At 41.8% G+C, this 72,089-nt stretch overlaps 2 protein-coding genes across 4 annotated transcripts; one reads left to right on the top strand and one right to left on the bottom strand.

Annotated features, from left to right (window-relative positions):
• Window positions 1-1,119: 1,119 nt before the first annotated feature.
• On the top strand, window positions 1,120-5,915 carry LOC128748370 (claudin-7-B-like). Its single transcript, XM_053847069.1, has 4 exons — window positions 1,120-1,603; window positions 2,679-2,843; window positions 2,909-2,993; window positions 5,058-5,915. The coding sequence occupies exons 1-4, from the start codon at window positions 1,381-1,383 to the stop codon at window positions 5,206-5,208; spliced, it is 624 nt and encodes a 207-aa protein (XP_053703044.1). The 5' UTR covers window positions 1,120-1,380; the 3' UTR covers window positions 5,209-5,915.
• Window positions 5,916-12,252: 6,337 nt separating this feature from the next.
• On the bottom strand, window positions 12,253-60,149 carry fgf11b (fibroblast growth factor 11b). 3 transcript variants are annotated; one of them, XR_008412801.1, is made up of 6 exons: window positions 59,160-60,149; window positions 32,320-32,430; window positions 31,632-31,735; window positions 17,838-18,036; window positions 16,911-17,663; window positions 12,253-13,253 (listed from the first exon to the last, which is right to left on the bottom strand). XR_008412801.1 is itself a non-coding variant. In XM_053847341.1 (5 exons), exons 1-5 carry the CDS (start codon window positions 59,350-59,352, stop codon window positions 17,527-17,529), a joined length of 744 nt encoding a protein of 247 aa, XP_053703316.1. In that variant the 5' UTR covers window positions 59,353-60,149; the 3' UTR covers window positions 12,253-17,526. The 3 variants fall into 3 exon arrangements, 1 of the variants encoding a protein (XP_053703316.1); XR_008412800.1 differs by having other exon boundaries at window positions 12,253-12,603; window positions 12,701-17,663; XM_053847341.1 differs by having other exon boundaries at window positions 12,253-17,663.
• Window positions 60,150-72,089: the final 11,940 nt, after the last annotated feature.

Below are 72,089 nucleotides of genomic sequence, written 5' to 3' on the forward strand. Positions count from 1 at the left end.
TGTCTTGATCTACATTACACTTATATTACCACGTTTAATTGTATTGTTTCTGTCGGAATGCTTTACGAATAAACAACTGACATCCACATGACCTATGGTGACTCACTGTCGGTCCAACCGGGTTAGTCACAGTTGCGCAAGTATCAATGTAATTATTTTTGTTTCCGGCTATTTTTGGAAATACTATGTGTGTATATACAGGGGTTGGACTAAATAATGGAAACACCATGTTTCCATTATTTTGTGTGTGTGTGTATATATATATATATATATATATATATGAGAGAGAGACAGAAATAAATGATACAGGAGAAAATTATATTATTCTGAAGAGAGACTTTTTCTAAATTTGTAATTTAAGTATGTTCTTTCTGGTGAACAAAGAGTGGTGTTGTATTGTCAACATTAATTTTTTTTTTGTTGGGTTAGGGTTATGGGTGGTTTTCTTATATGTTATCCATAAACAATATCTGGGAGCTTAATTTATATATATATATATATATATATATATATATATATATGAGAGAGAGACAGAAATAAATGATACAGGAGAAAATTATATTATTCTGAAGAGAGACTTTTTCTAAATTTGTAATTTAAGTATGTTCTTTCTGGTGAACAAAGAGTGGTGTTGTATTGTCAACATTAATTTTTTTTTTGTTGGGTTAGGGTTATGGGTGGTTTTCTTATATGTTATCCATAAACAATATCTGGGAGCTTAATTTATTGTGTGGAGGTACACAATAATAAAGAACGAATACATTCATATTCAAACGCTTCGTCTGTTGAAAGGCAGTAACACAGGGGCCGACGCTTCTTGTACATTGTTGTATCAATGAAGCGACATCATTGCGACGCGATCTTATCACTGTTGTTGTCGATTATTGGCCCGATTTATTATGATGATTATTATTTTATTCCAACGCACTTCCCTGGTCGGTGGAATCTCCACTGACCTTGGCAATAAAGCTGATTCTGATGCGTTTGTCTGTCAACGGTTCTGTTTCCGGAAACGGTTACGTCATGAAACTTCGCTACGTCGTCCGCTACGGCGCTGGAGTCGAAACTACGTGCGCGTCCACGCCCACCTGTAACTGAAACCGCCTAAAAATGCTCGCTCCCGCTGCGGCTTCTTCACTCAAGGTGCGGCCGAGTAACAGGTGCGTCTCCGCTCTTTCCCAGGAACCGAGCTAAATCCACCGGGCGCGGACTTATTTTTTTTTTTACACAAACAAGTGTAACTAAGTAGCTTTGTAATTCAGAGACCGCAAACGTCGTCTGCTCGAGAGAACTTTGATCGAAGTCGTCTGGTTTTGAGTTAGGTGCAGTCCGCCATTGTCTTGAAGGTAGATCGCTGAGGAAGAGGAAGAAGGAGAGGAAATGGCCAACAAGGGTCTGCAACTTTTGGGCTTCGCCTTGTCGCTGCTGGGTTTGATTGGACTGATAATAGGGACCATAATGCCGCAATGGAAGATGTCCGCTTATGTGGGAGACAACATCATCACGGCGGTGGCCATGTACGAGGGTCTCTGGATGTCCTGCGCCTTTCAGAGCACCGGCCAGATCCAGTGTAAAGTCTACGACTCCATCCTGCAGCTCAACAGTACGTACCATCTTTTGTTTTTGTGTGTGTGTGGTTTCTTGTTTAATTTCCCTTATTTCTATCCAGTTTTGAACTGTGAAAAGTACTATGTTGTGTCCTAAAGAAAGGAAAAAATGGTGCCTTGTTCAACAGTCAATGTGTCCGTTGGGTGGATTCTCGATTCTCCAGGTCCAGACAAACCGGTTCCATCACTCATTAACCTCCCCTTTACTCCTCGTCGTGAAGTCGACCCGCTGTTCGTGACCAGGAACTAGAGTGTGCTGTGGAAATTGAGTGTGAATTTGAAACTTCCCCCAATTGTTTTGCAGTGCCTTATTAGCATGGCTCAGCGCTTGTAGTTCAACCTTAAACACCTGCATGAGCCGCTGTTTACTCCAGCTTCTTCAGAAGCTGCCTTAAAAAACACTGGCTTTTAACACTGCCATATTCAGTCTTCTGGTTTTTTTCTCCTTTTAAACGTTGCAAAATACTGCACACAGAAACTACAGTTGGTGAAACATTGTCTAACTTTAATTGTTATGGCATTTTATGAGCCATAAAATGTGTTTGGAACAGTAGCCAAGTGTGTCAATCACTCTGTGTTTGTCATTTGAATAGTTAAGTACCGTTTCTTTTCTTTGTTTTTTGTTTTTTTTAACCCCACTTTAAAGCCAATCACGTTTTTAATAAGGAACATATTCAAACGCGTAAGGTATCTGATGAATTCATCGTGTCTGGTTCTGAAGAATCCTCCTTCTGTCTGGTCTATTTGAACCTGCTGAAAGAGACTCTCGCACCTGAAATCGGGAGTGGCCTTCTCCATAATGAAACTTGAAACCTAGTTGGGCCTGTTTCTGACTGCACACATTCTCCCACACTCCTCTGCTCCCCCTCCCCCTCCCCCCAGGGCCTGCACTTAGTGCCAGTTTCCGTGGCGTGTTGCTATAGGGAGGAGCAGTAACCCCCAGGAGATGGACTGTGATGTGCAGAAGCACTGCTGTTATTGTAGTTATAAAAATGGATGCAGGGTATTTGCTGTCGAGGCGAAAAAAAGGCTCAGGAATGATCCCTGACAACTGTCTTTGCTTTAATTCAGGTGCGCTTCAGGCAACGCGTGCCCTCATGATTGTGAGCATCATCATCACGGCGGCGGGTCTCGGCGTGGCCTGCATGGGTATGAAATGCACCAACTGTGGAGGCGACGACAAGGCAAAGAAGGCCCGCATAGCCATGACTGGCGGTATCATCCTGCTTGTCGGATGTAAGAAACCACACCTCCTCCAAACTCATTTGAAAATGTTTACGACAATGCTCTCTCATGTGCAGCTCTGTGTGCCATCATTGCCTGCTCCTGGTACGCCCACGACATCATCCAAGCCTTCTACAACCCTTTCACACCCGTCAATACCAAGTAAGTGTTGCTCCAGTTTTGCTTCACTAGTTGTGCTATTGCACCACACTTCTTCCTGGTGAGAGAAAAGCTGTCTTGATTTTCTGCGCTCCTCACAACTCGTGAAATTCTGCTGTTCCCACAACTTTATTATTCAATAAAATAATAGAGATGTTGAGAATGAATTCATGAAGTACATTTTGTCATATTCCCAGTGATTTATACAGCGTATTCGAAGGGGCTAGGCACCGAAGATGACCGTCAATAGCCTGAAATTGCAAATACTTGTATCTCCCCACCGTCTAAAACACTCCCATTACACTACACCAGAGCAAAGTACGGCCGGGTGATATTGAAATTCTAAAAGAGGAAGTTTTGGTACCATTGCTTCTGTCTTGTAAATATGTTTTCTCCATAGATGCGTTACCAAGATGTTCACTGCTTCCAGTATTTATAATTTATACTGACAATCTTTAAATAAAAAAAAATTGTATCACCAAATATTTTAAACATATAATTATACTTTTCCCTATTTCCTTCTTTTGTATTATTGAAGTAACAAAAAGTCAAGTTACATTTCAAGACTCAGATTTACTTCTCTCCTGCCGTTTGGCTCCTCGCAATGGTCGCAGTCGATCATGTGACCTGTTCTGAAATTGAACTGCCCGCCCCCGAAACCATCATCCAAAGCACTTAAAATTTACTTAAATGTTGATAGATGACAATGACGATTTTGCTGTGCAGTCTGATGACTATCAGCTTATGATTTGAACAGAATCATGGAATTGTTCTTTAAAACGGATTTTGACATGATAAACTGCTGAGGTACGTGTGCTTACAAAAAACGTCACAGAGGGAAGCTACTCTGGAAGGCATCATGAGCCTGCTATTCGGGTGGAGAGCCCGACCATCTGTTTACATGGGGCGGTGGACGCCACTGTTTTCCACCCATTATACCCATTATATAAATAATACGCAAGTATGTTCAATACGCCTTGCCAAAATCAATTTATTGGATAAAATAGGGACAAAATATCCCTTCATTATGAGATGACTCGGGTTGTCACAATACTAAACAATGATTATCACGAAAAATACATTTTAATTCTATACCATTAGTCGGACACAACATTATTTGTTTGTGTTTAAATATAATAGCTGTTACTAATAACTGTAAACTAATAACTGAGAAATTCAATGTTTCACGTCTCTGGTCAGACCTGGTCGTGTCTGACAGGCTGCTCTGCCAGCTTTATTTAGGGGTTAACTTGAGCCGTTTGTCTGCTGTATCTCGTGTCTCCTAACGGTTGACTTTAACTATGGACCAGTCTGGACACATTTCCTAAATGCTATTGAACAAATATTAGAAATAAAGTGAATACATGATCATTTAGTCATATCCCATTCTCTGAATCGTGATAGAAACTGTCACTCTAACCTTTACAGGTTGTTTTCCTTTGACCAAATCACAATTTGTTGATGGTCCCTAACTGATACTGCGTTGTAGCATTAGCACTGCCTGTGACTGTCCGCGATCAGTGGACCCTTATGGGGACGCGGAGCGGGACGCCGCCTCCAATAAAAGAGCAGATGTCCGTCCAAACTATTTTCACCGCAGTGTTTCTCTGAGGCTCCAGCTAGCGGGAGACCTGCATATGCTGACATGAAACTTGATCTAATAAAACAAACCTCAATCCAGAGACTCGGAGTCAACCAGTGTCATTATCAAAGGTTTGTCATGTTCATGCATGTATGCCCAATCCAACAAATGAGCCGTGTGTTTATCAAATTTATTGTGAAATGCCGAAGCCCAAGATTATTTACTGTGTATACTATCCCTACTGGGAAGGTGTTCGATACCATGGGATCTAAAAAAAATGACAAATATTAAAAAAAAAAAACAAAACACGAAGTATTGATACTATGTCAGATAAGAATTGTACCTGTTTACTGCGCTTGAGTAGCAAGACTTTTCAGAGTTTTGATATTTCTTGGTGGATCCACCTGAAGTGTTTTTTTTGGGACATTAGACTTTATGCCGTCAAATGGTTATTAAAAGTATGGCCCTCTCCTCTTTGTGTACAGGTATGAGTTTGGGTCAGCCATCTTTATCGCATGGGCTGGAGCCTTCCTGGATGTGATCGGAGGCGGCATGCTGGCAGCATCCTGCCAGAGGGACAAGTCCACACCAAAGTATCCCATCTCCAGACCTCCAAGCAGCAAGGAATATGTTTGAAGGGACTCCCTGTTGACAGTTGACGCATCACCTTTCCATCTGTGCTACCAGCCAGACGATGAAACGGCCAGAAGATGATCAGTAGCCCTTTCATTTATTTTATATTTTATATTTTAGATTCTTCAGCCCGAAAGTGGCCGCATTTTAAATGGATGGTTGTCGACCTCAGTGCAGTGTTGCAGCCAGTTCAAATATAAATCTGCGTCAGTCCCTCTATCAAGTTACTTTTTAGTCCTACAGATTTTAACTGAGATGACAACAGCATGCATGCCTTAATCGTGTTACATTGGGGTCAGTGTGTTTCGAACAAGTTACTGAACTTCTCAGTTAAAGTGCACTGACTTTGACATCGGTGTTGGTCGGCATACAGGCTCAATGTCCCATTGTGATCTGGCACTGAGAGGCAACGTTCTGCTTGTGTGTGTGTGTGTGTGTCTGTGTGCCTTATTTATATTCACATGCCTGATTCCGTCTGACTTTTCATGACGTTTTAATTAAGTGCCAGAATGAGTTTTACGACTTTGTCAAGCGATTTCTGTAATTTGGATTGCCAATATTCCTGCAGCACGAGCTGGTCCTGTTGTTTTACGCGGGCCTGCTAGTGCTTGCTCTTTTAATGCCACTCCTCTGTGAGAACTCTTCAAGCTGTAACTATGAAACTCAACTCACGTTTGTTGTACATAAAATAAATATCAGATAAAAATCGATTGCATGTTTATTTGGCTTTCAGATTGGATATACTGCTGTTTGGACACCTCATTTACATCTGGCTTTGCAGGCGCTGCATTTTTACATGTGACAATGTCTCCTCCTGGTGGTTAAAGAGAAGTATTGAGGCGTGTTGAAAAGCTTGACGGGGTCGCCTTCATATTGTCGTCTCGCAAGACAAAAACCACGTAACCACTCGAAGCAGCTGAAAAGGAATCACTATTTTCACTGATGGGCAAGTTTGAAATGTAAAATATTTATCGGATCTGTGTCTTGTGTTACAATATAAATAAGGGAGACGATAAAAGAAGTATGGACGTAATAAAAGTTCCTCCTTGAAAGCTTTTAAATCACTACTTTCATGAGCTACATACCTATAAAAAATAGTCAAATGTGCTGCTTAAATCACTGGCTGATGTTTACATTGATATAAAATGAAACTGGATTTATTCATCAAATGGCAAAATATGGGCAATAAAAGACTTATGGAGCAGCTTATTGTACAGTACATATGTGTCGCTGTCTAGCTGAGTCACCTTTGTTGTTACAGTGGTAGATCACTCCTCACTACTGAGAGATGGATTATAAAATTTGAAGTGCATCGAACATCTATTTTGTCAACATATATTAAGTGCAATGTGTTCAGTAGATGGCGCTGCAGAGTTCTAATAAAACAACCTACAGATCCTGTATGAAGAGAGCACTGGGAAGTCCACACTTTATCTCCATAGAAAATAGGTTTATTCCTGTCATTCTCTTGTAAGGTTTGTTTGATCTGCTGGTTATATTTTCACATCTTCAGTCAATTTTGACAATAGTTTGCAAATGCAATTAAATGAAGACAAACACAAACAAGCCAGTATTTTAGGTCTTCCCCTGAAATTTTCCTCAAATTAAACAAGTACAAGCCAACAACGGAAAGATGAAGGAAATCGGTTCCCTGAGCTTACGCCAGAACTATATTTGGTGTAATGCTCTAATCCTTATTTGCTGTATTAAGAACATAAAGACCCATTGAGTCCAGGCGCCAACTGCAGCTCTCTGTGTGGGTGAGAATAATCCTGTATAGAGGCGGCAGTCAAATCCCCATGAGATGTTAGACGTCCCAGCAGAGCACAAGTCGGATCAGCGCACCAGGAAGGGTGGCTGACCTGGAATCGGGTCGCGTCAAGCAGTGGAGAAAAAGCGCAAGTCTCTTCCAGCGATGAGCGCCAAATAATCTGCTGGATCAGATGCCGCTGCTCAGCCTGATCAAAACTATGACTCGTAGCTTAATTAGCCCCGTCTGTGGGACATGACCCGTCATCCATTTACCACGGTTATCACGGGGAAATGAAGGTCTAATCCACTGCTGGGCTGTGAACAAGACGTAATTGCAGCAATTCATCCATCTGATACATTTCCTTGAGATAATCTTGCTTCTGTAAAGAAGATTAATGACTTGTCAGTGCGTCAGACAGATTTCAGTTTGACTCATTTCAGAGCGGATGATTATCTTCCCGGGGATGTTTAGATAACTTTACGCATGATGTTGTTTATTCATTTTTTTTTTTTGTATCTTGTTTAACCTCGTAGATTCAATCACGGCAGGATTGGATTTGCTTCGATCCATAAGTTGTTTTTGTCTGGCTACAATTCCAAGTGAGTTCTGCCCAAACATCCACAGATTTTTTAGTCAACATAACCAGCGTTTTGATCTAATGTTTGAAGCTGTCCCCAAAAATGTAATGGTGACTCTGTTTCCTGGATGTTTTTCAGCCTTGTCCATCCTGAAGTGCTTTTCTTATCAGGTCCTGCCTGTTTTTTTTTTTTAAGTGCCCTGCCAGATGGAGTTGTATCAGGCATCCACACAGGCCACAGAAGACGAAAGATGTAGAGCTCAAACATGTACACCGCATTTGTCAGGCTCTCAGAAGAAGGCAGGGCTTGCTTGTGCTGTACACAAATGACGGCTTGCTCAACAAACGGAGAAGAAGACAGGACTTCTGTACACAGAAGGCGTCCTTCACACACATTTTTCCAAAACCCTTTCCTAGTTGGTGGGATCCCCACTGACCTTGGCAGTAAAGCTGATTCTTATTCTGATTCAGTGTTCCGTTTTATTGTTGTTTAGAAGTGTGTTTTTACAGTCAGTCTACTTCATTTCACTTTATTTTGCCGTCATTTGGGGATAAGGACTGCTCCAAACAACTGACTCATTTATGACACACGTTTCACAAAAATGTTGGCGATATTTGTTGAATATGCCAGACATCACATGTTTATGGATGCTCTGGTGGCCTTGTTTTCCATTCCAACCCTGGATAAGTTCCCGGCCGATTCAAAAGGCATTTAAAACTGTCAGAGAAAACCCACCAATGGCATGAATTAACAGGAATTAGGGGAGCGCTTTGTGGCTTTGTTTTCATCCAAGAGACACACACCTAAAAATGACCTTTTCATAAAGGATCACACTTAAGGAATATTTCATTCAACACCTTATGTGAGCTTGTTTGTGTCCGTATCTCATCATCTACCTGAGCTGCCTTAGTCAATGTGAATGTCCCTAGCACTACACCGTCTTCTCCATTGTTTACACTGAATGTCTTCGCAGTACCCTCCACAGCATCAATGTCTGGATGTCTACAGACATAGGCCTTTTGACCTGTGAAAGTCCACGTCCAGCTCCTTGGTCACTCTCTCTTTTCTCAACCCCCATCCACCTGCTAACATCTCTCCTGAGATCACATAACTTCCCCACCACAATGGGAGTCACTTTTTCCTGGGCGTACCTGCTACCTCAAAGGACAACCACCCTATTCATTACCATAGTGCAGATGGTGTCTAGGAATGTTGTGAAATACTTGGCTGTCTTTTCCCATTATTTATTTCCTTTGGACTAGTTTTGATGAAATAGTAGTCAGTTATTCCTGAGAAACACTGGACTGGTGTGGTCATCGGAAGGATTCGTCAAACTACTCACATTATTTTTGTAACTGATGGATGGAAGAAGACGTAACAAAGTTTTTGGGTGGGGCCGTTCAACTTCATAGACAGTTAGTGTCTCTGAAGTTGCACACTGACTTGATCAGGAGGCTGCGCTTTTCTTAACGCTGGTCTGGGTGACGTCACCATTTGGATTGCGACAGCCCAATATTTCAAAACCAATGTCTTCTTCCAAACTTTGTACCTCTTAATTTGCACGTCTGACACAGTTCTTCAAAACCCATGCAGCAAAACCTCAGTGGTCGTTCAGACAAAGTCGTGACATTTGAGCCACAAAAAAAGATCATCCTGTATTCTTGAGAAACTTGTGGAAGAGCAACTTCCTCCTTGCTTGCTGGCATTCCCCATTTGCAAACTTATATTAAATGTATGAGTCACTTTAGAAATAGATTTCACATTGGACTCAAATACTTCTGTGTGTACTGCACTGTACATGCATGCATGCGGGAACAAACGCTATCGAATATCAGGAATAATTTATTCATCATTTAAAGGGCATTTAAAGGCCGGTCACAAAGTTGTTTATGACCAAGTGATAAAGGAGCAGAAAAGGCAGTATAAAGGACAAGGTTTGTCGTGAGCTTGCGCTACAGTACATGCAACCCTGGCACGGGCTCTTGAGAACAGACTGACTCTTCATCTCAGGCACATAATGGCTCTTTGTTTGGCCTCCATTGTTCTAGTCCAGTGCATCTTCCCTCAAGACGCCAGCCCAGAAACAAAAGCTAAATCCCTGTTGTTGTCCAGGTGAATGACCAACTTCAGGACAAAGACTGACTCATTGTTTTGTCCATGAAAGGAGCAATTTAAGCAGTTCTTAGCGCTTTATGTCTTGTCCAGTAATATAAAAAGAATAACAAAAATCATGTCATGTTTTTATGTCTGGATACCATTGTGATCTAAATACATAGAAGGGAAATGATTTGTTCATATGCTCCTTCTTAAACCCCTGTTAACTGTGTGTAATTTTGAATGTATGTTTGGCATTTAGAATGTCCAAACTGTGCTCTTGTTATCAGACAGAGATGGAGGTGGAGGCGAGAACTCTTCAACGGAGTCAGCTGGAATTCAGCATCAGGAGGCACATGACATGAGGGGACATTCAGGTTAGAGCACTAACAGACACAAGGACTGGAGTTGGGGACTCGATAGCTGAATATGTGTGTTTCATTCAATAGTTTCCGCATTTTCAGAGGTTGGTTACAAAATTGCTCATTGAAATTGTTCACAGTCAAATATACAGAATGAGAGAGTTCCCTCTGAAAATGAGGACATGCAGTAGTTTCATGAAACCTCTTCGGCGCATCACTACCTGCTTCATATCCTCCAGTCATTCCTATCTTGTATTCTTTCCATAAGTATATCAAGATAAATATACATATCATAAGTGAAATGCAAAAGGAGAATAACACTGTCACTTGAGTTCATAAAAAAAGTATGTATTTTGTTTGTTGGGGAAAAGGTACTTTTCAAAGGTTGCAAAATTTCTATGGCCAGTCAGCAATGACATCTTGTGATTCATTCAGTTGTCTTGATCTAAACTTTTTTTTTAATCAATAAATCAACATTGTAATGTCAGCGGTACAGTAATGTTGCATAGCAGTATAGTTCCTTGACCTTGAACGAAACTATCAAGGTGCAAGTCTGTCAGTGATCTGATGTGATATGCAAGGAGAAATATTGCTCTGCCATCGTCATATTCATGCATGTCCATTAAGTGGAATAATTAATGTCATTTTCCACTGTCATTGAAAAATGACCGTCTCAATCTCAGGACCTACAGCCCGATTGTCCTTGGACATGATACTGAACCCCAATTGCTTCTGGGAATTTCAAGTGCACCACTCACCCGATCAATATTTTAACTTTTTAAAGCACATCATTCCACGACCATCACCGTTTGTTTCGCCGGAACACGTGCGATATATGCATGTGACTTTGTGTCGGAAAATACCGTTCAATTTAATGGGGCTCAAATGCAAGTTTTGCTGTCTATATGGAACAAAACAAAACACTGAAGTCCAGCATCTGTTAGTGCAGGCAACAGTTCCATCAGGACTTTCCAATCTTCCCTTTCCCCAACCACTCTTACTTAAGTAAGAATCCTGCAATGTTCCCGGGCCAGAAATAAGCCGAAATGACTCCGGCAGATACTGGGTCAACGCCGCAGTCTTAATGGCTGGAAAACCATGCCTCAGCTGTCTCTTTTCTACGCGCAGCACCACAGCACAGCAGCTCTGCGGCGAGTGTTCAATATCTCAGTGTCCCAACTGTGAAATCACCACATAGCAAAGAAGCTAAAACACTCTCTGGGAAGAGAGCGAGTTCGAGAGCTTGGGACTATGATTTATACATGATAAGTCTCTGCTCTAATTACATGAGGGAGGCGTCCAGGAGAATCTGCAAACACATGGAAGTGAGGAGCTGGGTCCTCAAGGGCCACCGTCTGATTCTTATGGCTGTGTTTAATCACAGTGGAGAAGTTCCGAGCTTCCTGTCCTCGATTCTGATACATGTATGTTCATCACTATTCTTCTATTATTGTGTCTATCGGACACAACCAGTTTAAACTCGGGGCCCTCAGTGGCCATACTGCAGTAGCTCCAAAATATCCACTGGGGCCAATTCATTCTTCTTCTTCTAAAACATCCAATACTGTCTTATCTCAATTCATCTCATTTTCCGTCAACAGATGACAGGAAACCCATTTAGCTGTTTTTATCTTTGGTATCTGTGGCCTTGCTTTCTGTGTGGTGCACAAAGCCAGCGGATGTATTTGATGTACAGCTCTGGGCAATGTGACCATTCTGTTATCTCAGCTGGAAAAGTTTGTGAGTGCAGCGTGGGAGTGATGGGGCAATAAGATGTCAACACAGTTTGTAAAAATTCCCTCTGGCTGTGATGAACATAGAAGACAGGTTTGAGTCCTCAATACAGTGTTATGATCCAAGCAAGGATCATCTGGAATGTGAGGAAAAGCTACATCTCTCACAGAGAGAGAGTGATGGCTCAATGAAGTTTCATGAAGCAGGTAGGTGGCGCTCTTGGTTTATGATTGATGTTAGGTTTAGTTGCAACGGTTGTTCTGAAAATTAGGACACTATGTCTTAAAACATCTCGATGACACAGTATCCTAATTTCCAAGGGCCGCTAGATGTCGCTCCCTGCTCTGTTGTCTCAGTTGTCTATGAACCTCCATCATTTTTAAAGAAAGCGCCACCTACTGCTCTCTGAAAATGAAGCCTCACTAGTACCACGCCATCCACCACCAAGAAAACTCGACAAACAATCAAGGGACACGGCTTACAATCATACAAATATATGTTATTTTATTGTATAATATTCCATAATAAGACAGCTCCTTTCCGTCCACACCGGAGATATATTGAAATGTACACAGGTCTGATGCAAATCTGGGTAAAGTGGGCGATGAATTCCGGGCTGGTGTGCGTCGCTATACTGAGGGGGAGTCATCAATGGAGCCCGACAGCTGTGATGCGCATGCTTTGCAGAACAAACAAACAAAAGAAAACATCCTCATTCCAGACATTTAACAGTTTATGTGGCAGGCTACTGATTGCTGTTGTAGCCTGCTGATCCTGAATGTTGCCATCACCAGCTGGATTCATTCTTCCTCCATGTGCAAGATGTGGTATTGTTCTCTTTGCATATTGCTGGTTTTTATTCCTGCATTGCTATTTCCTGGAGATGTAAAAGAAAAATAAATCTATCTATATATATTGCAAGGAGTCCAACATGTTTCTTTTGTCCCTGTGCCTTGGGACTCGAGCCTCCTCACCAGTGCAAAGGCCGATCCCTGTGTATGGCTTTTCTTATTTCAATTTTTATCAACCATCAGTCATTCGGAAGACTTGGAGATCGGCTCGACAAACAGCCAAGCCGAGAGTATTATTAGAAAGCAGCTTTCTGGAAGACTTGTTTGACCGCATCCCACCAAGGTCTTTGTTTGGTATAACAGGACACATGTTGGCTTTAGAAAAAGAAAAAGAAAAACATGATCTCATCGATGAATACATTTCCTCTCCCACAGATACACAACCCAGCCACACACCGCCAGTTTGGGTGAGGTTCACCTCAAGGACACACTCGCTCGGCTAAAAATACAAACAGGCTATTTTGCCTCTTCTTCAGACGTTTCTGTCTTTAGAAAAATGGGCATTTAATTACAAGGAAGAAAATACAAAACACAATACTGTTGTGTTACTGTCAGGACAAATGAGTAATCCATTAGCTTCCCTGAACTGTTCGCCGTCCACACGCCGCCCAGTTGCTGACTTGGCGGTGAAGGAATGGAAGCCTCCGCAGCTCTGTAGTTTCAAATATTTCTCCGCCTGTGTCAAATGTATTTTAGTGATTCACTTTTCATTCATCATAACACGACCGTGAAGCACAAAGCTGTTGCATTTCAAGCATAGACAAGGATTCATGGTGACATTATAACAAGTAGTGACAGAAAAATAATGCAACTTCTGTGCATTTTTCCAGATTCTTCCATTAGAGGGAGCCAGTTATACATGTTTTGCTTCTAATTTCCATCCAACAGTCACAACCCAGAGCCTTAGCTTGAAGGATCTACTGATAGCCCTTTGAAACAAAAAGATGAACATTAAAGTTGAGTTGCTGAACCGTCATCGTGTGTTACCACTGAGCTTACTTAGCGTTTATATACAGTTAAAAATATATGTTAAAAAAAGAGTGTGCACCTGTTTTGTCTTTAAAGAGATAAACATTCCTTCGATTTCTTTGTCAACATAACCAAAACATCTGCATGAAAAACAATAATACTGGAGCAAAGAGTCTTTATAAAAGTTTCTCTTTCATCCCAGGTATTCTTGTTCTGGCCAACCACCAAGACAAGGGTGGAATTATGGGAGATTTGGATGTGAAGGGTGGTTTTTGAGGGCGTTCTATGCATTAATGAATGAATACGTAGCAGTGGCTGCAAGGATACATTAATGGCTACAGTCAGCAGTAGCAGTGACACAACTCAAATGCATGAAGTTGACACATTTCCTTCGTATTTGAGACATTACTCTTTCTGTTTGTGAGGCATGATTCCATATTAAAGGACTGATGGAAAGGGAATTCATTTCACCAGTCATTTGTAGAGCAGCCAATTACATTGCCATGTACCGTCAAATATTATTTACATTTTGAACAGCCTATGTCAATAATGAGTTTTTCACCTGCGATGTAAGTCAGTCGACGTTCTTTTGAATTCATTGCATCCTTCTGAATTCTCATATCCCCATAATTCCATCGACTTCCAACATGATAAAAACCAAATTTACCAATATTTACTTTAAACGCTTAACACAAATTATATTATATTATTACATATATACTATAGATGTGTGAGCTGACAGGTTTGTTTAAATGGACTGAACTCCTGTAAAACCATGATCTGCCCTGATCACCTTCCTATGAACCAAATGTCTTGGGGCCTAACCGCTAAATCTGAACCACTCTTGTCATTAGACTTGACTCCTCTTTGAGTCTACAGCAGCATCCCTCTGAGTTCATTATAAACAAATAGATTTTTCTGTCTCTGGCAGACCTTGGGGAAATTTCTGCACCCATCGCTGGCTGGTTGCTCACTTGTTTGTGGTTTATTGAGCCTATCGATCATTGTTTCAGTGCGATGCCCTTTGGTTTTCTCCTTCCCTCTCTGTCTTGTCCTTCTTTACTCTTAATCTTGCACACAATAACAGGGCATAAAACACAGAGAATAGGACGCACTTCCGCCTTTCAACCAAGACTCAACAGCTGTAAATGCTGGTGGCTTGTGAGATAGAGCTTTATTTAGAAATGAAAATCACTATAGGACATTTGTGTGTCAGCACCAAAACAGAAATTATGAGTATGAATTTCCATGTCACCCCCTCGATGTTTGTTTGTGACACTTGACACCAGTTCTTGACTGTGAACCAACTTCATCCACGAGCTCAACTGCGTTTGCTTCCATGCTGACATTGCTGATACTTGTCTCTTCATTTGCTTTGATCCATTTTTTTCTCATCCAATATGGACATATCAACATTCTACATTCCTGTCCTGTGTCACCGCCTGACAACTTGCTGTGGCCTTCCTCGACATTACATAGTCTTTCTTAAAATATTTCTGACTTGGTTGACAATAAAATATATATGTTTGAAGACGACTTTTTATTGCTGCATTCGATTGTCCTGAAAAACCCTCCTTCCTTTAATAATTCTATGGCGAAATAAACCTCTTTTAAATCTGACAAAACAGCATACTTTCACCAGTTGTCAGTATTTTGGGACGCTGCAATCCCTGGCTGTCACAAGTTTGCCTCTATTCAACTGCAGTTGGAAGATTTTCCTGGCAATTCTCTTCTTGAAAACTGTATGTGACATGAGTTTTGACAGTCAAAATAAGATTAAATTCCAGTGGATCACCTGCTGAGCACATATTCTGATATTATAAAGCTGTAAGAAAAGCACAGTCAAAATCCTGTGAGTATGTTCTCCACAAAAAAAAAATGTTAGCTTGTCAAAAGTAGAGATTTGTTAGTGCATAATGCACAAGCAGCTTCTTGAAGAAGACATCCCAAACAGCAATACCCTAGTTTTGCCATGACGTGAAAAGGGAAGAAAAATAAGCTTCACCCCACCAACACACACACTTGTCGAAAACAGTCCATACTTTACCTGCCCTCATTGTCATACATTCATCAACACGCTCTTGTGCAGCATAACCCTGCAGACTTCACCGGGGACTTTCCTTATCTACATTCCTGGAGAACCCAGCTGCTAATCCAGCACTCTTTCTAAATAACTGCCTCGATGTGTGTGCTGACACAAATTCAGACTTGCTAAAATACACCATGCATGTATTGCGCACCTCACGCTGCAGCCTTTTCTGTTCAAGTCCTTGGAAAGTTGCAGAAACTATTGGCCGCATTGTACGGAATTGAATGGACTATCTGACTTTGATTTAATTTTAGATGCACTTAAAAATTGCACGCACGCACAACAGTCTTGCTTTTGTTAGCCATCTTTGTGTGCTCCACTTTTTGCCTGGTGCAGTACACTCTGTACGTCACTGAGGATTTTGAGTGAAATATGGTGGATACCCTTAAAATAAATGCTAAAATATTGCTCAGATTTAACATCTGGACTTCTTCTGGACATCAGAGCAGGTTTAGAGGAATTATTGTCAAAATAAGTAGACGTTTTCCTTGACCACCTTTCGGGCTATCAACTTCAATATATTTCTGACCCATAATATTAAATCACTACATCATTAAACTAATTTCTTTTTACATTTTTATCACAAGCTCATGCCTCTGATGCTACTTACAGCTGAAGGAGAACATGTCTCAGCATCACCATAGATTTTAGATTTCTATTTTTGTTCACCTTGATCTCGAGAGAAAAAAATAAAAATAAAAAAATGTACTTTTTTCCAACCAAAGGAGTGAATGGCGTTTGCCAGAAGTCATCTGTTTTTACCACTCGACATACCTAAAAGCATTCCTGGGCGCAGTTGACTCCCCCAGTACAGTCCCAGTCAAACATCTACAGTCCTGAGGGCGATTCTTCCAAGGTGATTTGATAAAGCTAGTGAGTGGATAAGCTGCCAGACATTCTCAGAATAACAAGTGCCGCAGCTCTGAGGCTCCACCGCCTTTGATGTTTTGCCTTCAAACCAGTCTTTATGCTGACAGCAGATGCTGAGTGAAGTACACACCACTGCATTTTTCAGGTGACTGAGCCCACATCCATGATGGGTTCAGAGTATGACCCACTTGTTCATTTGCTGCTTTTAATAAGCCACTGCCAAGGAAACGTTTGTCGTGGCCGCATGAGCTCTGCTCAAGCCCCTTCAACATTCTTGGTTCTACGACTTATTTGACTGTGAATCTCAAGGGAAAATATATATATATAATATATAAAACAAATATTAGTGCCCACGTTGAAACGGAAAAATGCCGAACAAACAATATAATGAGATGCCCATTTAACCTTTTTTTCTCTTTTGGTTCAGAGCCTTGTGGCCACGCGACTCTGACCCGACCTGACCCAGGAATCCAGCTGATGTCTTCACTCTCCGATCCGTTTCATCTCTCAGTGAGCTTTCGCTGACCTTGGTGATTAGCTGGGCTGGATAACAGATGGGTGGGAAACCACGCTGTCACTCACTGCAGGGCTCAAGAGGCGACCCATGGGTGACGATTGTGATGCCGAGTCAGTGCTGGACCGGCATCTTTTGAAAATACTGTACAAACTAGGTGGCCGTTTGAGAGAAAAAAATAAAAGTATCACAGGGACCAAGCAGCCTGAGTCTGACGGAGACATGAAGGAGACTGCATCAGGAAATCATAGGGGGCAGGGGAGGAGGCGAACAGAGGAAGGGAGGAGGTTGTAGTCGGAGCTGCAGTTCTGGGCTGTTCTTCACTTGAGGGGGGACTCCTCTTGCGTCTCGTCTGGTGCTGGACTGCTGATTGTATATACTGCAGCCACTCTTGTAGTGCACTATCGGAGCGGGAGAGCCGTCTTCAGTCACGCTCGGTGCGTAATGGGTGCCAGTCTTCCCATTTTCATTGGTGCCAGCCCAGCGTCCCACCCTCAATATCCTGTGCTATGAGGCGTCTGCTTTGGGAGCATCTTTCGGTCCATGCTTTAAGGATGGCGAGTCTGACGTCTTGACTGTCTTCCGAGGCGGACTCACTGGCTCACTGGCGAGCTCGTGAAGTGATGGCTCCTTGTACATTGCAACTGGAAACAAAACAACGATTGTCAAAATTAAATGGTGTTTAAAGAAATATGTGGCGCTAGCTTGAAGGCAAATTTTAACGTTCATTAATGATGAGTTAAATAACGTTATGTTTCAAGTCCTCTTCATTTAAAGCAGTTTTAAAGGCCGACTTTGAAACGCCGACCGACTCACACCTTCGATAACCTTCGGTAAGAAGTGCGCAGCTCCCTTGGTTTTCTTCACCCGGTTGCCCTTCATAACCTGGCCGTCACGATTGATGCCGATGTACCAGGAGCGGCCAGACTGGGTCTGGCGGTAGAGCATGGAGGAGTACGTCACGTAGTAGTTCTCGAACACACTCTCCTTGAATCGGCACTCGGGAGTAAAATTCTCCTGAAAATAAACAGAGGCCATCTTGTATTAGCATTTTTAAATAGGTCGTAAAAATATCGCGAGTCTTGAACTGAGCGTCGCAACATGGACGCGGATACTTAAATAGAAAGGACATGGCTTTAACAGTGAAGTTCATTAATGCGCGGAGTGTATCCAGAGGCAAAGAATGCACAGATATTTCAACCCTTGTTTCATTTGAAAGGGTTCACTTCATGGCCCAGTGGGAGTGAAACCAGAAAAGCTATGAGAAGCAATTTCACTTTGTGCGTGCTATGTTTATCACATTCTCTGAGGAAAATGTTCAAATAATTATGCTAGTAATATAAATATGTACTCATGTTGAACTTATTTTACATATTTTAATTCAAACATTTCGCCACACTGAAAGACAATATCCCTCCTTTCTTTATCATACGCTGTTGATAACAAAACTATTCTGAATGAGACTATAAATACTGCTCGACTCTGTGCAGATTATGGCTTTTGTTTTTATTTTCTTTACAGACCATGATTATTAATAAACAAAGGGCATCAGCTTGTAATCTCTGACCCCCGTATTAGTCAGTTAAAATCAATCCCCACATCGAATGTTCACTTGTGATAAAATCATTTCATCCACAGTTCATCCTTCAGTGAGTTTTGGAAATTGGATTGGAAATAATTTGATCCAAATGGCTCAATTTAGCCTAAATTTGAGTGTGGCGATTGTGTTCAACTGCTTCGCAACTCATCAGCAAGTTGTAAATGGACTGTGTGCAGGGTCACAATGTGTGTGTTTGGGATCTGTTGCCATGCATCATTGCAGTTTCAATGTCACTTTAAGTTTCAGAGCTGACTTTTGACATTGAAGCCCTTTTCTATGTCAATACTTGAGCAACATGGTTCAGCATCCAAGACGCACCAATGTGCCCAGTCATAAACAGGTTTATTGACAACTATACACTATTTGCGCAGGAGAGGCCAGAGCAAAGACGAAAATAACTTCTACCCATTTCACAATCTTCAACTAAAATCGATGGCATTACATGGTTTATGTTAAGGGCTACATTTGAATGGGCGCTGTAAATCAATTCACCCTAACTTTCATCCACTGAGTGACCCAGTTGTTGTGAATGCCTACGCTCCAGAGGCTCCGCCCCTCCCCTTCTGCTCAGAACATAAGGTCCACTGAGCCATGCTTATAGACAATTTCTAATATGAAGCAACATCGACGGATATACATCTCTCTTAGCTTCTGTCAGGGTCCCGACAGGGTCCTTCTCCTGTCAGAGAGAAAAGCCAATCTACTGGATAGATTCAGTCTGGGCAGCAGGGCAGAAATGGCTGACTACAGGATTTTGGCTCCAGGAGACAGAGGAGGTCCTCACGACCAGTTTTTGGCATCAACAAGGTTTAATAAAGATCTGTAGCGGAAGAGACCTCCCATATCCCACGGATCAAAGATCATCATGTCTCTCCGTCACAGGACTCTTTTGTTGACTGGACAATCCAGGAGTGACATGACAAATACAAGACTCGGCGACCTGCTTATAGTATTGCACAGCAACCCCTCGATCTAAATCTGTTGCTAAAATGACCGCCACATCACCAGGCAGTTCCGTGAGACAGGTCTGGTGTCTTCCGCTGAGCTCACACAAAGAGAATGGCTTCGATAGATGATCACCTTCATTCATTATTAACAGAGAGCAAGAGGGGCGGGAAGTGCCCGGGACGAAAAGGGACAGGCAGACAAGAGACAACGCAGGATTGGGCGGTAGCTGACTGCTATTTGTGGAGGAGGTCCCAAGATCAGGGGGTCACCATGCAGCACATTCATAAAGCTTCATTTAACAAAGGGAAAACTCGGGGTTATTTCCTTCTCATACATTTACACCTCCAAGTGCATCTTAATTTCACAGAGAATGAAAAGGAGCAGGGTGAGAAACAACGGTTGTTATTTCTACCCATAACTTTGAATAGGCACCGCAGGACCAATAATACTAAGAACAATAACTTTCACTTACATTTGGTTTCACAAATGCTGAGCCTTATTCTTCAGCGTTGTTCTATTTCTGTTCAACATCAAGATTTGTCGTTTTATGGCAATAAAATAGCATGATTATACAATCATTTTAGTCATAAACAGTGTGTGTAAAAGCTTTGAAAATGATTCCTATAAAGCAAGATGAACATATTGAGGTTGGCAGTTCACTTTTCGCCCCTGGTATTGGGCAGTAGTTCCCCTGCTCACCCTCCAATAATGATGGACAAGTTGGTGATGCAAAAGTTTTGACTATTCAATGCTCATTCTTCACTTTTACTACTTTAAAAATGAAGAATATATGTTGTAGTTATTAAGCCTGGCATATACCGTTGGATCAAAATGGAATTATAAAGCAAAGAAAGAAACAAAACACCGCTTAGTGCCTCAGAGAAGCCACCCTATGCTCACCTTCACTCAATGACCTTCATAATACATTCATCGCAACTGCTTAACAATTCAGTTGCATAGTGATTCTCTCATTGCTACTCAATGGGGGAAAAGGAAGAGAAACAGCTCAAGTACTATCAATAGGTTTGGGTATTGTTATAGATTATAGTCATTCCATTTACGCTACTACTCACTGAAACCAGGTTTTGAAAGAGTCAAATCGAAAGGATGTTTTTAAACTTCTTGATCAGTTTACTGTGTGTTGCACAAATGACAAGGAAACTTTAGAAACTGTCATTTAGAGTTCAATAAGTTCAGTGGCTTGAGCATCAGAGACAAACAGTCATGGTGTCGGATCTGTCCATTTCTGGAACAGAAATTAACCCCGTGAAGCCTGAACCTTGGAACAGTTGACAGAGACCGTCAGTTCTTTTAAACTGAGGTCTTTATTGGTCCATATGAACAATTTGAAACATCCATAAACACGTCATTCAATACATCTAAATATCATGCGTAAGCAATCTTATTTGAATAACAATCTAAACATGGCGGGTTCAGTGTAGATGGCGAGTGTCATTCTGGTTATTATCATCGGTGCAGGACAACCACACATGCTTCCTGAGGAGACATGCTGGGGACATTCTTCATGCCACCTTGTGTTAGTGCTGTAGCAAAGATGACGGTTGAAGGAAGGAAGAATGAAGGAAAAAAAAAAGGATTCAGAAAGGGTACATTTGCCACTCAGAGGAAAGTGCTTGACAAGGGTATTTCAGTGCAAGTCCCTGGTCACAATGTCCCCTTCTGGTATGTTTAGTAGGGGACGTGAAGTGGTCAGGGATTTAACTTAACCGAGCATTTCTAACCCCAACCAAACTCTGGATATAACCCGGATGGTGAAACCCTTAGATTTCAGGGCAATTTCAGTCTGCGAAAACAGGAATTTGATTATGTGGCAAAAGAAGAGAGAAATGTCTCTTTCTTACAAGTGATTTGTCGCTTTATCCTCTTGAAGTGAACATGCTTTTGACTGCTGCTTGGCAATTTTACCCCTTACCAAGGGGGTGCGCCGGCTCTCAGACAAATAATGAGAATGAAATGTCAAATATAGTTATTCACGTTTCCCATGCTCTGGAGCTGCTGGTACAGATGGGAAATGCACAACTATTGTCATAATCCGAGGCTGACTGCATCCAGCCAGAGGAAGACAAAGGCAATGGTGAAAGCTTCCGACACAGAAAGACCAAAATATAACAAACAAATCCGAAGTTGGTTTGGAGACTTGCACCTCACAGTAATCAAAGGGTTACTGTAAAACAATTCATATTTTGTAGGAGACGTCAGTGTGCATTCTAAATCGTCATGCAGGTACTCGAGGGGTGGAGGGGGGGCGTCGGCCAAACTATTGGCCAGCTGCCACTGTTACGGCCCCATCAAGGCGAGGGAGAAATGAAGAGCTGTGCCCCTCTGCATCTGCTCTGGGCCTCACAGAGGAGCAGTGGTGGCTCACTGTTTGACAATCCCATCCCTCCACAGAGAAAACGCATCACTCCGGCACAACACCCTTCTGCTCAACCTCCGAAGTGACACCAGTGACAACCCCACTCTCAAGTCATCCTTTAATTATCCTTGTAACCTGTCAACCAGAAATCAGTCTCATGATTCATCCCACCTAGGATTCATTTATATCACTGTCCACAGTGTCACAAACAGCTCAGCATGTGGCGGAAATGCAGGGACACAGTTGGTGTGTCATGTGCAAAGATTCATTCATTCAAGTTTAATATTCTTATTTGAATTAAAAAGGATTATGTTGTGAACATATGTCACGTGTGCCGTCCACTTTCGTATTACGGAATGGTAACTGCCTCTTTCTCTCAAAGCAGTTCGTATACATCCACCTGTAGCCACTATGCCTCCCATGGCTTCGTAAATGTTCGTCTACGTTGTCAATCACTGTCTGCAAGTCAGTGCGCTTTTAACACTCTGATCAAGTAAGTGACATGCCTGACTTTATTTTTTTGAATCCCGAAATAAAAATGATCTCAAAGATACAATTTATCATGAGATAAAAATTATCTCGAAATATCTCGGGATAAAAAAAAAAGTCATGCTTGCCAATTCTAATACGTATAGCGTAGCCACATGTGGTATTATTGGTATCATTTTGAGGAGAAGGCACTTGATTGAGTGTTAAAAGCACACTGACTTTGCTGTCAACAATAGTCTCACTTGCAGACAGTGAATGACAACGTTGACAAACAGTTACGAAGCCAAGGGAGACATAGTGGCTACAGGTGGATGTATACGAAATGCTTTGAGTGAGAGAGGCAGTTACGCATGCGCTGACATCTACGATTGTATCCTGAGATAAAAATTATCTCAGGATACTAATTATCACGATATGACAGTTATCTCGAGATAAAAAAATGATCTCAAGATAACTGTTATTTCAGGATAAAAATAATAAAGTCATGCATGTCACATCCAAAAACATAAACACATGCATGTCACTTCCAGGGCGCCCCCTTCAGAGGTTTTTAAAACTTAATGCTGGTTAATTTTCTTCTGTGTGTAAACACGTCCTCCATCCCCTGTGTGGCAGCTGGATATTATTCTCACGTCGGATACTCGCCTGAAAGCTGCCTCCGGATCCAAACAGAGCAGACCACCCAGGGTGAAGCTCCACATTTACCTGCCCTGATGAATTATTCCAGAGTGTGTTTAATATTGTAGTGAAAGGGTTCACATTTTGAAGGGTGACTGGGGAATAGCTCTATATTAATGTCACGGACTGCAAATGAAATAAGACTCACTTTCTTCTCCTCCGACTTATTGAGGGACTTGGAAAGACTCTGTTCAGCGTGTCCCAGGCCAAAATGAATTTAAATGGAATCAGATAAGCAGGCTGATATGTGGCATTCGTGCTGAGAATCCCCAAGAAGGAAAGAGGCTCTTTATGATGCAGAGCAGCATTGCATCCTCATGCCCGTGCACCCCACCCCCCCCCTTGTCTGATTACATCTATTCCACCGGCTTCAAGAAGCTTAACTCTCCCTGCCACCATACACACAGAAGCTGCACTCCCCACCAAATAAGGGCAGTGCAGAACTAATAACACACATTCTTTACAAGGTGGGGTTTCCTAAGTGCCACAAAGAAGACGTCCCTCTCTGCATGTAATGAGCAACAGCGCAACATTTTCATTTAAAAAAAAAAAGGGAAGCCATGAATAATCTTCAATACCTTGTTTAGTCTCTTCTCTATTTAGCATGCAGGGTGTGCATTTTCAAGCAATTTCCCTTTAAATTAGACCTCCAGTTCCGGAATTCGAACTGGCGAACGCTCCTGACTTGGCAATTATTTGCCGCCCCCTTTATAAACAGCAGAGGTCACAGAGTCACGCAGACGCCCCACGTCCTATTGACCGTCCCGTCAGCTCTCAAGGTAATCTGTGGGAAAAAGTGTGAAAGCTGCTCAGCTGCAGTAATCCCACATGCTTCCTCCTGCTGCAGCAACATTTATAAGCATCGAATCTAAACAGAGGCACATGTTCGGCGCGTGTGCAGCGCTGGAAGCCAGCGGCAGGATGTCATGCTGATGATGCTGTTACAGAGCCAGATGTAGATGCTCTATGACACGCCACGTTACGCAAGTCAATAGGGCATGGATGTGCTTATTAAGAGGGTTTTACAGAGGATGAGTCTGACAGTTAATGCCGTCTCGCGGCACACATGTATGGTCTGCTTCTAATTCCTCATGATACTGCAGAGGCTTGTGCCACAAGGGTGACGGCTGACAGCTGGAAGGCCCCTGTCAATATGATGCATCAGTGACAGAAGGGCAGCTTGTGTTCCCGCGCGTTAAATCCCCCGCGCCAACCCTTATTAAGATGCACCTTGGCTGATCCGCTGGCAGTTGTAACCACAGCGGTTCAAATTCAGCTCATCAAAATAAGGACGTCATAAATCCACCGGACTGTGGTTTGTTTAAAAAAAAAAAAACAGAGGGCATTTGCAGTAGATTTATAAGCATACACGTCGGTATTTCTTTGTTTGGTGTGTTTGCAGTATTATTTACACGACGCACGAGACAGCACCGAGACTGTTGTTAAAGAAGTCGCTCTACATTTTTAATGAGACTTAATGGAAGCAAGTGCTGCAATGGTTCGTCTACTGAAAACCGCACAGCCATATTACACCGAGAAAAGTGTGTCACTTTGCCACAGACAATTGAAATAATACGCTCATTTCTTTTTTTTTTTTTTTTTGGTCTTGTATTTGTCTTGTATTTTTTATTTTCATGTTTTCTTCAGCTTATTTTTTCTTGAATAAAATATCTATCTATCTAATATTTCAAATATTACGAGTGAAATGTATCAATGCCCATTTTTTTTTTTTCTGATTTTAGGATTAGCAACTGTAATAAAATGCATGTGTGCAATGTGTTCAGTGTGGCATTGTTATTATGACAGGTTATTATAGGTCCATTTATTGAAGTAGAATAACTACAGGTCAACAGTGCAAGCGGAGTGAAAACCTGCGACTTCAGTACTGTGTATTTAAGGTGTCGTAATAAGTTTCTGGCATTTATGCATCCTCATCTATCCATTCATAAAGAAAAGAGTCATGAACCAGGTGAACATCTGTTTGATGCAGTAGAACTTGAACTTGAACTTGAAATAGGTTCAAAGTACTGGCTAAACAAAGCAGTTTGTGTGTTTCATAATATGCAACATGGCGAGACACCGGCACCTGGAGCTGACAAAATAAACTTAATACTATGGGCCTGCACAAACACACAAAAACTATCATAAATGAGGAATAAAATCATCACTCATTGTTGCTGGACAAGTTGGCACCGTAACTGCGTCGCAATAATATCAGCCACTTGGCTATCTGCAGTGAAGCATTTAGTTCTATTTAGAGGCCTCTATAATCTTATCAACTATTTCAGTGAAACTGAAGCTGATGGATGTTTTGCAGTAACTAAGGTGATGCTCAAGTCTTGTCTATTTGTGTCTTGGTTTTTCTCACTGTAAACCAAAACAAGGAAAGACATGTACTGAATTTTTTTTATTCGACTTTTACCATATATATATATATATATATATATATATATATATATATATATATATATATATATATATATATATATATATATATATAATGGAGAGAGAACACAGAGGACGAAAACAATATCACATTTATTCACTTCATGTATTTAATCTTCCTCCAGCCAATTATTCTATCTGCTCCTTTTTCTAGCGTCCACATTTCCTCTAGTCCTGTGGCAAAAGTGATGCTATCTCCAGCAAGTGCTGCCCTGCATCTTGATGAAACTCTCCCTTGAAAGGAAAACAACATAGCTGTTCATCAATAGTCTCATCAACCCCCCTGGAAGCCCCCTCGCGCTGTCACAAGTAAGCCAAGGAGTCATTTTAAAAATAGCATCGCCATCTTCATTCTCATTGTGTCAATTAATTCTAAGCTGAATGGAATCTATATCCATTAAAGGACAGTGTGTTGGCTGCCTTTACCTTTTGTGACTTTGCTCCAGTCTAAAATTGTTAGCGATACTGCATGTTGTCAAAGAATGGCCTGTTGGCCACTGACTCAGAGGGCTCTGTTGTTGGCGGCTAAACTCCAGCCACACGTGTCACAAGTCAGCGCAGCGTGGCTTCATTGAATCACATATTCAAAACCAAACATTACAGAGCAGAGAACGCCATCTGGTGGCCTCTCAAAATTAGGACACAGTTTCATGAAACCTCATCAACCCATCTCAACGGAACATGTACAGGAGAAGGAGGACGCATTTGGAGATGAAGGCAGATCATTTACTTTAGAGATTATGGCATAGAGCAGGAAAACACATAGAAGGGAAGACATGGTGGATCCGCTGTTTTGTCAAGACAGAAGGAAAACTGACTTAGAATTGAGGCGATGGAGTATGAATGGATTTTGTGGAGGTGACAAGAACGTCAGCATGATCATGGGCTTGGAAGTACAAGTAATGTGCATCCGCCCCATTGGTGGGATGTCAGCAAAAAGGGTTAGACAAGGTGGTAAACTAGATTTGGTGAGAGTCCAAACAAAGCCCAAACAGACTGAATAGAACTGGTGAGCAATGTGAAAGTGAGGGTAGCTCTCAAGAGCAAGTGGTTCGGTTTGAAGGTGTAAAGGAGGCATAGCTGAATGACATGCACTGTGTCTTTGTTAATCTAAAGATGGACATTCCTAGACAGAAAGGTTGGCACAGTCTGAGGAAATCAAAGGCATCTGAGATGTTTAGGTGATGCCGGACATGTTCCAGGCCAGAGAGACAGCAGGGAGGTGTTTGAAGGACAGACACATCATAGATCTTTTGCTTGATATGGTGATGGAATGGAGGCTGCTGAGAAGATGAATGAAAGACAGTGGCTGCAAGGCAGAATACATATGTGGAAGAGAGAGGGCCACATTTGAGACGCAGGCAGTGGAGATTGTGATCAAAGGTGAGTGACGTATTTGTGGTAAAACACAGAGTAATGGACTGCGATCACGGGATACGTACATAAGTGGCCGGGGCAGACTAAATATAGCAAGATGCTGAAGATTTCCGCATCTCTAAGAAGCAAGAAAACAAATGCTGCCAATCCTCCGAAGGCTGTGTTTCTGCCAATAGGGCAACTCTGTGTTGGCGTTTTCCATGGTCTGCCAATTCACACGACTAGCTTTACATGCAGTCTTATGCTGGTCCGCTCGCTGGATTGATAAGACGGAGGCCCACACTGTCTCTCCAGGTCAGACATTTTGAGCAAGTAAATACGGTTCATTGGCCAAGACTTTCCCTCAATTGAAACTTTTTTTGTACCTGTCATTTCAGTAACGCAATGCGTTTCTGTTGGTTTGAACTCTCACTAATGTTCAAACATATCCTAGGTAAGGAATGATATTAGTTGTCATTTTTGGGCAATATGCACAACAGTGATATTAGTAAAGCAAGCAACTCTTTCTTGTGTGTGAAACGATGCATATCACTGCTATTTCACACATAAAAGCTGCAGGAAAACCAACAACAGCAAGACTCTTCTCTCCAACAAGCCTTTTATTTTTGCTGAACCCTGGCCACATGGAGAACTCAGTCTGGAATACCGGCAGTGACACATCAATGAAATGATGAGATGAAAAACTAGACTTTGAAAATAAGGCACTTTCATGTTTAAACATTGGTAACTGACTTGCTGACGTCGCTCAACATTACAAAAGGACTTTCCTATCTTTCTCTTTCTAACTTCCCTGTTTAAGAATAAAATGTGTATTCTATGAATGGCCATTATTTTTTTACATTTCCTACTAAAAGCTCTTCACTAACACCTAATCAGTTTTAAATTCAATAATAATGTTTCCTTTGAGTGGTGTATATTTGAGCTATTCTTAGCCTTGTGCAGCCTGGCACCAGGTGACTGTGCTCTCACATAAAGGGCTCTTAACAAGCACTTTTGCAGTCTGTGATTTGTTGGTGGGGAACCCAATGTGAGTAAGTGCTATAAAGAACGGAAGTAAATTAAACATTTAATATATTAACATTGGAGGTGGACCACAGCATTAATGTGTTCTCCATTTTTGTATATAGCATAACTTCATCATGTCGTGAAGCTCAAAGGTTTGAATGGCTTAAAAGTTTAATGCACAGCTTGTGAGTCTAAACTCTGGACTGCCACCATCCTGACTCTGCTGTTGTGACTCAGAACCTTGCATCATCATCTGTACCAGGAGATGGTGAAAACCACCCTTGGTGTCGGTGGCGACGGAACATACGGGTGGATAACACGAGCGCCCCCCTTGTGTCAACAGTGGGTTGAGCTTCCTCGCAGACAGAGAGCTGCTCACCGCCGCTTCGCACCATGCTTAAAACTCACAAAGAGGAGGCTCGGCCTATTTAGCGGGCCTCCCTCCAAGCAATTTTCTTGAAACACGCATCTCTCTCTTCCTCACAAAAACACTTTATCAGCCAAATCCCGCGATATTCCATGTTACTCAGTGGATCCCGTTCTATCATCCAATGCCACGATGTTGTGATCGCGGAAATCATCAACTTCCACCAACTACAGAAAGTCCCAACACCATCTGTGACACGATAAAAAGTCATCCCCACTCGTGTGCATCACACTTGGTGCCACTGTGTTGGCCAACTTTCCTGTCTTGAAGCACCCCTGCGTGCACTGCAGGGCTGAGCGACTGCACCTCTCTTCAGTTTGTATCTTCAATTTTTCCTGTGTTGGTCTCAACTCATCAGATTGTCAAAATCATATTTAGTAAATTGTAGTGTTTTCATACCTTTTGAGCGATTTGGTAAATTTGCGCCATGAATAAAAGCCCTAGCTGCCTATGTAAGAGCTGCCCAGCCTGCACTGAACAGTATAGAGTCACTTGTACTTGTGTGCAAGTGTTGGTGAATTCCAAGGTCCCTCCAGCAAGCATTAACTAAAAAGGAGGAACTTTCAGAGAAACCTGAGCCTACAATACAGCTTTCATTGTACGACGTCTCCTTTAAACTGCTCCATAAATCTTCAAGCTCTTGAAGTGTGAAATGTTTTTTTTTCAGATTTATTCAGACTCATTTTGTCCTCTTTCTCCTCAAACAAAAGCCATTCTTTCCAAAATGAGATGCCACATGATAAATCAAGGATTTTATTCTTGGCCTCTTGATATTTGCTGAGTGGATTTCTGTGACAACTGAAAGCAAACATTCACTGGCATCAGTAGCGTGGGATCATGCTCTTACTTCACTTACAAAGCAAGATGTACTGAGCGATGTGATTTAATGTTTTTAACTGGCTTTTGATGGACAACAGTCCGGGGGCCACACCCATGCTATAGATGGGTGTCTAGTGGCGGGCCACTGGGTCAAGTCGTGTGGACCCCTAAAGACCCGTGGGCCAGGAGACCCCAATGTTATGCCATGGGCGTGAGGATGCAACCGTTGGAACGTAGGGAACACTACCAAACTCAAATCACTTTTGGAGTCAGCCTATTTCCAACCAACCCGTAAAGTTTTATAAAAAGATCTTTGTCCATTTTGGAGATGAGTGTCAAACAGACAAAACTACCAGCACTTACGAAAGAGCAGAAGTTATTGACAAATCAAATAAGGCCGACATAAGTCCAACATTTGGGAGGAGTCTAGCAAAATGGAAAACAGTAGAAGTCGCACTGTGAAAATGAGGCGATTGTCAGGCCTGCATACATAAAAAACCTTGTCCCCTTCTCTCAGCCACTCTCTCACAAAACACGTCTTGAGGACTTTTTCAGAGCGCATGGATTGTAAAATGGGGCAGGAATGAGCCAGACTCTATTTTAGTATCAGGAGCAGCAATTTCCTGTTGTCACCTACAACAAGCGGAGCAGAGATTTATTGTTAAAACAAGGCAGCTTTGGAATCTCTCTGCTAAAGACTGTGGTGGGTACACATCAACAACCTGGACATTTTGTATAAAGAGGAAGGAGCAGGCTGAGATAATGCTCCGACCTATTCCATCCCAACATCTGCTAGCAGCGCTGGAAATGACTGTATAAAAAGGAGCCGTTAAATGAAAACGTTCCTCATCACAGACCTACTTTTGGCACTAAACAAAATGTCGCTTCGCTCTCAGAGTGGCAGACAGCATTCAAACAATGTATATTTGTATTTATATTGTCAAAAAGTGAGCTAGTGGTGCTCTGGAGAAAACGAGAAGGTCATAAAATCCAACCAGCACAGGAAGACAGCTGTTCACCTACAAAAACTGTGTGTGCAAATATGCGTGTGTGTGTGTGTGTGTGTGTGAAGCAGAGAGGAAATTCTCTTAAAGAGGTCAGCGTCGGCTGCTGTACTGGTGCCGAGGAAATCCCTTCTCTGTTCACAGATGCGAGGCACCAAACTCTAATGCATACTAATCACAGGCTCAGAAGTTTGTGGGGGACGGTTTATTTGCAAAACGTTATTATTTAATGCGTCTAGCATGTTTGATGGTGTGCTCCCCTGCACACCTCCCACGAGCCAATTCCAGCTAAAGCACATAATTCAAAAGGTACAAAGCGTGGACTCTGCTATCCACCTGCGACGTATATAACCTTATCACCCGTCATTCAACATGCAAGATAACAATAGCGGGGGACAAAATGTGCCGTCATGAATCACCGGACACAATAGCCACGTCGAGCATTTTACACACAGCCGCGGTCAGATGAGCGCGCCGCACTGCTTTGTATAATCGAAGTGAATGCCTAAATCTTCCGTGACAGGCTGTGGAGGTTTCTGTGCTGAAGCTGCCGGCAGTGCCGCTGTCCAAGGTGCTGATGGGTTTGGACACTGGAGAGCTGCAGCGTTCCAGGATGGGCTTCCCAGATCTCTCCATATTTACACATGACAGCTTTATTTTGGAGCTAAATAGTCGAGCTCATTAACAAGATTGGCGTTGTGTGTGCCCAAGCCCCAAATGACTTTGAATGAGCTCCAGTGCGATCGTGGGTTTTAGTTATCTATGGAAAAGAGGAGGCACTTGAGCATTTGTTGATGCTGAAGACTGTTGTTAGCACACCTCGCTGCGTGCACCATTTTACTTGAACCAAAGAAGTCATGAAAGCAAATTCAGTTCTAGTATGTCTGGAGAGCATCGCACATGTGGACGTGTTGTGGAAAAATATTAAAAATGCTTAGCTTGTACTTTGTCTGCATGGGAAATTAGAACTACCACTTCATATGTTCATCTGGCTCCATGACGGAACACATTCACATGCATAGAAAAAATCACATCCTGTTCAGTGGGACGTAAAGTTGCCACGTTGTTTCATAATTTCTGGTACAGTCCCACTGGTCTTCCAAAATTGGATTAACTATAAAGGAGGAACTTTCACCAGAACACACAATACGGCTTTTATAGTACAATGCCTCCTTTAAACTGCTCCATAAATCTTCAAGCTCTTGAAGTGTGAAATTTCAGACTTATTTTGTCCACTTTCTCCTCAAACAAAAGCCATTCTCTCCAAAATGAGATGCCACATGATAAATCAAGGATTTTATTCTTGGCCTCTTGATATTTACTGAGTGAATTTCTGTGACAACTGAAAGCTTCTCAGCGCTGATGAGAATCTTGCAGAGCTCCCGAATGACTTGCATCACAAAGGCAGAGCAGTTTTGTTTAGGATACGTGGCTTATACTTACAGAGGTGTAGAGGTACCCATCGCTATTCATGGCGAGATACAGGCCCGTCTTTGCACCCTGGATCGCAACAATCCGCAGTCCCACAGGAATTAAGTTGAACTGTGCTAAATTGGATTAGAACAGAAGAGAAAGTACCGCAAAGAGAGAGGAGGAGGACAAATTGAAAATCAGTAGAGACTGTAAATTCAAATATAGAAACCGATTTTCCAATGCTGCTACTCTGTTCAACCTAATGACTGTGACCTCTTCAGGTTTATGGACACAACAGCTCTCACCCTCAGGACTGATGGTGCCACTAAATAATAATAACAATAACATAACATAAATAATAAACATAATAACAATAGTGAGAGTGCTCGCTCCAAGTGAACTGCGGTGGGTTCATTCTGAGTCTTCAATGTTTTTAACCACCGCATGGAATTGTGTTTCATGATACCACAACCAACACTAATATCTTTTTGTCTAAATCTTTAAATGCTCGAGAGTGTGCTTTAGTCATCTTCACTTATGAATTATGATTAAAAAGTTTCAAATGTGACAGTGGCAGATGGTACATATCCAACACATATTTTGCCACGGTTTTGGATCTGTGATATGAAGTCATTGTTTCAGCTACAGACTGAGGTCGAAAAGTAAAACACACACAACCCAGGCTGTCCAAACAGATTAGTCCCACACACACACTCACAGAAGGAGCTGCTTTCGTCCCTGGTGCTGTCCATGGTGCCGTCAGGTTGCATCTGCAGGTAGTAGCCATGTTGGCTGTAAAGTCGTGTGACGATGCCCTTCAGCTGTGGTTCTGCAAGTAAACAGAGAGCGGTTCTTTGGTTTTGCAATTTAGTGAAGTTTACAACCAAAAACAAACCGAGCCGGGACCACGATTATGATTCATAATGGACTCAAACTGAAAATTGAATTTAAAATGGATAGCGCTTACATTTATTACCTAAACCTGGGGTCAAGAACCTGTTTGACTGAGAGAGTCAAAAAACCTACATATTCCAAAATGTAATTCATGAGAACCATGTATTTGTAATGCGAAACACAAATACATGGAAACAGAAAACCAACAATTTAAGCGTCTAAATATGATGGAACAATTTTATGAACACATTACTTTTCCGATCCAGCGGTAAGGAACTGAATCGAGAAACATTAGCATCACAGCGTTTATGATTCCTTGGCTATTGACTCCCTCGTCCCCGAAACCGAGAAGCATGATCCCATCATCCTCAATAATAAACTCAGTTACAATGACCAAGACAGTCGCCATGATGTTTAGAAAGTGCACCGGTGGATGAAAAGGCTGATCTTGATGGAGTGTAGTTGTAGGTTATATAGCAAGAATAGCTTCATGTGTATTGCCTTAGAACACAGCATCAGCGACAGTCAAATATTTAAAAAGGTATATTCTCCTCACTATGTGTCCCCAGAATCACTGTATTATCTTGCAAGACTTCGATTATTCCAAAGAACAACCTTAGATGCGACTGGGTCTGACCAAGGAAATATCTTACAAAGAGAATCTCGGTTGAGGCTTGTCTGATAATTGGTATTTATGATTATTGTTTCAAGTTCTGATGAATTCATCACTGTAAATAGATCGTTCTTTAACAGTCTTCCCTTGCTGACATTGACAAAGAATAGCTGAGTGATTTACAATAAAGAAGAATGTTCCAATATGAAGCTGGTTTTCAAATCAAAGAATATAAGCCATTATTATTGCACCTTCAGTGATCATGTGTTTTGATCACCTTGTATGGTTTCTGAATGTGTAACTTCAGGTCACCACTCTTCTCGATCCTATACACGTTGGTCATGCAATGATGGGCAGGAGGGTTTAGTGGACTTCTTTACCATCTTTCAATTGCACTCAGCTTCGCAGGGAAGATCATATGTGTCTCTCCCTTCACTTCCAGGAATTTCTTCTTCATTACCACTTCATTTTCTTCTTCCTCAGGACAGACTTTTATTTGGTAATTGTGGTCATTTCTACTCGACATGCTCCCCAGACAACCTTGCATGACATGAACCCCTCCTTGAATCACCAGCTTGGGTCGACCAATGCTTTTTCATGACTGTTACCGATATCTGGTGGTTTAGAAAAGCCGATAACCGATATTAAGCTGATATTGTGGGCTGATATTTGTCCGATATTGGTATTGAGAAAATTACATTGTGGAGATATTCCTTTGTTTGCAAACCTTCCATGAGAAGAAATAGACAGTAACTGTTTTATTGCTTAAGTTGAACAGAAAAAATGTACTGACTAACTTGCAAAAACGGTTCAATAACCCTCAATAACAACATAATCTGTTGGCCTGGCCAACATAAATAGAACTTAATCCATCACTAATGAAAACGTGAATTAACAAAAAAAAGAGGCCGTACATATCACTTGCACTTTGCCAAAGGTATGAATGAGCGACAGTGTATATTCTTAACACAAAAGAGCACAAAAGGTTGATAGCGATATGGACTGGTAAGTGGACAATGGCCCAAAAATGGAGAGTATATTGGCCAAACCGATATGTTATTCGTCCACTAGTTGAAGACTTGCACCCTTTGCTATACTGAAATACCAGTCTATATTACATTAAATGCTGCTCATAACCTTTCAAGTTTATTTGCGAACAGACAGATAGATAAACACTATCAAAATCAAAACATCTTGGTAAAAGGGGAAATTGAAATAGGGGTAAGATTAAATGAAAAATAAAGGTCACAATGTTACAAGAGAAAAGAAAAAAAAGACAACTCCATGACAGCACAACACATCAACGCTTGGTTGGATTCCACTTTTCAGCCATTTGCTTGTATTTTTAGTCCAAAGTTACAATGAAATGACGCCAAAAGACTTGAATAAAAGATGTATATAATCAGGAGGTGGTGCGGCAGAGGAAGCATGTTGGATTGAGAGCGTGAATGTTTAATGAGCAGAGTCCCTGCAGCATGTTTGCATTCAGCTAACTGTTCTCACACTCCATCAACTCGCCGGTGGAAACCTGAATTATGTCCGGAGCAGGACCGCCCCACACCTAGTGATGTAGCCACCCTTCTCTGACTTTCTGAGCGCAGTCATTAGTCCGGGCCGGAGCGGAAAACTGACCGTTCGCTTTCGATGCAGATTTAATGAGGTGGATAAAACATGGATGAAGGAGCAGTTTATGGTTGTCTGACCCTGGGAATCATTGGGGAGTTTCCTTCAGCGCTATATTCCGCCCATGACCTCCCACATGCTCCCCGGGGAGAGACCTAGGGCACTGCGCAATCTGCCTTGTTCTTTGGCGTTGCATGTGGAACAAGAGCGTGGCAGAGGACACAAGGAAGAGCTCTGTAAAACAATTTCCCAAAGGAAGTGTGCCAGGGCTGACACATCAGTGAAGTTGCGACCTACTCCCATTGTAGCATGCTGCAGCAACCCCCGTTTTCTCCCTTTCAAAGCTGCTTGTCAAAATATTTCTCCTTCTCTGCGCCCTCGCTTTCTTCTCCACTCTTCCATCCTCTGTTTCATTTCTTCTGAATTATGTACGCGCTCATCTCATCTAATGACATCATGCATTGTCCAATCCGAGAAGGGACGCTGCTGAATTCAGTAGCAAAAGAGGCAAACGGGAGAGGCGAAGGCAAATGGAAATATTAGGAAAGCTTGGATCGAGAGTGAGCCCAAGGAAGAGTGTGAGTGAGTTGTCATTTCATTTAGAGTGACGGCTGTTTCTGCCCCACAAAAAGCCCATTTGGGCAGTGATTCAATAGATCATGCAATATGGCTGCAATGAAAGCTCCCAGGTGAGGTGTCACGGCTGCTCAAGCTAATGTTTCACTTATGCAAGCTGAAACTTCAAACTCCTCCTCACTACACCAGCTCACTGTCAGTGATCAAGGTTTCTCATTGTGCTGCAAATATCACAATTTTGCAATGTGTTTTCAGTACTTGCAGAAGACGCTACTTTGGCTGCGAATGATTTTACTTACTTGCAATTTTCCCTCTAAGCTGCGCGCGTGCGCAATTGTGCACAGCTGATACGATCTCAGCGCACAAAAATATCTACGGTGCGCCACAAAAATTAATCCTGAATTGAATATAAATTACTGCAATTTCTGGACTACAGGACTTCTTCAAGACATAAAGCCTTATGACATTAGACCAATAAAATGAAGTGCTCACAGCACAGTTCGACCGTGTGTGTGCTTAACCGGCAGTTTCCACAGGTTCTCCAGTGCAGTGGTTCTTAAGACTGCTACATACACAACGGAACGACCAGCAACTAGAAGAGCTGCTATTTGAAGTGAACTATTGGAGCTGGCTGATGTTTAAGAGTCGCCCTGGTTGGTCAAAACGTGCGCATGCACTGTGAAATTGGGGTGGCGGAGTTACGCACAGGAGAGAGAATCGTCGCAGCGCCGGTTTCAGACTGCAATAAAGTACACAGTACAGTACACGCTAGTCAGGTGAGGAAACTAACAGTGTAGTCAATGAAAGAAACCTGTTCCTGTTTCATTTTAGCCTGATCTACACAGGCTCACTGTTCCACCGTATTCTGTGTGTCAAGCGGTCACAGAATACAGTGGCTTCAAGTGGACAAAATTCAGTCTCACGGCATACAGATTATATATATATATATATGTGTTGGGTGTCCTGACCGTGTTGACAACAGAACATGCAGAGACCACGACCAAGACCAAAGAGGGGCCAACACCAAACTGAATAGCAATGACAGAAAATGACTACAGTTTCGTTTGCAGTCTACAGTACAAGTGGACTTGTGCTTCAGTATTCTGTCTTCAGTTCAGTCTCAGTCTTGGTCTTGGTCTCAGGATGCTATGGTCTTGACGCAGCCCTCACTACAACACTAGCCCTAAGTGTTTTGAAAATGCTGCGCAAACATCCAGCCAAACTCAGCGACTATGAATCACCAATGGTGTGTCGGATGCCATGCTGCGGGTCACGTGTGCGTGAGACACAAAGAGACATAGAGTGAAGATATGCTCAATATCACGCTGGTGATTTCATGTTTGCCATTTCATCTTCTTCGGTCACCACTACAAATTTCTGAATAAAGTTTTTCACAACAAAACAAACATTATTTCAATAAGCACGCGGCATCATTTCAACATACAAAGGACAAAACAAACCTCCAACAGTTTTTAATTGTTTTAAGAACACTGGGAATCTGTTTGATCACAGCTGCAACAAGACTCAGAACACGGAAATGAACAAAGCTTTGCATGATATAAACAGACGTACAACTCCATGGCATCAAATAGCAGAGGTGCTCCACATCCCCGTGTGGATTGTGCCAACTGCCCCACTCTCTCTCTCTTTTCACAGCATCTGTGTCTGCATAATTTGTGCACACGCACACACACACATACAACTAAATGGGCACATTTTCCTGCCATTCTGTTGCAGTAAATGTTGGAATTAGAGTAAATATATCGCGCCTCAAACAAACTTGACACATTATCACGCCTCGTTAATCAAAATGGCAAACAAAGTGGAGCTATTACTCAACACAGACGCATGAACCAAAGTCACATTCATGTCCTGAAGGACACTGGGGCAGAAAAGCCTCAGACCGGAGACACCATCAGTGGGCATAGCGTTTGAGCAATGTTATCATGTGATCTTGTTGTTGGGAGCGGGGGGGAGGTTGGGTGGGGGGTTCTCAGTGGACATGGGAAGAATGACATCAAATATTAATTTGTAATCTTAAAATAAACCAGTCACACCAGGACTTCTGACTCTTTTTGAATGTTACAACCAAACATGCTAGATTTTGTGGTATATAAAAAAATATATGCTGTCAACGTTGCGATCATTTATGATGGGAAAAAAAGTGCCTTTGCCAAGTAGCTTGTTAAAAACAAGGGCTAAACTGAGGTTTTAGCCTAAAACAAGCTCCAGCCTTCAGTGATGTTCACAAAATATGCTATATTTGCTAAAAGATATGAATATTTCAAGCACAACAACTCCCCCTTCCAAAAAAAACGCCAAAAAACAGATGAGACAAAAACATTAATGGACTATGGACATAAAATTATTTCATCTTTTTTTTTATCATGTGTTCCGTGAGACGTTTCCAGGCTGGCAGCGTGTATCATGTGCTCATTGTTTTGTTATGGAGCTCCTCACGAGGGTTTGGTTGGGCAAAGTCTGAGTGGTAAAGGTGGAGAATGTTTGTGTGTGTTCCATCACTCCAGCTGAGAACACTGGCAGCGTTAGGATATTCCATGGACAGCAGAACATGAGCATTTGAAATTGAAATTGAAAGCCTGATGCATCAACATACAACACTGAAGGCTGCCATCGGCATCAGCATAGGTCACCACTTTCCCAACGTCCATATATTATGCTATGGGACTGAGGATGCGTTGTTCCCTCCCAAAATACTGTGTGAAATATGGCTCAGAACAGAAAGGGGAATTGCAGCCATCAAACATTCTGATACACTTGAAACTATACTCCACATTCAGCAACTACCATTGGAGACCAAACAGCCACTCATGAAGAAGCTTGCTTCCACCTCCATGTAGTTTCCCACAAAAATCTACAAGTCACTAGTGGAATCTGAAGTTATACTCTTTTGAGCAAGATTGACTTGTAAGTATGACTGAATCAAATTTGAACCATGAAGTCTTTGGTTTCAATGCACGAACATACCTGAACAAGTCTTCCTAGGACCTGTTTTACCAGCGTTCATCAGGGTGTGCTATGAGTTAAACCCAGTCCTCCTGGTCAAAGAGTTGCAGTACATCATCCATCATTCCATTATGACAATACAGCCAATTTATAAAAGCTGCGACCAGATGGTGCTGGCATTTTGCAGTGAAGTTGACATCTAGAAGGTGGAAAGTCAACTGTCGACAAACTTTAATATGTTGATTTTTAACCTCATGTTTCTTCCCTTATGGCTGTCTTATAATAAAACGTTATGAGCATAACCGTGTGGTAAATATACTGTAGATTTTAAATCCATGAATCTGTTTAAGTAACATCTGTTACTTACGACCGGGATCGGTTCTGACCAACCGGTCGTAAGTCAGATTGGACGGATAAGTCGAATGCCCTTCAAAAAAGCGGACGCGAGGGTTATAGGTGCTACTGTAGTGGTAGATGGCTGTGTGAGAGTGAGATGCTGGGATACTGCGCTGCCGTAACTGTTGTATGTGTTGCCGGGCTGCGGTGCCAGACATTGAATAAAAAAAATTTAAAAAAAGCATCTGCTGGCAGTGGTCGTAAGTACGGGTGGGTGTAAGTCAAGCAGATCGTAAGTCAGATGTTACTTGTGTATATAAACATAGCGCCGATTTGTACTGTCACCCAACTGTTCAACCAGAAAAGAACGACTGGGGTAAGGGTCATGACATAGGGGCGCCACCCCATGTCGACAGCGCCGAAGGCTGACTTTGACACCAATGTTGGATGCCTTATAAGAGACGCGTTTTGTGTCACTCAATGAGCACATTTCTTCACTACAACTTTAAAGGTTTGTCAAGACAAGTTGGCATGTCTCCAGGTGATTTTTTTCTTCAATCTAATCCCTGCAGAAGTCTTCTGACAGACAGTAATGGGGTATGACAGCAGTCTACCTCTGGTTGGATTAGTAAAGAACACACTGTTGGTTGGTGTGTCATGGGGGGGGGGCGCGCATGAAGCTTCCCCTGTACCACGAGCAACCGCAGTCCCGCTGATAGCTCGTGACTCAAAGGTCAAAATGAGTTGGATAGAAATACATGGTTGCGTGTGGGTCATGTGACAGCCTCAGCATTATTCTATGGACACACAAGGAGTCTGCAGTTTGAAGCCATCTGTGTCAAACGTAAACAGTGTGTGTCATCAGAGGACTCTGTTGCGCTGTGAACACAGAGTCTCAAGACGAAAAGAACCGACCTGCTGGAAGTTTAAAAGCAGGCACTGTTTTTTTGGGCAGAGGGCTAGATGCCTCACTTCAACCCCATAAATAGTGTAAGCAAAGCATAATATTTTGCTCACGTTTCCAACAGCCAACCGTGACCGCTCCGTAATTGGATCAGCACTTAAAATAAAGCTGATACGGCTCATAATCACAACTGATTACACAATATGTGTCCTACATACATGCAGTGAATGATTTGTGGCGGCGCCTGCAGACACTGGAGCACCGCCATTGCACGCTTTCAGAAAAAAAAACACGCATTATCTTTCACGTTGTGCACATTTATATTCCGGTGGAACCTTTCCCAATATAGATGGGGAGCAGATTCCACCACCATGTCATGTCCCGGGTGTTTTCCCAGGGAAGAGAGGGTGCATGACGGCCCTCATCACTCATGGGACACGTGTGGACATGAGTGACAGAAAACATTCTGTGATCCAGGTCAGTGGAGTGTGGGTCACAGAGAGTTCCCTGTCTGTTTATGTACATCAACGGCGCAGGTGTTGTCAGCACTTCCGACAACATGTTGACTCATCAGCAGGCCCATATCCAAGCGACCTCCCGGCACGCAAACGGAAATGCGACCAGCAGTTTAGAGGGGGATTGGCCGGTGTGTCGGGGCAGCCCCTCCAGCAATGTCCTTTTTAAATATTCATAGAGGGACTTGTGATGTAGACTTGACATGTGTTATGTCATCTGTATTTATTTCAGTGCAAAGGAGGATGAACTCGGTGTATTCCTTATCAGACTTACTAGCCTTCCTGACTGCAATAAATAAATGTTTTGTTTAATGACCAAGATGAAAAACAAATCTTAATTTGTGTGCAGACCATAATGTGCGTCTCAATTGGTTCGTGCTCCTCAACCTTGAATTAGATCATAGATTTTGTTCACATGAATCAGCACTCACCATTTTAACATCTTGAAAGTGCCTTTGAATAAATCTTCCAGACTGAAACAATGTCAACAGTCTTTGCAAACTAAGAGGTTATTTACATTTGTTTGCCTTATTCGTTGGGATGGACTAACAGAAAACAATATCAGGAAGGTCGTGAGTTTTTCCCTCAAGATTATTAGACTTAGACTTTCTTTATTGTCATTGCACAAAAACATATCACTACATTATGGCAGCTATATTATTATCCACTGTGACTGTGATTCATCGTGTTGCACAAAGACAACAGTGTTTTGGTGGAAAAATGGATCAAGGCTGATGATGCTGCCTGAATATTACGCCAAAGATACCAACCATTTGGGATGAGAATATTCCCCTTCACAGATATTCCCAAAACTATGTCAAAATTTCAACAATAAAAAATATTAGAGCTCAGTATCACACACACAACCAAGTATAAACTGAGGTCGAGCTTGGGCTACATTTGCGCTTCAGTCATTGTGGGGGAGCTACATGATCCAAAGGTGAATCCGGAGTGAAACAGACTACAGTCTTGTCTTGCGATTGTATCTGGAGAACACTGTCTTTATTTTGCAACAGGCAGGCAGGCAGTTAAACACCAGTGCAAACACAGCCTCTTTGGTGTGGATAATAACACTATAATGCATGACAGTGAGAGAGGAATTGAACCAAAGGTTATTGCCCCGTGAGACGTTTGGCTTGTTTCCCTGGTAAAGTTTCACGTTGCATGCAGTCTCCGCTGCGCCACTGACACAGGGATGCCCCCTCATCAATTTACACTCAGCGCTGATAATCATTTTCCGAACCACCTGGGGCAGACCAGAGCTTAGTGCTAATAGAGCGACCATTGGCACGGCAATTATATGTGTGTCAAATGGATTCAGAGCGCATAAGAACCTGGAGGCAGTCACCTCATGCATCACCACAGCCATCAAGGACACTTAAGGCCTGCGCCGCTGTGTAATTGCTCTGGCAAATAAGCAGCGGTTGAGGTTTATCGGGCATCACTGTTGTGTTGGTTACCATTACGCTAATGTATTTATCGGGCTGGATTTGAAGGGGCTGTGTTGCTCGCTGATATCCCGGCGACGCCTCTTGATAAGGTTGCAGGTAATTACCGAGGGGCCTGCATGACTGAGCAGCCAAGGACATTTCTTCCTCCGGCCCGACTGAACCAAACAACAGGGGTTTTCCTCTCCATTACATGCAGGACTCCCTGACTCTCCCCTCCCGTGCCTTAACATTCATGCCTCCATGTACTTCGTACGGCTAGAACGTCTCAGCTTCTTTCTTGTGTGCTTGACTCTGCCTCTAATAAGAGGTGCCTCCTTTTTTTTTTTTTTTTTCCCTTCCTGCATTGTAAAGTGGGCCATGAGCTCCACAGTGCTGCTAGTAATCATCAACCTTCTGGGAAGACACAGGGGAAGAAGAAGAAAAAGAATGGAGCCATAAAAGCCAAATTACAACGTTGAGGAGAGACTGGAGAACATTGTTTGTCCAGATAGAAGGGGGAGAGAAGTCGCAGCAGCCTGCTTTGGGAAAAGGGCGGCGATGGAAGGATAGAAAGACCCAGCGATGGAGGGAGCGGAGGTAGGGCTTAAAAAAGTGTTGCAGTGGAAGAGGGATGGCAGGATGAGGGCGAGGTTAAAGGAGGAGCTGGAAGGAATGAGGTTCAACGCATCACCCGCAGCTCGAACTTTAGCGCCTGGATTGACATTCACAAGTTCATAAATCACTTTGTGCTACAGCGGCAGCAGTTCACAAGTGGGACTGAGTTATTGCAGCTTGTTAATGATGAGGACAGGAGCATGTCTGACAAGAGCTGCGCCTGAAAGGACTTGCTGATCTCAGATCCACCTATGATTCATTCGCACTGGAAGAGACACATATCGGTGATGACCAGTACTGGACTGTTTCCTCCAGCAAATGCTTCTTGTTTACAGGGATAAAGTCTTTTTACTATCTTCTCTCTTGCAGTGCATTTATATTACAGTAACACCAATAAAGATTTATCCATTTTTTATCCATTGATCCATTTGAATCAATGCAAAACAAATAAAAGGAACTCTCGACAGCTGTACTACACGGTCCGAACTAGACCTCAGTGATATCCCATCTGTTCTTTTTATTTTTATTAAAAAAAAAATGTTTGGTAGCTACTCGGAAAAGCAGTAGTTTGAATCAGATCTAGAATGGATTGAGTTTGTCCCAGCCAAAGAGGAGATTATATGTAGATAACTCTTATCATCTGAGAACAGCTTCAATTGATGCAGAAAGATGTTTCTCAGCATGGCTGCCACTGAGTAAAACAGGAACCACATGAGCACGTGTGAGTGCATACGCAGAATGGCACATTTTAAATGGCGCTTTCCCCTGGTTAATGGCGTCCAACAAGTCCAACAGGACGAATTTAACTGCTCCCTGTTTTCCTTTAGCTCACATGCTGGCTTGAATTAATATCGATAACATAAAGAGCATGAGTCAAGAGTATTCTGAAGCCACTGTGGAAAACCATAAAAAGTACTGCTGACCATTGGGACTGTGACGAAAGCAAGGAGAAACTGAAACAGTAGTTTAGGACGATTGATGGGATCGGCCTCTGACCTCAAAAATTTGACACTTTAGGTTTAGTTAATCAACTCTGGTTTGCATAAACATGGTTTATATCTGGGATATATTGTGGGATCATGTTTAAAATGTGTTCTCTGATGATATATTACTTCATTATACATACATTTTATTTAAATATACTCAATATACATCCTTTATTATTGTACATATGTATAGAAGTGGTGAATATATTGGAAACAGAACTAAAAAGAGTGAGAAAAATGAATTTTAAATGAGCACTACTCAGGAAAATAATTTCTAAGAAGACGATGAGGGCCATAGAATACAGGACAAGGTTTGCCCACCAGCATGGATCTTTGAAAAGCACATGAATGAAGCATACCTGGATGGAAACCACAGCTCTCTTGGATTAATAAGATGCATACTCATTTCTCAAACTTTTCAAGTCAACTGAGAAAAGGATTTAAATATATTTTAATATTATCTTTTAATATTTCCGGAGTCATGAATTGTGAACATATTTTTTAAGCAAGTAGTCATTTATGTTTCATTTTGCCATGTTAATAATAATGGGTGAAGCTCATTGCTGACACACTTCTTATCTGCTTTGCGCATATTTGCTGCTCATCCAATTCAAACCCATAACTGCTACAGTATGTAATGTACTTAATGTTTCTGAAATATCGCGGCATGATGCTGTCTTGCAGGATCATTACATCATAAAAGAAGAAATGTGTGATGTGACCGATGTTATATGAGAGATCATTTCGACCTGCTCTTTGAAGTATAAAACTATGGGTCTATTTTAGTTCTGACACAATGATGCAATGTGTTTATCAGCTTCACCTAAACCAGATTTTCTGCACCTAGCAGGCTGTGGAAATGCACTGCTTTTCTGTGTAGCTTCTGTGTGAGCAGCGTGGAGGGTGGAGGCACGGTCACAGCAGGATGGTGCGTTCCATGTGTCCTTGGCGTGTTCACCTCCATATTCTAGATACAGAACATGATATCTCTGTTCTCTATTCCCGGTAAGTGAAGAAGGTTTTCATGAACAACTGTAACTGTTTTTTTTGGCTTGGAGCTCAGCTACAGTCCTGCATTTTCTGTGGCTCGACAAAAGAAATTCTCTTATGATAGATTAGTTTCAATATCTGCTGTTTTAATATGTTGACTTTTTTTTAAATATGTACTGATGTACATACTGTATTTGTAATAATGTATTAGGCAACATATGGGAATACATTTTGGATTTACAGTCATTATTCAGAGCTTTTGTGCTGGTAAGTTAATTGTTATAAAAACAGAAAATGACTGTCTCTCTGTCTGGGGCAAGGTGCTTCCCATTATCTACCCACCCATGGACATGCACTGTCACATACGAAGGCAGCCAACATCCTGCACAAGATGCCTATACACTAGTGATGGGTAGATGAATCAGAAGAAACTGACGGCCGAGGGGGAGAAGCTGTTCCTGTGACAGGAGGTTCTGGTCTGGATGGACCGTAGCCTCCTGCCAGATGGAAGAGGAACAAACAGTCCATGTCCAGGATGAGAAAGGTAGGCTCTGATCCGACCTGCACGTCTCTGGGTCCTGGAGACATACAGGTCCTGAAGAGGTGGCAGGTTGCATCCGATCACCTTCTCAGCAGAACGCACGATGCGCTGCAGTCTGCTCTTGTCCCTGGAGGTGGCGCTGTTGTACCAGACAGTGATGGAGGAGGTGAGGATGGACTGGATGATGGCTGTCGGCAGTCATAGTTTTTGTAGCTGCCTCAAGAAGAACATTCTCTGAAGGGGCCTTCCTGATGACGGACCTGATGGTTGGCTCCCATTTGAGGTCCTCGGTGATGGTGGTCCTCATGAAGCGGGAGGAGTCCACAATAGGAATGGGTGAACCAGTCAACAACATTGTATTGGTTTGGATTGATAATAGCTTGTGAAAATGACTTGGCCTTTTGGCTGAGATATGTCTTTGACAAAGAATAACAGGTGACCTCCATCCAAATCTTCATAAAGAATTGTAGTGTTTCCCTCAATACTTTATGATTTGATCGTTGCTAAAAGTGCAGAATAAAGTTTGCACAGAGGCCCATATTAAATTAGATGAAAGCAGGCATCCAGTCATGAGGAGTAAAAGCCTTTTGTCACCTCTCATCTGCCATGTTTTTCACCAGGAATGGTTCAGTTACTGGACTTCCAGATCCTCATCTTCTCACCACAACACATCTGTGTGTCCTCCATCTTCACTTTCTTCTTCTTGTTAGAGCTAAATTCAATCTGTCCTTGTCAGGTTTAATCAAAGCGCCCACAAATTCAATTTCGCAGGTACGTGTGGGAGTTAGGTGGTGCTGTTAGGAAACAAAAGGATGCTCTTTGTACACACAGTCCCATCACTTTAAATAAGACTTAAGGCCATTGTCAACAGCCTCTCTCTCCTCTTCACTAACCCACTCAATCACGCTGACTGCCGTATGTTTTATGTCAAATCCGCTTCGGCGTTACTGTCAGGAGCTCATAAATAAATACACAAATTAATCCCTGCAACATGCGTCCCTCAATTTTATATTCAGAAACACAAACAAACGATTAGAGGAGTGGAGAATTTGCTCTTGGCCGTGGTTAATCTTCCTCCATCTTGGTCAAAGTTTAAGGGATTAGCTCGATCGCGACTTGTGTGCCTAAACAGCTGCATCGCCGTTGTTGAACTGCCATTTGGCCCCAAACGTAGATCCCGCTGATGAAACGGGTCACTCCGAAAAGCCGAAAATCCCCAGAAATTGGTGGGACGAATCCAACGGCAATCCACCGCTAATCTCCTTTTTTTGTCTGGTTCGGCTGCACATGGACAGAAAACTGCTACTCACTGGAAACCCGCACAATGAACTGAGAATAGTTTGCTCAGTTTTCACGGTCAAACATGTTTGCCTCACTCCTGGTGCTGTGAGAAACTGGAGGATCTTGTTGCAATCTGCATGCGCAGTGCAGTGGAACCTCCTTTTGATAAATGAATATGTGAAGACGAAGTGTGTTAAAACAAATGCCTCACAGCATTAATTCGAGCTCAGCACTGAAATACTGTGGAGATGTTTGTGAATCCCAAAAGATGAATTTTTATGACTCTGATGAACCCTCGCAATAGTAATACCAACAAAGCACAGAACAGCAGTTGATATTCACTCATCATTTAGGATTATTATGCATATTCAGTCGCACCTGAAGCAGCAGACAGCAACCACTGAAATTATTACATTATTTGAATAACCTCATTTACTGGTTCATGGCGCAGCCGTGCGCGCTGATATGACAGTCCATTCGTTCTTATTGATTATTGCATCTTATTTGTGGTGTAAACTTTATTGAATGTTATTCACGGATAATAAAACAATTAGGATCATTAAATATGGCGATCCCTCACACCTCCATGGCTCATGGAAGCTTGCATTAAAATCGATATGAAGAGAGGGAAAAATTAGAACACCCTCAATGCATGATAATACAATGAGTCAAGTAGGTTATGAATGCCAATATGGAAAATCAAAGAAAAGAAAATAATGTTTATGTGATCGTGTTTGTCATCTCTACCTTACGTCAGCTGAGCTCATTTGTGAGACTGCTTTACTCATGACCGACATCACAGGACGCAAAAGTATCTTATAACTTGTATCTTGCAACTTAAATATTATAAAATAAAGAAAAACGTATATATTAACGTATATATTTATAAATACAGTGCATTCGAGAAGCTATTTGTTCGAAATCTGAATCGATTTTTCCCATTACAATGAATGGAAAAAGAAATAATGTGTTCCAAGCCTTAAAATAGTCTTTTGTAGGAGTGAATGTAGAGTGTCTGCTGCAGGTGCACTGTTCCTCTATGTGTGTGGCCGCTGCATGTGGGAGGGGTTGCTGAGTGAGTGACGTCTCTCCAGAAGTGAAGAGGTGCCCGGTGCGTGTCCAGCTCTGAATGTGCGCTTCTGTGCAGTTTGGCTGTGACAAAGTCATAAACCAAGTAACGCTCTGTCCGAGACCCTGGAGTGCACGCTCCAGCCTCGGAGGTGTGGAGAGCGAGCACCTCCCCTGTGACACTCTACCACGGTCCAGTGCGGAGACAGGAAAGGTTTTACACCTCAGTATGAAGAAAAAACAGTCAGTAAATGTAGCTAACGGGACACGTCTGCATACAGAGGCTGCGTTATACACAATAACAAAGCGCCTTGTAGGTCAGCTGATCGGTCCGCGCACGTTATGTTTTTTCCGGCTTATTTCGGGGGCGTTTGAGTTCTGGATTTTCGTTCGAAATCCGAAGCAAAAAAATCTCGTAATTTTTGTTCGAATTCCGATTTGTCCGAAGTCTGGGACGTTTGAAAACCGAGGCACCACTGTATATATATTTATATTTTATGACACCATGAGTTAAAAATGTTTTCATTGATTTTATATTATTTCATTCTATATACATTGTATTTAAAGATTCTCAATATAAATGATAAATTATTGGAAGGAAAGAAAATTAAAACATGCTTACAAAATGATAAAGCATGTCCTCCATTAAATGCAGTGTATACTTACTTACACTTAATATAAAGAGATGCAGATGGAGTACTACAGTGAGACACCAATATCGATCAAGTTCAATTTGCCATATAAAGGCAACAGCTTAATCTAAAGAACGTCTTCTCCAGGCGGATGACATGACAAACTCACTCAAAGATTACTTTGAAAAGAAAGAAAAAAAAGGAAAAATACCTTTGCTTGACACATTTTATTGAGCTCATGCAAATGTATCATCTGTAGATTATGCGAATAAATCAGCAGGGGTTACCGAGTCAAACGGGGTCCACTGACATGAAATACTAAGACTGTGGGGTCTATGGAGCTTATACTGCAAAGAGGGCAGCAGGGACAACAGAGCGTCTGACTTCTATTTCCCCACTTCAGAGAGCAGGTAGCCACATTCCTTTTAGTGAATAATAGCATGTGGAATGTCTGGTAATATGATGAGGATGCTTGCAGTTGTTGAATAGACAGGTAGGCACGTGCACATTATTATGGGTCTCTGCTGTTCAAGGCAGAAAAAAACATTAAAATAATAATAATAATAATAATAATAACAATAATAATAATAATAATAATAATAATAATAATAATAATAATAATAATAATAATAATAATAATAATAATAATAATAATAATAATGTATATGAGTGTAAATAGAAATGTTTTCACTCTGTATTGATGGAGTAATGTGCTGACCTGTTTGCTATATATTTTCTATATTTATTTATTTATTTAACTTTAAGCTTCAGCTATAGCTATCAAAACAATTACCCAAACAATGAAGCAGCAATTCACAACAACTCTCGGGAGCAGTTTGAGTACAAGAGAATTACGTGTTTGCATTGAAAGTTAATATCCAGCCCCACGGCTTCTCATCTCATCATCTGCACCACATGCTTCCTCTCTGACAAGCTGATTCACAGCTCGACTCGGCTACACCCACCTTCCCTTTAATCTCCGCTGCCATCTCTCTCACCGTGTTTTTGATTGCCTCCTTTTCAGCATCCACCCCCGGCTTTCCCAGCCTCCTCCACCTTTAGACACACTTTTACCTGCATCAGTAATGACTTGACTTCTTCAGTCTTTCACTTCACCACCAAAAGTGTGAACCCCCACTTCACGCTCCCCTCTCTGACCCCTGTCACAGCCTGTAAAGTAACCGATGAGGGGCTACCTAACACTGCATTGTCTGATCAGGTGTTGTTGAGTAAGCTAGTTTTATTGCTCCTGATCTCCCGGGGTCAGATTAATGCCTCCCCTTGCTGGATCTCTCCTTGTAACCCTGTCTGCAGCAGTGCCCACCGTTTGTTCTCCGGCAGTCTCCTTGGTTGCTTACTCTGCCGACATGCTATGGTATCACTCCACGCCAACAGAACGCTCAGTGGCTTTTGACTTGTCAGTTGTTCGTTCACCATCCCACAGAGTCTTGCAAACATTTAAACAAAGTAGTGGTGCTAAGTGGAGTCTAAACTGTTTCACCTGATGGATCCCAAAAACATGGATGTAGCACGCTCAAATCAAATGAAACTTTGACAGAGCGTCAACTATCTTACCCTGCGGAAATGATGCAGAACCGCAGCTGAGATTTCAGTTTCCACCGGGAACGGGGAAGAAGAGCGTAGCGGTGCAGAGTCGAGTGGTTGCTATCTGCTCAGTCTCGTGATCAGAATCGTGACTGAAAGAGGTTATGCCTTTATAAAGATTATGACAAGTGTCATGAAGAATTGATTCGTCTTGTATGTCTGTCACGACAGAAGCGTGTTGACTGCTTCTGAGTCATATTTGCCGGTTACGATGTCATGTTTTCACTGGTCTTTAACAGTAAAATGCAAAGAGCGTCTACACCTAGTGTTTCAACATGAACAATATCCATTCACATCTCTTTTAACTGGTTGATTTCCTGTGTGAACTAGTTTCGGTGTTGTGCAGATTTCAAAAATAGAACTGTCGTTTTTGAATTGAAGCGCAGCGCCGGCCCTCCGCAGCCAGTAGGGATCGAAAAATTTAAAACAATTCTTTTTGAAAAGCATCTGCACCACTTTCGGACTGATTGGGAATTGGGGGTTAGCAAACATCTGGATTACGGAAAAAAAAATGTTACGCAAGGTTCAAAATTGGTAACTTAAAAGTGTTGGATTTTGGTATTGTTCTTTAGCTTCAACTGGTTCATTTGAATTCACAAAACAACAGCCTCCCGCACCCAACACGCAAGTTGACTTGCGAACTGGAAAGTTAACCATTACAGCATCAGGTAGTCCAGATGGTGGAAGTCCTGACCAATAAAACAACTACGATGGGATAGCTTCATTGTTTGCAGCTGCCAACAGGAGATGAGTGCCATGTTGCTCTTCTTCACAGACCTGTATATTTTAAGAGCTCTGTGTTACCATCGTTCCAGTCTGGCTAATAATATTGAGGCAATAATACTTATGAAATCACAATGAGGGGGGAACTGATGCCTTCCGTTGTGTGACTGCGCTTTGTTTTCCCAAAACAATAGAAACAAACCAAATATTTTAACAGAACTTTGTTATGTCGTTATTTTTATGTGTCACATACAGTGGTCACGGTCTTCGAACAAATCAGAGTTCAAACAAAATTTTCGAGATTTTTTGCTTCAGATTTCGAGTAAGTGCAGATGTGTCCCGTTAGCTACATTTACTGACTGTTTTTTCTTCATATTGAGGTGTAAAACCTTTCCTGTCTCCGCACTGGACCGTGGTAGAGTGTCACAGGGGAGGTGCTCACTCTCCACACCTCCGAGGCTGGAGCGCTCACTCCAGGGTTTGATGTCCTGTTGTGGGCTGGAGCTGGGACAGGGATGAGGCGAGTCTGGGACAGAGCTAAGTTACTTGGTTTATGACTTTGTCACAGCCAAACTGCACAGAAGCGCACATTCAGAGCTGGACACGCACCGGGCACCTCTTCACTTCTGGAGAGACGTCACTCACTCAGCAACCCCTCCCACATGCAGCGGCCACACACATAGAGGAACAGCGCACCTGCAGCAGACACTCTACATTCACTCCTACAAAAGCCTCTTTTAAGGCTTGGAACGCATCATTTCTTTTTCCATTCATTGAAATGGGAAAAATCGATTCAGATTTTGAACAAATCGCTTCTCGAGCGGCCGTCTGGAACGGATTGTGGTCGAGAACCGAGGTACCACTGTATTTGAAAAGGTTGTGCTTTCTAAAATTCTCTGTGGCAAAACTGTGATGGGGTAAAGAGGAGCTTTGAGTCATGGATACAAATCACAAATCGAATTTGACCCAACTTAAAATGATGAACCCACCCACACAGTAAAACCCCAGACAGCAACTCATCAGCAACCGGTACGTTTACAAATACTGGTCTGGCACACACTTTTTTTTTATCAAGCCATTATTGTATTGTATTGTATTGGCAAATGTGCAAGTATATGACTGTGTAGCGCAGTCCATAATTGTGTAACTCGACTCGACGCTAAATGTGTCGCCAGATGGACAAAAGTGTAACTCCACCTGCCATGTCTGTTGGATTGGATGTGTTCAGACATGTGACTTTTACTACACTCGCACTGATAATGCGTACAGCGACTTATATTGTTGTTCGCCTTCCTGAGCTTCTTGATCCTGGAGTCTGAAAGGTGTGCTGTAAGTATATGATTTTTATGTAGTTGTTAAATGTTATTGTGGACAATATAAAATTTAGGACAGTTAAAATAAACTCTGACTAACTAACCTACTGTATGTACATTCGTTCACAAGTTAAGTTTGCTCCATTCACCCAGTGCATTTTGATAAACCATTTATTGTCTCCACATCGCATTCCATACAGAAAACGAAGATGCAAATCCAATTCTGATAAAACTTGCGTCTGAGCAGCACCTACTGTTAGTAGGAACAAGTTGATTTTGCGTGACATTCCGATGAATTACTGTGATGCATGACTACCTAAATTCCAAAGCAAATTTCCAGGATGCTAACTGGTCCATTCACTTATCGTGTGGTCAGTTTACAAGCTAGCTAGCGCGACAACTACAGAGATGGGGCTGTAAATGCAGCAAACTTAACTTGACAAGTTGTCTGAACACATTCAATCAGACATGGCAGGTTGATTCACACATTTGTTGATCTGTCCACACATTCAGATCTATGTACACATTTGCAGGTCTAGTTACAAACGTTTGAAAATTGAGTTCCACATTTGTGGATCACGCTGCACATTTACAAGTCATATACTTGCACATTTGCCAGTTGTTTTACACATTTACAGAGTTTTGCTACAATAATGCCTCCATATTTTTTTCCTTTGTTACTAGCGTGTGTCTCACAGTTGGGCTCTGTATACAAAAGGCTGTGCAACTGTTTGATACAGAAGGTAGCAAAGGTGAAACTTGGGGCCAAGCAGTTCGATATTCCTCCCTCTCAAGTCAGATTCCACCTTGAACAATCTAAGAGGGTGATTATCGATTAATCGCTATACATTAATGAGCTGAATTGATCTGAAAAGAGGTGGCGCGGCAGATCACTGACAGCATTGGGCTTCTTTCAGCCGTCCAGCCACCACATGAAAGGGTCTCTCACAGTCTGAGGAAATTTGGAGGACACATGGACCTCTGTCTGACTGGACAGAAAATGAGGTACAGGAAAAATCCTGCTGGAGATAGGTCAAGGAAACATGAGGCAGCTGAAGAGTTTGTCTCTTTTCACTAGTTCCTGAGGTTTTCTGGTAAATGACACTCGTATTACAGCCAAGGAAGTCAGGTTGTTGACAGTCTACTCTTTCAGAACAACAGATCAAAGCGCAAATCTCGATCTGCAATCCACACAGGTTAACTCCCAGTAGCTGCCACTAAAGGTAAAAGCCAGATTGACAAATAAAATAAAAGGCATCCCAATCTCTAAATGTAAATACTGAAACAATGAGGGTAAAACCATACCTACATGAAGATGATTGAAATATTATGCAACAGAATAATCCAACAAGCTGCCATGATGACGTGCCTACATATCCACAAACTTCCTCCAACTTCCCAAAGAAGCTGTCAAGTCGAATATATTGTCCCTATTTTTAAGCAAAGAATTGTTGTGTTTTTAACTTTGACACCCGGTTTGATTGAGCGATGCATTTGATTCCCGGAGAGAAAAATCCTGCATTTGCAGGAACTGTTGCCTTTTTTCATCCATCAGCGTGATGCAGCTCTCAGGTGACTGAACTGCACTCTCCAGCAACTCTGTTTTCACCACCGAAAAAAAAAAAAAGATGTGTGTCTTCTGGCCTCATGCCAAGCACCTTAGCACCTAAACATTTGATCGACAACATCAACATCTCCTCATCACCTTTTTACCATTTTCAGCTGTGATGTCACTTACCGCTGGTCCTTTGATGCTACAATATGAAGGACCACATTGTTGTGACTAGATAGCAGCTCAGTTGCAGATGGCAGAAGATGATATTGGGAAGGCTCGTACGACATATTGTCATTATCACTCATCAGGTTTATGAAGCCATTGTTGGACGTCAGATGGTGGAGGGAAGGACTCCCTGGAGATATATGTTTCAGAACATGATACAGAAGTGATGGGCTGGTGAGGGTTTATGAAACAGTGTCATTGCTTTCAGTGCCCTCAATATGACACTCTTTCCTTGAGCAGCTATTCCATAGGAACTTCACATAATTTTAAAATTACAGTGGTACCTCGGTTCTCGACCACAATCCGTTCCAGACGGCCGTTCGAGATGGGATTGGTTTGAAATCCGAATCGATTTTTCCCATTACAATGAATGGAAAAAGAAATAATACGTTCCAAGCCTTAAAATAGACTTTTGTAGGAGTGAATGTAGAGTGTCTGCTGCAGGTGCGCTGTTCCTCTATGTGTGTGGCCGCTGCATGTGGGAGGGGTTGCCGAGTGAGTGACGTCTCTCCAGAAGTGAAGAGGTGCCCGGTGCGTGTCCAGCTCTGAATGTGCGCTTCTGTGCAGTTTGGCTGTGACAAAGTCATAAACCAAGTCACGCTCTGTCCCAGACTCGCCTCATCCCTGACCCAGCTCCAGCCCACAACAGGACATCAAACCCTGGAGTGTGAGCTCCAGCCTCGGAGGTGTGGAGAGCGAGCACCTCCCCTGTGACACTCTACCACGGTCCAGTGCGGAGACAGGAAAGGTTTTACACCTCAATATGAAGAAAAAACAGTCCGTAAATATAGCTATATATTGCGTTATACAAAATAACAAAGCGCGTCGTGGGTCAGCTGATCGGTCCGCGCACCTTATGTTTTTTCCAGCTTTTTTCAGGGGCATTCGAGTTCTGGATTTTCGTTGGAAATCAGAAGCAAAAAAATCTCAAAATTTTTGTTTGAACTCCAATTTGTTCAAAGTCTGGGACGTTTGAAAACCGAGGTACCACTGTATAAGCGCCCCTTACTGAACTCTAAAATTGAAGGCACTGCTTCATGAGATCCCATTAAATTATGAACATCACTTCCTGAAAAGCTAGATCAGTTTCGCAGGTCATGATTGAAGCTTGTCATTGAATCACTCAATCTTGTCATGCATGAGATTCGAAGGTTTTATTAAAAAATAATAATAATAATAACAATTATCATAGTTATAATGCCTATATAGTGTTTGATCACCAAGTCACTCCAGTGATCAGACAAGTTTGTGCAATGGAAAAAAAACCCTGTGTCCACATAAATAACTCAGGGGCGTGAAGTGATGAGAGTGCTCTGCATATTCACTAAAAATAATGTAGCATTTAATATTCGACAAGAAAAAGCACATAAACACACAGGAACTGCTCCACATGGCTCTGAAAAGTCTCATTTATTATAGAGACGTGTTGTACCTACATAACACTGTAGATGCTAAGTAGAATGTAGTGTTGCATTGAATTATTCACACAAGACCTAAAGTACATAACACATTACTTTAGTACATTTACATGACAATTTAAGTGGGTTTTTCTATTGTTGTCACAATTGTGCTTGTAGGCCCTTTTTGTGATGAAAGTTTACTTATATATGTAGAGATAAAATAATATTATGATCAGGAATGTTACATATTTTGTAGCATCTAACCGACTCAACTGTCTGAAATAGTATTGGTCCCTGGTTTGTTCAGTATTTCATTCATCCTGGGTTGGTTAGTCAGTGAGTTGCTGATCCTTTACCCTCAATATTGGGATGCAAAAGATTTGTTGCTGGAGGTCTCAGTTGCAGTAGATGGAAATATCCCCATCAATGGTCTTTGTTCTGCCAGGAACAAGGCTATAAGGCTTCTTGTATAGTGATCTGTATAAGCAATGGCTGTTATCTTCTGTCGGTTATCAGAGCCATCTAGACTTCCTGTCTGCTCATCTGCAGTCACATAGAAAATAAAGCCAAATCATACCAGTCACAACCCCAACCATTTCTGGACATTGCTGGCTGTTTGATATGTCGTCATTGACCCCGATTTTAAGACACTAGAGATCCGTCCGTTGCAGTGAAATACTGGCAAACATCTCCAGTCAACATGCAGTAATATGCATTTACATGAACCTTTCATGGCAATGCACTTGTGAAATACTTGCATCAATGCTTACAATGATGCTTTTGTCTTTTCTTCCCCATCATTATTTCTCCTTATATTTTAATATACATGACAGCGACTATATAATTTTGGATTATGCGGTTATATTTTTTGAAATATGGCTCGCTATTATTTTTGTATAAGAGCAAAAGCTTCCATTTCACTTTTCAAAAATGATCTCAAGTTAAAAATGGCTTCTCATAATAACAACCTGATATCACTTTGCAATATCACATCTCTTAGTAAGGCCAAAAAATATTCATAATCAAACGTCGTCCATAACTTGAACTCCTGATGCTAGGTAGAGTGGACCACTCGTGGACAATTTCAGAAGTTCATTGGAGTTGAAGCAGCTGACATATTTGTTGTGAGTAGGAACGGTTGTTTTGAAAGGCAGTCAGCTGTGAAATCGTGTGGCTTCCTTATGAGAGATGTTTGTTCAGGGACATTTCCGGACAATGCATAATTTAACCAGCGAAATACACTGACTACTCGTGGTCAGATTAAGGACACTGTAAAAACCATAAATGTTGAGTGGATATGTTTTATATGTATTTATTTTTTAATTTCACTCCATTGATAGTTCTACAATATAGTGATTAATGTTGCTTTGACAAGCCCTGTTTAATAACACATTTTTATTTTTTTCAAAATAAAAATCGAGTTGATAAGCACAGCTTTATTTATTATATTTTCTCAGCAAGCAACCTCTGAATTTTGCATTCTACTTTCATTATTATTAGTAGTAATGTTGATCAATCCACTTCAATATAGCATTATCATATAGAAAGTGAATTCAGTAAAGCATTGCGTATTTGCATTCATGTTTTAGGCGACAGACACAGCCTTTTATGGAAAGATAAGGCACAATATTCCACTTACTTGGATGCAGTAAAATGAAGCCCACTTTCTTAGAGAAAGAATAATCGAAGGCTATATGTGTCTCGATTGAAAGTTGTAAATTATGGGAGGAAAACATATGAGATGAGCTTCTTCTGTGGTTTGTTCTTTTTTCTTGGCAGGTTGCAATGTCGATGTTGGCACGACAAAACACATTTCTGCCTTGTAAGACCGAGATGCTTTGAAAGAGACAGAACATCACACATCCTGACAGCAAACACCGGTCTCCCTGTGGATCTACTTGTCTTGCATCTACTGAAGTCAAGAGATCGAACCTCAGCTTTGATATGTTTCCACATGAGAATAAAACTTTGTCCAGTCGTCGCACCGCAACTCGTCTTTGACATGATCTCTTATAAATATTTGGAATACGCAACAAACTGCTTATTCAAACGGCAAGTGGCTGCTGGTGTTTTTCAGATTTAATTGCTGGAATGCTGCCAAAGGTTTCAGTGGTTATTTTTTTTATAGCCTTGATGCTTCATGATGACACCAATTAGCTCATTTATCCAAAAGAGCTACAACCAATTGCAAAGCGGAAGGGCTAATATGTCAATATGTAAATATATTTCGCCCTCTCTGTTTTCAACAGAGATCCACGATTTTTCAACTCTGAGTCAGTTGTCTGAGATGGTGCTTTTGAAGCCATGGCAAGCTTCGTTCACTGAAGAAAATACAGTGGCACACCACCAGTGGAACGTCGGCCAAAGCGCAACTGCTTTGTTAGAAATGCCTTTTAATTCATGGAAGATTGCAGCTCCTGACACTCTGCTATGTTGGCATGCGTTTCGCAGAGAATAAGAGCTACATATGATTATTAATCTGTTTAAAAAATGTCTCCAGATTGGTGAGGCAATATGCCAAATGATTAAAAAAAATCAAAATCAGCTTTAATTTTTGTCACATTTTTGTGACTTAGGCTAAAAATCTTTGGCAGATTTTTTGCCAACGTATAAAAAAAAAACATAGGGAAAAAAGTTTTGTTGACTCCATCAGGCTTGCAGTTTCTTTCGCATCATTTTCATCTACTTTTGCTGATTTTCCAGCCTAATGTTTTTCATCCTTCACCTCAGCTTGCTTCAGAACAATAGTTTCTGGGGCTCTCACGTTTCAGCTCACGGTATGAGATTGGCTGTTTTTTCCGACTCCTCGCGGTCATGTGATGGCGGCTGGTGCCACCACTGGAACAGCGTGCAAGACTTCAATTGTAGGTTTGCGTAATATTCACGCTGCTCCAGCTTGATATTGAAGCCAAATAGACTACATGCACAGGGGTGAGCATATGAAGAATTTGATATGACAATGACAATGAACGCATCATGACTGGTTCATCATTTACCACACTGTTCTGAACAGATTGCTGATGTTAGCTTTCAGGGGAACAAGCTAGCACGCTACTGTCGTTCGCGCTAGCTACATTTGCTTACTGCTCATTGGATGTTGGCTGTTTAACATTCGCAACGGCTAGGAGTCTTTCGCTTGCCAACTCTGCTATCTGAAAATCAATGACAATATGATGCCGAGTCCTGAAGCTGAGATATTTGGGTTATTAATTTTCTGTTTGTTTACTAGTGAAACTTGATTGTCGGGCCCATATTGATTTGATTCTTTTTCATATGTGATATTTTAAATCTACTATATGAAATATAAGTCTGTATAATATTTGTAATAGCTGCATAAATAAAAACATGTTTTAATCATTTTAAGTGGTTGTCATTTGTTATCCCTTGTTTGGAATTTTAGAATCATCAATAGCCTAAAACACAAAGTCATTTTGTAAAATGATATTTCAGCAAGCAATATTAACTGTAGTTGCAGTTGTTGCAGTGCACAGTGAAGACCCATGCCATGTTCTCATGGCAGTGGCACGACGCTGGAGTATTCTTGTTGTTGGCCATTGGTCGCACTGCGCATACACGACTGAAACAAACGCTCGCTTATGTTCATATCAACATGTGCAACAGTCAAAAATATGGGGAAAGGATGCTGTTTATGGACGGGTAGGAGTTTGGCTGCGAGTGCTTTTAACTTCACCAAGTGTGTAAAAACATGGACCTCAAGAGTACAGCCACAAACTCCTGCTACATGACACTGCGTGGCATCTGACACTAAAACAACTGTGTAAACAACACAGAGTTTTGTGACTGCACATACTGAAGGATGCCTTTCAGTGTTTGACAGCTAATCCAAATGGAGCTCCTGCCGCACCCCGTTTTTACTATGTTCCTCTTTCATGCAAAAATATTCAAGCACAGTAGAAAAATGTCATTGCTTCACATCTCCCTCACACTGCAGCCATGTGTGCACTATTCCACAAACACTTTGCTTTCACCTGCACTTTGTGTTTAATACAGATGCTATTTATATCCACTGTATGTATGTAACATTTCATTTTCTATGTACTAAGCCATGCCAAGCCCCACATACTGTAAAATCCAATGCACCATTTCTTTTGTTGATAACCCTCTGTCATACATCCATGGACATCGGCATTGATGTGTGACATCTCACAACCCATCACCGAGCATGCTCAGTGAGACCTCTATAAAACTGATAAATGCAACATTGGCTGTAAGTTCAAATTGTGTTATCACAAAAGCACATGACACTTTGCTCCTTGTGCATCGTGTGTTGCTCTCATCTGCATAAATGAACCAGAAACTTCCACACGAACTTCTGAGCCCAGAGGGCACAACAGCAAGTCTTTTTAACTGCTAGAAATTCTTCAAGCATTAGAGCCAATAATGACTTTTTTGCTGAAGTGACAATTTTTATTTCCCGTAGGTTTTTGCATAATGCACCCAGAGCAATCATCATAGACTCTAAAAAATGTAGAAAACATATTAATGAGATGTGTTTTGTGTCATGTAGTTCGGCCATTTTTCAGGTTAAAACTGCAGAGGAGGAATGCAGACCGGTCGGTTTTCTTTCTGAAAGGCAGCGCTTCATCACAAATTTAACACAATTTGGATCAACAGCCTTTGCGCATAAATCTGACCTGGAATGCAACGTGACTATTGAACAACGCAGCAAAGACGGAAGTCATGTGGGACGATATCGAAAATATTAATTTCAATGAAAGTCAAATAAAGCCATTGCTTTCACTCACCGGGTCTTTTGTCATTGCGACTTTTCCGACCGCCACACAGCCGTACTTTGGAGATCAAGACCAGGATCTGCTTCTGGCATAAGGACTTGTTGCTTTTCGGACAGGGCTTGCGTTTGTTGGCGACTGGTCGATTGGTCTGGTCGTCCTTGACTGCCCGTTTCTGTCTGATGAGAGAGCTGGCGAGAGCTGCCATCTTCCCCCCCTCTCAACTTTGGGAGGGGGGTGCCTTCCTTCCCTCTACCCCCTCTGCTGGTCTGCCGTTTGCTTTTTTCAACAACTAGAGCAAGACGGTGGTTTTAGTGGAGCTCCCACTGGGGAGAAGGAGTGTGTAAGTGGGTTAGCCAGTAAGAGTTTTGTTCGAGGGTTCCCTTAGAGATGGAAGGACAAGGAAGTTCACCAGTAGTCCGGAAAAAAACTCTCCACTCTGACACAAAAAAATATAAATCTGACACACAAGGAGCACACAAAAAAGTGCCAGTCACATTTTCATCACGTAAAACTGACAGGAAGACCAAGGTTAAAATGGTGACAAGGTTCCTCTATCCTGCCTCGCCACTCATCCTTCACAGAGGAATGTCTCTCAAGTTCAAATTCTAAAATAGCAAAAGGTTATTACTTTAAATACAGCAGTTCACAGCAAAAGAGCTCAGATAATTTTACATATAAAAACAGTTTTACTGAGGAAAAGGTAAGTCATCTTGGTTTCTAGGAACCACTTCAGAATGCAAAACACATCAAACTGTTTGTCACCGCTTGTGTAGTCCATGGTCCAACTTTGCCTCCCATTTAAATATGGCAGCATGGAATAATGTGGCGAGCGACAGAGCGATAATCCAGCCGACTTAAATCCAGAGGTAGAACAGCAGGCGGAACATTGATGATGTTCGTGGGAGTGAGTCCGGCAACGGAGGAGAGACATGGACACACACAGACAGACATCCCTCTTCTGCCTCCGTTGGCATGGTCTTTTTCCACAGTCCTCACCGTGCCCCCTCTCCCTCCTCCTGCTCCTCTTCTTCCTCCTCCTCCTCCTCCTCCTCCCATCCAAAGTCAGCGAGTGGCTGTGTGAGTATATGTTCGTGGATTCCAGCAGCCACCATCAGTAGAGGTGACATTCATGAGAGAGGGAGAGAGAGCAAAAAAAGAGAGAGGGAGACAGGGTAAAGGAAGGGAGGGGGGGGTGCTGTGATGTGTGAGAATGAGCTTGAGAACACGGCAGGGAGACAGACACTTCACAAAAATGACTCCCTCGTAGAGGCAACAATTTTATTTCACAGTTACATTCCTTTAGAAAAAAAAAAATCTTTTTGACAGAGAGGGACAGCAACTAAGGGATGAGACGGAGCAAGAAAGAGAGTGCTTGAGGTGCACATTCTGACAGTTCTCCATCTCTGGAAGCACAGCATCACCATGTGCTTCCCCCCTCATATTCACCCCTCAGTTGAAGCGCATCAGCATATTCCGGAGCTGAGTCTTCCCTGCTCTAATAGTCAGTTTTCCCCTTCATCTTTGTGCCTGACAGCCGCTCACAGTGTAGAAACCCCTCACGGACTTGTTCACACCACCGTCAGTCTCGCTGAGATTTGTTTCCTTGAGCTGCTACATATGAAATGGGAGCTAAAAAAAAAAAAATTAAAGGGACTTTGTTCCCCTGAAAGCGGCCTTTAGTATATGACATGGTCGACTGCTGGCTTACGCTAACCCTGACAGAAACATGAGCTTGGACAGATTGAGTTAGACAGCGAATGCTGACTACACACACACATGCACATGCACACATACAGTACTCCTGAAAACTGAAAAAATACTGGGCTGAGATGAATGTAACACAAATACTCACATATACTTTCTTGGACTTCAATGTGAAGGAAGAAGTATTTTGGTATCTGGAACAAATATAGTTATCAAAATGGTGAAATATAAGTTTATTTATGCACTTTCTGTTTCCTATTGTTATTCGCAACAAGTTTTGACAGTCAGCCTTGTTGGCGGTTTTTAGTTCCCTCCAGTCCGTTCTGCACAAGGCAGTTTCATGTGTCACAAGATATAACGGTCACACGTACCTGCACTTTGCTTCAGTTTTTTTTCCCCCAATTGCCTTCGCATGCAAATCCAGTTACTCCTTCCAAAGTCTTACACCAATGGAGCAGAACAGCTGCCCTGATTTGGACAATAACGCAGTTTCAGCCATTCAATTTTGGCCACACACTACTACACACTGATTTCAAGTTCACTGACGCTCATGCCTTTTGGAGAAACTGTCTTTCAGATGAAGAGTTTGCTAATACTTTATTTAGTGGTCTCATCTGTGTCTCATCATGAGTCCATTCACTAACCATTATAATGCATTTAAAAGACTGTCTAAAAACCTGAATGTTTCTAGTGACAACTCATGACATTCATTGCCTCTCCATAAACAGATGAAGTGATATATATATCACTTCATCTGTTTATGTTTATATATATATATATATATATATATATATATATATATATATATATATATATATATATATATATATATATATATATATATATATATATACACACATACATACACAGTGGCTTTGGGGATTTTTTGGATAGATAGATAGATAGATAGATAGATAGATAGATAGATAGATAGATAGATAGTTCTCTTCATTTATCCCTGAGTATTTCTGGGATTGACACTGACATTTTAAACACTGGAAAACGGCAGTAAGTGTGCGAGGTAAGAGGCCAATTCCCATAATGCCGCACACTGCAACTTTAAGACGTCTCTCTCATAATTTGGCACCAACGATTCTCCACAGGCAGGGAACATAAATCCTGCTGACATACTTTTGCACAGAATAGTGGGTGTTGGTAAATGACAAAGCCCTGCAGTCAAGTAAATCACAACAGAATGTTTGTGCGTCTGATTTCCATTCTGCTAAATAAGACATCTTGATTGAGGAATGTGCAGTGGGTTTGGAGGACTGTAATACTGTGCAGCTCTATTAAAACTTCCTGAACAAGACATTCCCACAGGATGTTTACAAGCAGGCAGCTCTTTTGACTTTTGTGTTTATGGTTTCAAGAAATACTCCCTATTTGCCCTGAAACTACGAGTGCTGCATCAAAAATCAACACAGTTTTATCCTCTTATCTTCATTTTATTCTCCGAGTGTTTGCAGTAAACTTGGCTTGATAACCAGGGATTGGAACCTACAGCACGACCTAAAAAGATGTTCTGCTAAATATGAACTCCGGAAGTGTGATGCAAAAACCTGTGCAATATCTAGTATTTAATCGGATTGTGGAAAATATCCATTTAAGAGTAGCAACTGCATCCAACACAAATGCCACCGGATTTTAAAAATAAATAAATAAAATGATGTTTTGTGGAACAAAACAATATACAACAATTTCCTATGTACATTGCATCCACTTTCTGCTTTTTATTTCCAAATTAAGAATAAAATACCAGCATTCATTTTAGCTCAACAAATCTTGCAGAGGTGCTGATTTAATCCGACAAAGCAACTTCTTTTAGATCCCATCAGTCAAGGCTTCTTTTGCTTGGTGTCTCTCTTTTACCAGCTAATTGCTGCTGAAGCAACTTGAAAATGCCGGTCGATTCAAATTGTTTCTAACAATGCCGACCAAGGTCAGTGCCTGTCAAGTCTTGACTGACAGGTGACAGGAGATGGTGAGGTGGTTACAGTAGGGGTGGGGCAACAGGACGCCGATGAGATAATGCAGTTTGTATTGACAAGAAAACTGAAAAAAAATTTTTTTTCTTTTTTCATCCTCCTGATGAATTTAGTCATTGTGTATCGGCCACCGCCGTGCGCTACGCTCCTGCTTCTTATTCTGGGATAAGAATCAATCTCCTAATGGACATGGCATCACGCGCATTGCCAGGGGTTGTTCTCCGTTTTTGTGTCTCCGATCACTGGCTACACCAAAAGAAAGCTAAGTGGCATATCTGTTTTCGTTACTCCGTCTCAAGGTTAGGAAATGTTTCCATCATTATAATGAAATCTCATGCCAAAAAGTGAGTGGGGCTCATTCCGCCTGAGAGCACTTTTCATCCCCTCCCAAGAGCCGTCACCTGCAGGGCCACGGGACAACTTCTCCAGCTGCATGCTTATTACTTCATTCGACGTTTCTGCGTGTAGCTTGGCTTTATTTGCATGTCGATTATGAGATTAGTTTTTCGGACGATTCTGCATTCATGAGGTTCCAAGGAATGGAAAATAACCCTACTAAACAGAGTACCTGAAAGCCAAAAATAAAGTAATCTGGCGTATGCCCCTACAAAGACCTTCATCATGTGACTATTGCACAAAAGGGGATTAAATGCAGCTGTTGTGCTTGAAAGACAAAAATAAGACGAAACATTCCAAGGCAGAGTCCCTTCATGTGTATCAATTTGCATGGAAGCTGAGAGTATTAATAGCATATCCTTTCCTGCAGATGGAAGTATAAAGGCTTTACTTTTAATTCCCCGGGTGTAATGGCTTTCCTGCATGCATATTACCGGACAAAGTAATCTGTAATCTTTGTGAGATTAACAGACTGAGCCACAATGTAAATGAAATTGATGTCAAAGAAGGGTTTATGTAAATAAATTGGTCCATCTTCTGCATTGCCACATCATGACAGTTTATTGAGCAAGTACATTACACAAGTTAAATGTTCATTTTTAGCCTCCAGCATCCATGATCTTCTGTGTCTGAGCAGGCGAAATCCTCCACGGATTTCAATGAAATGTTCAAGTTGCTAGTTGGGGCTGAAGATGGCGCTTTGGCAGGGTTCCAGTGTGCTGGATCCTGGAGGTCTCAGCAGGATTCGCTGTGAGAGGACCAACCCATTCTCACTCCCACGCCGTCAGATATTGACATTAGGAAGTGGTAGGGCTGTGTGGGGTGGGTCCGAAGCCATCACTGTGAGGATGGGTTCAGAGGACTGGTGGCCCCTTGTTGTTCTGGTGAAACAACAATGACCTGGGGCCTTTTTTTTTTTTTTTTTAAGAGTCTTAGTGTTTCTACTTTTGATATGCCTGTCAATATATGCTATATGCTACTGGTAACTCAAACGTCACAAACCAATCCACTAAAGGGCCGTGGAGGGTGCAGGTTTTTGTTTCAACCAATGAAGTTCAAGCATAAGAGTTTTCATCCACCTGAATGGTGAAACTGCGAGCTTTTCATTGGTTTAAAAAAAAAAAAAAGACCCCTGTAGATGAGGGACAATGGTGGGATCCCAAGACACACGCGCCGAGTCATCAGTGCCTTCTCCTTCTTTTCCCCAACATATGGAAATACTGGGCAAAAATCCAACATTCTCCACCCAACATGTCCGGCAACCAAACCAGTCTGCTCTAGTCTTTTTGCAGTATCGTCCTTCCTAGTTACCCCAATGAAAACCTGAGCATTTCCCACACTGCTACTTCCTGCACGGCTTTGTCATTGACAGCATCAGAGCTATTGTTTCTAAATCCAAGACCAGTCTGACAGTCATCTCCATCCATTCCAATCTGCTTTCAATCTCCTCCTCACCTCATGCCATCACTACAGTACATGAATGATGCCCAATACTCAAACTCTTTGTTTTCATCGCCCTCTCGTAGATCGATTTAGGTTCACCTTTTAAACTTATCCTTCTTGTTATTCCCACTATATATCGCAATACTGTCAGCAAAAATTCCCCTGCCCTCCCTAACCTGAATACACATTTGAAATACAAAAAATCTGGCTTGGCGCTGACACAGTACTCATAACTGTCTCCAGAAGTACATCATTCATTCTGCGACTAATTACTTCTACTGCAGTTGCAGGGCCAGATGTGACGGCTTTAACACCTTAATACTGGGGTCTCAAACTTGTAGTCAGCTGGTGTCAGTTGTCAATACCTGCAAAGCTGGAGAGTGCCGTGGTCTCGTTGTATTCACGCATGCAAGTCCAGTGCAGCGTGTGCCGTGTGTTTATTGAATTTATCGAGAGATGCAGAATTCTCATCGCGGGGATTGTTTTTGGCGCTATATCTTCCACACTAATACCTAGTGAATTATTTCAAATGTATCAAGGCAGATGGTGCATGAGCAAGTTTAATATGCTCCCGGCAGTCAGTAGCTGGAAAAATAAACCAGGTCTAAAGGGTATAAGTAGGACTACAAGGCATACCCAGATCACTGTAACTGAAATACTCTTGTATCATCAAACACGATGACACATCTATCAAAACAATAACTGGAACGTTTTCCATTGAGGCATTTTTTTCCTCTCGAAAGAGAGCAAGATTCCGATTCTGTATCGAGCGCCTAGGGCTTTCACTCAATAAGGTTTGTTCAAAACATTCAAAGAAAAGCCAATAAATGTTGACCTGAATATGTATGTCTCAATGAAAACAATACCAGAGACAGAGACGCAGCAAGTGCACCAGAGGAGCGGTGGTGTGTACACAACAATAGTATTTGCAAACAAACAGACCCACAGCCCAAGAAGTTAAGCACATCAAAACAATTGGCCTAGTTCTGTCTCTGGCTCTCTTCTCTTATCACTTTCTCTCTCTCTCAATCCCCTCTCAGCTCATCTCATGTTCACAGATGACAGGAGGTATTCTTTGTTAATCCGCGTCCATTATGTAGACGTGCAGAATCTGACGCTTCTGTCTCCGTACAGAAATTATACGTACAATGTCCATGATCCATGGGTGGGTCACTCAATAGTTTTGAGTGGCACATATCTCCAATCCGTTCTGTAGTTCCTGTTTAGAGCTGCATCTGGTTATTACACGTGAAAATAATTTGACAGTGCCCAAGTGCAGATATGGCTTGAATTTACTCGATTTCATTCGACGAACATCAAAGACTTCAAACATGAATGAATCATTCTCGGGCATCGGTCTGTGCCTCTGTCATCATACTATCGACTTCCCTTCTCCAGTTATGGCTTCACATAGAGATTCATCAATGAGAAAAGGGTCACACCTCTCACACAGTCGGTGCTCGCCGCAATATTTCAGGGATTCCCCACACTCTGGGCCAGTCAGGCAGATAAAATAGACAAATGGACATTTCATAACAGTGACAGGGAAGTTCTAACAAAAGCTTCACCTCCAAGGTTGTGTTCAAAGATACTGCATCGGAGTGTCTTGCGATATGTGGCTGGATGTGAGAGACAACACAGCAACGTTTGACCTTGTGCGAGAAGAATTTGAAAATGAACAAAATAATCTCAGTCTAGCAACACATGGGCTATACCATATCAGTTTTTAAAAAGGTTTTTGTATTTTGTTATCTTCATGCTTGTCATGTAATATTGAACCAAATATATTTTGAACATCATAGAACCGAGTTACATCCAGGTAACTCGTATTTCTATTTCTTACGTGCTTCACCTTCCAATGATCTTCACTATTGACTTATAACCTAAGCGAAGGCCTTAAGCATGAGCTAACATCCTCGCTGGGACAGAGGAGTCCGTCATAAGGGGCAAACCAATAGCGTTAGATGTAAGATGCCATTGCAAATACTCATAGAACTGGAGTTACATCCAGGAATTAAACAACATAACTGTGAGGGGTTTCTCTTTAAGGACCCACGTCGAGGAAATTATGCCACTTTTTTCCAATAAATGCATTAGAAAAATATGAAAATGAACTAACTTGAGTGAAATTCTTTTTTTTTTTTACCTCATAATATGTGACAAAGCCAGTTTATTAATGAGATTAGAATTGACTGCTGTCTTTCTTCCCACATTTGAAGAAGCTTGGTTGTTAAGGCAACATAATGCAATTAAAGGCAAACATTATAGACACAGACAAAGCAATCTACACTGTAGAAACAACAAAAACTCAACATCATGCTAACAATTCACCAATTGATATATGATAAAACTGTAGTGAAACGGTCACATATGGAAATGCCTAACATGAGATCAGAACATATTGACAAAATCTAAAAACTATTCCGATTCAGATGACTAAAACGAAAACCAAGTGCGAAAAGCGTATTCATTTCCTCCAGTTCATGATTGAATCTGTGGTGAAAAGGCAAATGTGTGTCTCACGGTCAAGATCTGGAGATTGTCGTAATGTATTAGAAGAATCAAAAGCGGCGCTTCAGTTCAAATGTGTTGCTGATTTATTCACTGGGGCAGCAAAGCTATTTCTTATTCCTAAAAAGACGTAAAAGCATAATGCTATGCTCTGACCCTCTCTTATTATTTCAGATGTGGATGCTGGCCAACTGTGATTTTATTCACTTTAACTGGTCCAGAGATAAAATAATTCAGTTACTCCTTGATGTTTCCAATGTAAAGGGCCACATTTTTCGGAGGATTATCTCATGACAAAAGTGAATTATTGCATCTGCGGGGTCGAAAAGTTGTTGGACAAGTTAATGCGAATACTGGGATCTAATCAGCACATTCTTCCGAGCAGACCTCAGATGTCACCACAATTCTAGCTCTATCGTCGCCCCAATAATTGAGCAGCGTAATGTCATATAGAACCAAGAACAAGAATTTATCCTTAACATTCCATGTAATCTTTTCTTTGGCCTTCATTTTCACGCTGCCTGAGGTAAAATCTCAGCAGGTGAGTCCGTAGGATTAAACTTTCTCAGTGGAAGTCGGTTGCTTGGAGGATGTAAATTTCGGAAGGCTTCAATGTCTCTGCCATTAAAGCTCACCATATCGGATTCAGCCTTTACAACTGTAAACCCCCTGAAACGGCGCAACACTGGCAGCAGGCTACACTCTGAGCAGTGAGAAGTCCGTACTAGAGGGAGGGGGGCCAAGAAGGGCCTTGTTCAACCTTCTGTTTTGTCGCCGAGTTGGTCGATCCTTGGATCCCATTTATTGTTCTTATTTTTCCCATAAAAGATTATGTAACAAAATGCTTTTGAAGTGAATTCAATGAGATTAAAGAGATTGACTTTTTATACTATATGTGCAGCAGTGCTGAAATTCACTGTCATCGCAGCCAATGACCAAACAAAAACCAACCCCTCCTCACTTCCATGGCCTAATATATTGATGCCGGGAAAGGTGACAGGTTATGCAGGTTATGCATAAGTGTTTCATAGGTGTTTACTTCCATTTAGCTCCAGGCGCAGTTGCGGACATGCAGAGACTGACACATACCAAGGACACTGAAGATGCACAACAAACAAAATTGCTCTTTATATTGGCAACTACTAACATTACCCTCTGTTTTGCTGCACATTGTGCTTCCCCTTAAGCTATTTATACAGCGACTTGCAAGCTGAAGCTTATGACTTACAAAAGGTGCTACGAAAATGGTCTTAAAAATCATTCTTGGTTAGTGAGTTGCTTCATCTGCAATTTGGATCTTATTTTCCATATATTTTATAAAACGTTTTATTTGCTTTCCACACAAAAGTTTATGGTAGCGCGGCATTTGTTGAAGCTGTACTGATCTACACTATGATTTAAAGTGCCTTCTTCAGCAGAAGATGTGGAGCACTGCAGTCGTGATTCATAGCCAGCACATGAAATCATTTTAGATGAAGAAAATGGTAATGTGACTTGGCAATGGCAAAGGTAGAACCTGCAGGCGTCCTCAGCTTACATAACATAAATTAATGGTAAAAAGTATTTCATAAATTAGTAAAATGGCTATTCTAATATGAATGTAGAGTGTTTATGTAACCAAGAGACAGATGCAGCGCCATTAAACTTAAAGTGCTTTTCATCAAGTTTTCAGGGAGTGGGCACAGATGGATCGACAGAATATGAGATATGTTTCAATAAATTATTTTTTTCGTGCCCAACTCAGAGGACACTGAATGATTTTGAATGTATTTGGAACTCATCTACCGTTCGTCTTCATGGCGTCTCTGGGTTTTGCTCAACAGCCTTGAGTATGACTAGTACCTCATACTGATTATTTTCAATGTCTGCTCCATAGGGCATGAAAACAACGCACAAACCCTCGTGTTTCGCTGTTCTTGTGAGGACTCCTCATTGCCATACTGCACATGGCTAACCTTAACCAGGACTCTGACCCAAACCTAATGAAAGTAAACACGTTATGCTAACATTTTAACCCTGTAAACCTTGTGAGGACAGGCAAAAATGTCCTCACAAGAAGGTGGCTTGGTACTCAAGTATAACAAAACATAAAACAAAAAAAATGGCCCACACACTCACTCACTTGTATTTCTATCCTTGCGGGGACCTTGTGAGGTTTCTCATTGCCATAATGCTGACGAAACAGGCGCCAAAACACTGACAGTTGTCATGGTTGGCTCAGATGAAAAGTCCCAAGAGCAAGATTGTAGCTGGCACACAGAAGACTCGACACAGGCAAAGTTTTACTATATTTAATCAACAACAAACCAAAACTAACAGGGCACGGACAGTAGACAAAGAACTAAGGACATCGCTATCCAAAATGCGAGGGAAACACTAAAGGGCAGGGGAAAAACCTGAGAAGTAGTAACAGGGACAACCAAAACCGCACTCGGATATATCCATGAGGCCCAAACAACAAAAACACTCGAACACGCACGCGAGGAAGGAAAAGCCAGCAAGAGAAAATAAGACACGTGTAAGAAAAACTCTCGCAGAGTGCACAATGCGGCTATAAAAGCCAGGAGACAAACGAGAAGAACAAACAACGAAGCAGCAGAAACGACACGCAGAGTAGATAGAATTGAAAGGGCAAATTTCGAGGAGGACTTTACCGGAGGACGTGGAACAACCATCTGGCAGTGCAGACTGGAACTCAGATGTAGAAATCAGCGCAGCTTGATCATCGGAAGAGCTTCAGGTGCGCTGCCATGAGGCTGGGGGGAACAAAGGAAAAGAAAAAAACACAGTCTGGAAATAACAAAATAAAAGCACAAGAAAAACACGGACCATAACAACAGTAGCAGTATGAGGATTGCTGTGTTGAAGTTGCCATCAGAATGTCTCCTGCAGCAGTTCAGAGTCCTGATGCTTACACCCGCCATTGTGCGGTTTTAATTCTTAATGTATATACATATGAGTTGCAAACAAAGCCTATAACTGACAAGAAAATGAATTTTAATTTTCCAGTTGGAGTTTTCCCACTTCACTTCTTTGTCTCTGAGAAATAAGACAAAGAAGTGTGTCTGTTTCAGTCTCTGAAAATAGAGGTTTTAAAGGCGAATCATTAACATTACTTGGTATTGTTGGACCAGTGAACAAACCAGAGAAGAGACCTCCTTGTGCCCCTGTACTGAAGAGAGTTTTGTACAATCTTAAAAAGGGACATTATGGGACTGTACATGATATCACCGGACGTTTCACTGGCGAGCAGCATTCATGTGAAATATTGTTGACTATTCCATCATGCATCAGTGTGTTCTATTGCTTACATTGCTGTGGGCTGCTGATATGATTGTCTCCGCTTGTGTCTCTCTTTGGAGACAAGTTAATGTGATCTGATTTCCGATCTGAACTGTGCTCACAGTAAATAAACTGCTCTCATCAAGTCCTTTGTAATGGCTGAGCTTAAAAGGGCCGGCTGCACGTGTGGTATAAATAGCGTTGCGTTCCAGGTGAATCCAGGCCTGTGTCCTCTGGGCCGTCGAGAGGAAACCTCCCATTGCAGATGTTCGCCTCATTCTCTGCATTTTAAAAAGACTCCTTTATTATTGAAACCTTTTGGTGCATTTCCATGCTTGATCGTGCCAACCTGCTATCCCATGTCTCTCTTTGTTTTAGTTGTATTTGCTAGCTTGGTACACGAAAAGTGCTATATATAGCAGGTGACATCCAACATAATTTTGTGAGAAGAACTTCTGAACGTTCCCCAGGCTACATGGGAAGGAAAACAATTTCCTCCATTCAAAGGCCGATGACTCAACATGCAATGTTGAAGGCTGCCTCACTATAGTAAAGTCCACTTTTCCACCATCAATATATTACGCCATGAGAATGGGTTGTGATATGCGACCACTTTGGAGTGGCACAGTGCTCTATGAATATGTTGCTAAAACTAAGCCTAAATCATCTGACTATCCTGTTCACATTCAACAGACATTGAATGCAACTTTTTACACTTTCTACACACTGAGCCATGTACGCAATGTGAGCTGCTTTTTTGTGACACAACCACTTGGTCCCATACAGTGCTAATGTCCTGTGATGGACAGTACAATGTCTGGTATCTATTTAGAGACATAATGTCCATAAATCTGGCACATACAATTGATGTTACATAATCCAGACATATACAAATGCATGACTGTCAGATGTATTTTTCCTCATCTAGTGCAGCATGTAGTACAAGCTGGGCCACCATTGGTGGTAGTCAAATCCATACATTTATTGAAATGTATCAGACATATTTATCAACACCTGCTGAATGTCACCTATATCCTGATTTTCAGTCAGCATTATTGTTTTGTTTTGGTTTTTTTTGTTCATGGCTGAATACACATTTTTAGCATTTGTGATGTCAGCAAAATATTTTACACTAAAAGTCAAAGGAGCTCAAAGGGACAGTAGGAGGCAGTGGCGCTCGGACAGACCAATGGAAACCAAACTAGAAAGGTGTTACATGTCCGTTCAATGATTTTGCTCACAGATACAAAAACATAAAACACAATCGTGACATGGCAATGACTGTTTTGTCTATCAAACTATGCAAAATTATTTTCATCTTTCACTCACTTACTCCAGTGTTAACATGGTGGTCATGTCAGGCAGAGATGACTTCAGGAATCATTGTTAAAACTGAAGAAGCTGATTGAATATCTGTTTATCTGTCATGTAGATCAGGACTCGATCTGACCGCTTTCATTCAAATCTCTGGACCACCGACAATTTCCTGGGGCACAAAGAGGTGGTGTTGTAATTTAGCCTCTACTCACAGCAGACGGTTTGCCAAATTCTGACACTGAAAATTAACAAGACACTGGTGAAAGTGTATCTATATCATCTTGTTGTCAAGAGGTACTTAAGC

Source organism: Synchiropus splendidus, chromosome 17 (assembly GCF_027744825.2).
Source record: "Synchiropus splendidus isolate RoL2022-P1 chromosome 17, RoL_Sspl_1.0, whole genome shotgun sequence".
Lineage (NCBI taxonomy): Eukaryota > Metazoa > Chordata > Actinopteri > Syngnathiformes > Callionymidae > Synchiropus > Synchiropus splendidus.

Bases quoted from the DNA above. Each gene is read 5' to 3' on its own strand.
- fgf11b (XM_053847341.1), bottom strand. From the start codon at position 59,352: ATGGCAGCTCTCGCCAGCTCTCTCATCAGACAGAAACGGGCAGTCAAG. The intron at 31,736-32,319 runs GTGAGTGTGTGT...AATCCAATTTAG, and splicing joins GGACGAAAGCAGCTCCTTCT to CACAGTTCAACTTAATTCCT. The intron at 17,664-17,837 runs GTGTGAGTCGGT...TTTTGTTTCCAG, and splicing joins CTTACCGAAGGTTATCGAAG to TTGCAATGTACAAGGAGCCA.
- LOC128748370 (XM_053847069.1), top strand. From the start codon at position 1,381: ATGGCCAACAAGGGTCTGCAACTTTTGGGCTTCGCCTTGTCGCTGCTG. The intron at 2,844-2,908 runs GTAAGAAACCAC...TCTCATGTGCAG, and splicing joins TATCATCCTGCTTGTCGGAT to CTCTGTGTGCCATCATTGCC. The intron at 2,994-5,057 runs GTAAGTGTTGCT...CTTTGTGTACAG, and splicing joins TTCACACCCGTCAATACCAA to GTATGAGTTTGGGTCAGCCA.